Below are 71,368 nucleotides of genomic sequence, written 5' to 3' on the forward strand. Positions count from 1 at the left end.
GTTTGAACCCAGGAAACAAGATCCATACACAGCATCTCCAAACTCAAATATCACACGGCAGTGTGGAGACAATAATAGATTTTAAAGATTTTTTTAAAGGACAGTGTAAAGAGATAGGAAATTGAGTGAGGGCAGAGAGACAGGTCTCCAGATGGAATCAAATCAGGCATATTGTGGATATGTGGCTAATGCAATATCCATTCATCTTTCGGGACCCCACAACAAGGTAGTTTAGACATTACATTTCTGATCTATTTTTGGCCCCAGTAGTGGATGGCATATAAGGATGGCAATGTCAGTCCGTCCAAAACTAGATAGCCTATCTCGAAACATATTGGCTGGATTCCAATGGCATTTGCTGTGCACCGCAGCACCTCCTTGTTCCCAGGAGGATGAACAATACTGATTTGAGTGACCCCCGGTGCCTTTCAACTTCAATAACACACCATAACCTTTGATCGGGCCATATACAGTAGTATATTAATTAAGATTATACAACATTCAATGTGGTACATGACTTGGTTTTTAAAATGTACTACTCATTTACCGCAATGATACCAAATTGCAACACGCCATATGTGGCTGCAGTCAGATCTGCGCAGCTCTCGCACATGTATTGTACACAGTCAGTTCTCTATGAAAAGTGGTGGAGTGAGCTTATGGGTGATATACTGTAAGAGAGTCAGTGGCGTGCACAGATAGACACTAGGGATGCCCTGCCCTGCCCTCAGCAATGTGCCTTTTTGAAACTGTACACTGTATACAGTGTACAGTATGTGGACCACCATGGTGACATTGATCAATTCTGGATAAAAAGCTTCTAATATATTATTTAGGCCCCAAAATCTATAAATCTCACACTATAGAGCTCCGAAGTCTGACGTCACTTTCAGTAGAGGTCGTCAATCTCCAGGTTCATGTATTTGTTTATTTGCATTGAGATCCCCAAACGGCGATTTTAGGTCGCTTCATATAAGAACTGTGTTTGAAAAATAAACCGACCACCTCGGCGTTTCTGTCAGGGGAGTGGCTGTGCGTCGTTAATGATGTCCATTCATATTTGATATAGCCAGTTTCTAGAGAAAATGGAATTAATGTGACCACAAAAGCCTTGAAACTACATATGAATGCAATGTCGCTGAGCATATACGTCACGCCCAGCTGTCAACATATTGCGTTCCTGAGATTCCTCGTTGACGTAAGCTCAGCTGGTGGTGACTCGACTCGTACTAACCACGATACATTATATATCAATAAAATAAAAATAAAAATAAACGTAATTAACGTTCAGTTTCTGAGCAGCCTACCCGGAAATGTAGTCTCTGGGTTGTTTGGCTCGTTTCTAACGCTTATTTTGTTACTCTTTGGGTATATTTGTACATTTCCACCTTCAGTCGATGCTTCATATCCATATGAGTGAAAAGGCCCGGGTGATCGGTTTATTTTTCAAACACAGTTCTTATATGAGGCGATCTAAAATCCCCCTATGGAGAGTACAATGCTTATAAAAAGATACATGAACCATGGCGCTCACTGCCCTCTACTGGTAGTAGAGGGCAGTGACGTCAGGACTTCGGTGCTCTATTAACCCATTCAGGCCTGACGTCGAAATTTAAAAAAAAAAGTTTTCTAAATCATGACAATTTTCGGAAAGATTTGAGGCACATTTTAACGATTTTTCAAAAATAGCAGACCTACAAGTGCTCATAGCGCGTCACCGAGTGGCGCGCTATGAGCTTGTAGATCTGCTATTTTTCAATAGCTAAATTATAACAATGTTTAAAACACCAAAAGGGGTTCCCGCCCAAAATGGGTTAATGGTTAATGTGGTTAAACGCTAACGTGACATGGATGCGTTCCAGGTCTCAATGGATTAAGGCAACCAGCCGGTTCCACGCGCTGCACAAGGTGCCCTTTTTTCACTTGAGCACCTGCCCCTCTAAATGTCTGTGCACGCCACTGAAGAGAGTACCTCAATGCCTTGAATTACAAAGTTGCAGGGCTTAAAGTAGCTGATCATGGAGGTACGTGGTGCAATGTAGCCCTTGTGTCATTTTAATGCTTAAAGCTATGCATGCTTTGAACAGGATGGAGGCGCCTGTCCTATTTTGGACGTGACACGCTGGAAATAGTGGATTAGTTGCTGCCAATCATGAAAAAGCAAATGTGCGCCTTATGTTACTTTGACAGCCGTTAGTTTTGACGTTCTCAAATGCAGCTCGATAATGAACAAGCGGATTGACACTCTGCCGCACTTGGTTATTAGGGTGTGTGGGGTTCGACTAAGGAAGGCAATGTTAGTTTGGTTAAAATCCCTTTGGTCCGGTAGGGTCTAATGAGCAATACATCCTACTATTATGATCATTTTAACCCATTTAAGACTGAGGCCAAATGTTGCTATAGGCCTATACTGTAGATAGCAACGAGAACCCCAAAAGGGGTTCCCGTCCTGAATGCGTTTGGCATTATTGCTTTATCTGACGGCACAGTGGAGAGAGAAGGAAGAAAGAGAGGAGAGTGTGTATGACAGGTCTTACTAGATGAGACATGAGCTAGGATTTCTGATTGGTAGAACGAATGACATCATAACAATTAGGCTACCTGTCACAGTGGGTGAACACAATACAAGTTATCTTTAGTACTGAGTCATCTGCACTCATCTGTTGTAAGTGGCACAACATTCCCCCCTCATGTGCTTGAAACGACTCCTTTTCATTACGCATATCCTATCCTCAATATAATTTAAGCCTTGTTTAAAGTGGGTTAGGTCTCTGTAGACAAAATGAGGATTCTGCGCAGCTAGAGTCTAGAGTTGGACATGTTTTTTATGTGCAGCTGCTGTACTTTGCGACCTAACTCAACACTTTGACATCATTTTCCAAAGTGTTGGAAAATTATGACTGCTTCTACTGTTTGATACAACTGGTGCCTCAAAATATAGTACCACTTTATTGTCCCCTGAACTGAAGTGCACTTTCCACTACAGCCGCAATTCTCCAGTGAGTGATTTGTCTGACATAGCTTAAAATAATATAGGTTGTACAGTACACAACAATACCTATTCCACGTATATTGCTTACTTTTGTTCATACCTGAAATATAAAACGGGCCACTGCTGGGCCACTGCTGTCACTTGTGTTCCTTAAAATGCTTCAGTAATATTAAAGTATAGGGTTTATAACTTTATAGCATGACAGGCTACATTTCCCTGTTCTCTTGTCTCATTTCTCAGCTCACCAGCTGGCAACAGATGCAAGCCTACGCTGCGAACCTAATGGCATCTCCACATATTGTGCAACATGTTACCTATATATTTTATATAAATAAGGCATGTATGTGTGTGTGTGTGTGTGTGTGTGTGTGTGTGTGTGTGTGTGTGTGTGTGTGTGTGTGTGTGTGTGTGTGTGTGTGTGTGTGTGTGTGTGTGTGTGTGTGTGCGTGCGTGCGTGCGTGCGTGGGTGCGTGTTATACAATCTTGTTGTATAGTGAAAGAGACGTCCGTGTCATGATTTCGTGAATGTAACGTAACTGCACCTATAATGTTTGTGTTCTATTTCTAGACATGCAGACACGAATAAATTGTTAAAAAGTGTGTGAAGACAGATTCACAAATAACTTAAATGACACTGACATTTCATGATTGTCCTCAGTGTTTGGGAGTAGAGCTGGGTTGTGGGAGGCAGAGGTGAGCTGTGGCAATGCAACACTTTATACTGAGCCTCTATCTCAGCTTTGAGAATTTTCTTATTTCTGTTCTCAGATCCGGATGGAAGCTGCATGTGAAACAGAAGAACAGCCTATAGGCCGATAGCTGGGGCATCATTAGGCAGGTTCTTTCACCCTTTACAAGGCAGGAAGTGAGTCACAGAAGACTGTCTCTTGTTATAAATTCTCAGGGAAAGAGACTAAGAAGAGTTCTACCCTTTTCTGGTGTAGGTCGTTGTATTAGTAAGAAATTTAAATCCTTTTAAATTGCCAGAAGGCAAAGCTCTCTGTTTACCGAGCAATCTTCGTTCCTACTCTTATGTACCTATGGTCATGAAGTGTGGTTCATGACTGAAAGAATAAGGTTGTGAATACAATCGGCCAAAATGAGTTTTTTCCGACGGGTGGCTGGCATCTCCCTTAGAGATAGGGTGAGTTCATTCATGTGAGAGAGACTCGGAGTAGAGTCGCTGCTTCTTCGCCTGGAAAGGAGCCAGCTTAGGTGGTTCGGGTTAAGATGCCTCTCGAGCGTCTCCCTAGGGAGGTCCTCGATGCACATGCACTCACTGGGAGGAGACCCCGGGGCAGACCAAGGATCAGATGGAGGGATTTCATCGACTCACTGGCCTTGGAACACCTCTGGATCCGCCAGGAGGAAGTTACTAATATTGCTCTGGAGAAGGAAGTCTGGAGCTTTCTGGTGGAGCTGTTGCCCCCGCGACCCGACTGCAGATAAGTGGTTGATGGATGAATGGATGGATGGATGGACTTACTGTATGCACTATGCAGGTTCATTACTGTACATTTTAAAAGAAAGCAAAACTACAATACAGATTGCATGCACTAACTGTAGAAGCTCCACAATGTTCTCTTTCAATGCTATTTATAGTATTAAAGGCTAACCACTAGTGAAGTCAGGTCATGTTGAACTCCATGTGCACACCGCATTTCTTATTTGTACAGTACATCCCAGTTTATCCCAGAAGTGTTTTAAATAGTATGTTTGAACATTGTTTTTGAAGTATTGAGGATACGCCTACAGGATTATACAGTTGTGTTAGACTTTATAAATCTTTGTTTTTTTAAGGGACCAAGCAGTCCCGAAGGGACTTGGGGCTCGATTTTCGTCCATGCTAAACCCCGTATCCTTAAACTTCTTTGCCTTTTTTTGAGCGGTGCCTCCGCTCCATTATGCAGCTATGTATGTCCCTATGTACAGTATGTACTGTATGTATGATTGTCTACACGTCCTATAGTACGGATGAGCACGGAAAACACATTTCTCGACCGTTTCGGACGTGGGAATGCTCGCCGGAACCGGGCCAGCAACCTGTCCATGTTCCTGGGGGTCTGGATGTTCCGGGGATCCCCCGTGACCCCCACACGGTAACTCTGTCATTTCTCGACCATTTCGGACGCGGGAAAGCTCGTCGGAAACCGGGCCAGCCCCCTGGGCGCGTTCATGGTGGTGTGGATTTTGCCCCCGGGGACCCCCACACACTACAGTTGCACCGCTCACTTCACACAGGTGTGATATTACTATTTTGAAAAACATTTTTGAATAGTTAAAATAGCCAATCTACAAGCTCACAACATGTCGATGTAGATTGGCTAGTTGAACTATTCAAAAATGTTTTTTAAAATAGTTATAAAAAGGCAAAGAAGTTTAGGGATAAGGGTTTTAGCATGGACGAAAATAGAGCCATTGGTCTCTTATTGTTTTTATCTTTTTTTTTCTTCTCCTTCTTCCACCAAAAATAGCAGTTCTGGCTGAACCATGCAATTCAATTCAATTCAATTTTATTAAAGTGTCAAATCACAACAAGTTGTCTCAAGACACTTTACAACCAACAAAGATCCACCCAGAGCAAGCAATATTACGACAATGGTAACGAAAAACTCCCCTTTAGGAAGAAACGTCAGGCAGAACCCGACTCTAGGGTGGGCGGCCATCTGCCTCGACCGTGTCGGGGGGGGGGGGGGGGGGGGGGGGTAGAGGGGAATAGGAAGAAAGAATAGAAGAGAGATAGACAGGGTGGGCTCCATGGAGGGGCCTGGTCCACATCTGGTCCAGGTCGTGCACTGTGAGGCCGGGTCCACGGTCACACTTCTGGTGGGCTCCATGAAGTGGCCTGGTCCACGGTCACACTCGGCAGTCAGTTAGGGGTTAATATTAGAGGTCCACGGAACTGCGAAGTGGAGGACAAAAAGAGACTCCGGGGAAGGATTCCCCGGATGTTGGGTTAGTGGCAGGCCTTACTGGAGCCTATACAGTGTATATTACAAGCACTGCTGGGAGACTGCTGGGCTCCGTGAAGTGGCCTGGTCCATGGTCACACTCGGCAGTCAGTTGGGGGTTAATATTAGAGGTCCACGGAACTGCGAAGTGGAGGACAAAAAGAGACTCCGGGGAAGGATTCCCCGGATGTTGGGTTAGTGGCAGGCCTTACTGGAGCCTATACAGTGTATATTACAAGCACTGCTGGGAGACTGCTGGGCTCCGTGAAGTGGCCTGGTCCACGGTCACACTCGGCAGTCAGTTGGGGGTTAAATATTAGAGGTCCACGGAACTGCGAAGTGGAGGACAAAAAGAGACTCCGGGGAAGGAGTTGGATTAGTGGCAGGCCTTACTGGAGCCTATACGGTGTATATTACAAGCACTGCTGGGAGACAAACCCACACAAACAATGTACAATCATGGTATTTAGCAGACACACATAGCACAGGTGCGGGGTTTGGTGGGAGGTTCCCCTTACTCAGTTCTCACCCTTATGACTTTATCGGGTGAGCGAGTACTGGAGACAAGTCTAGCTATAGGCTTTGTCATAGAGAAAGGTTTTCAACCTAGTCTTGAATGTGCAGAGCGTGTCAGCCCCACGGACCGAAGCCGGGAGAAGGTTCCACAGCTGAGGTGCCTGGGACCTAAACGCCCTGCCTCCTATTGTAACTTTTGATATTTTTGGGACAGTAAGCATATTTGCATACTGTAAACGCACTGTTGTTCTATTTGGTTTGTAGGGATCGATGAGTTCTTTGAGATATTGTGGTGCCTGACCATTGAGAGCTTTGTAGGTGAGGAGAAGAATTTTGAACTCTATTCTGTATTTAACCGGGAGCCAGTGTAGAGAGGCCAGTGAAGGAGTGATATGGTCTCTTCTTCTGGTACCTGTTAGCACACGCGCCGCAGCATTTTGAACTAGCTGTAGGCTTTTCAGAGACTTACTTGGGCAGCCTGACAATAGCGAGTTGCAGTAGTCCAGCCTTGAGGTAACAAATGCGTGGACAAGTTTTTCTGCGTCATTTTTGGACAGGATGTGCCTAACCTTTGCAATATTACGCAGGTGAAAAAAGGCAGTCTTTGAGATTTGTTTGATGTGAGATTTGAAGGACATATCTTGATCAAAGACAACTCCCAGATTCTTTACAGTGGCCTTGGAGGCCAAGGTAATGCCATCTAGGAAAAAGTTCTCGTCGGCTAGTTTGTCTCTTAGGGGCTTAGGGCCAATAATGATAACTTCCGTTTTGTCAGAGTTGAGGAGTAGGTAATTACGGGTCATCCAACTCTTTATGTCTTTAAGACATGCTTGAAGTTTGACTAGTTGGTCCGTTTCGTTCGGTTTCATCGATAGATATAGTTGAGTGTCGTCCGCGTAACAGTGGAAATCTATAGAGTGTTCCCTGATGATGTTACCCAGAGGGAGCATATATAAAGAGAAAAGTATTGGTCCAAGCACAGAGCCTTGTGGAACTCCGTATTTGACCTTTTCACGTGTTGAGGATCCGTCATTGACATTAACAAACTGAAATCGGTCAGACAGATAGGACTCGAACCATTTCAGTGCGACATCCTTGATGCCAACCAGGTGCTCCAGTCTCTGTAGCAGGATGTGGTGGTCAATAGTGTCGAATGCAGCACTAAGGTCCAGTAATACCAGTACAGAGAGGAGGTTATTATCTGCTGCAGTCAGGAGGTCATTTGAAACTCTCAGCAATGCCGTCTCAGTGCTGTGGTTAGCTCTGAAGCCTGACTGAAAGCCTTCGAATATATTGTTGTTATGTAGAAAGTCACATAACTGTTTGGCGACTGCTTTCTCGAGGATTTTGGAGAGAAATGGAAGGTTTGATATGGGTCTATAGTTAGCTAGAATGCCTGAGTCAAGAGTAGGCTTTTTGAGAAGTGGTTTGATTACAGCTACCTTAAAGGTTTTCGCGAAACTCGGGAATATGTAGAGGGCCATGCCAAACGTTGAGGATGTGAAGCCCACGACCATTGGCCAAAGGGTGGTGCTATAGCACTCAATTGAAAATGCAAACTTTGACCACGCATAGCTCATGAACCGTTTGACCGTCGGCAATAAAACTTTGATACACATATGCGTCGAACAAGTAGCGTGTTCTTATTTTTGACTTCTGACCCTTAGATCACCCGCCATTTTGAATTATACGAAAAACAGTTAAAATCTCTCTCCTCGCAGAATCTTTGATCAAAATGCACAAAAACTTCTACACATGAACTTTGGACCTATACGGACCAAAAAATCTGAAGTAAATTTTTTAAGCGAAAAAGTTTTTATGAGCCAATGAAAATTGCTGTTTTGTGAAAATTATTCTTCTGCCCCTAATACATACGTGCAGCGTCATATGCTTTTGAAACTTTACAGTATGGTAGAGGGTCATGCCAAATAGCACTGAAACCAGTCTTACTTTGATTGGCCAAACGGGGGCGCTATAGCAATAGCAAACCTTTGAACAGGCATAACTCATGCCTCGTTTGGCTAAAAGTCATGGCACTACACACAATGTTCCTTGACTCATGGGGAACACATCTGTGACTTTGACCAGTAAGCTCCGCCCTCAGATATTCCGCAGTATGAAAAATGCTTATACCTGATTTTCTGCTTGGATTTTTGAGCAATTTGCGTGAAACGTTCTACACACACATCTATGGACCATTATCTGAAATCCCAGTTGAAGAGAAGTTTGTACGTGAAAACATGAGCAGCGAACACACTGTAATAATGGATAATGACATGCCAAAACCAGGACACATAATTGTCATCAAAAACTGTTAATAGGGGGTTTCATGAGTTGTGCATTAGTTTTGCACAAAATACTATTATACTAAAATACTAATACTATTTTCGTTCTGAGGTATTCTATTTATAGTGACTCATAGGAATAGACTATGTGACAACCAGGTAGTCTGGTGACCACCGGAGAGACGGGTCACAGCCGGAATGTAGACGGCACCCCGGGAGCAGTATGGGTTAGCGCACCAGCCTGCATCCTCCGTGAGGAGGAAGCCCAAAAACCTTCGATGAGGACTTTAGGAGGGCCATTCGAGTCGCAAGTGGAGCCTGCAGTACTACCGTTGCCCAGCGGTGGAGCCTGCAGAACCATTGCGGCTCAAGAATCCACCACTCCTGAATGAAGTGTCTGGTGCTGGGAGTCTGGTGCAGCGCACAGGTCCTCGCGGTACTCCTGGTGAGAGCAGGAGTGGACCTGGTGAGACGTAGGAGGGGCCCGGAGCGGACAGGAGGCAACCCGCACAGAGCCTAGTCCCTCCACATGCCAGAATTGTACCTCTCAGTCCCGGCATAGTAGTTCCGGAGTGGTTCCAACGGATTGTGCGGCCCTGTCTTAAGTGTCTTTCCCTAGTGGGTCTGATCGAGGGTAGCTATTGGGACGTAAGTCGGGACTTGATCACCCCGGCTGGGTCACCTGAGTGAGGGGTATGATGTTCGTGAGACCCGAAACCCCGATGACCTTGGGATACATCACTGAGGATACGTCCCAGTTGCATCCATGCAATGTATTTTCGTTCTAGGCCAATAAAAAAGACTATATACTAAATTTCCCACCCGTCCACCTCGGCTGCCGGACTATTATTATTATCTTGGGATACCTATTTTCTACCTAAAGGAATGGCAAGAAAAACTAAAATGTAAAGTATTCCTTTAATTTGCATTAGAATGCCAATTGGCTGAAATGGATAAGCACAATTAGACATATCATCACTGTCCTCAAAAAAAGACAGAGCCTAACTGGGATAGCAAAACCTTGTAGCTTTTGGCATGTACTTCATCAGTTGTACCTCTATGCCCCTTTTCTGTCCCACTTTCTGCCATTTTGAGGATATATTTGTCTGGGTGAAAAGTGGGCCAGAACCCTCCCATGAGTCTCAGACAGGAATTAGATTTATTACGCTGCATGCCCCACAAGGGACCACTGTGCCCTGCCCTGTCTAGGCAGAATCAATGAAACAAGGAGAGGAGAGAAGTGTTGGGAGAAAAAGCAGGAATTACGCAGCACTCTGTGAAGGATATTGGACATCTGAAAAATTGAAGGCAAAAGAAGGCGTTCCATAAACTGACTATAGTCACTAAGACCTTATGCAATAGCATTGGGGTCAATCTTTTGTATATTTTGTTTATGGAGTAAACCAGTGGAAGGTTCTCAAATGTTTTTATATCAAGGACCCACAAATATAAACAAAATATTAAGACCTGAGACCGATTCTACAAATGCCTTCTAAATCAGTAGTTCTGACACTGTCAAGATTTTTCAAAAATAGCAGATGTGCAAGCTCGCTTAACAAAAACAAAAACGTTTTGTTTTGACCAAATATCACAGTTATAGCCTTATAGGTGGGGAAAGAGAAAGCTATGATCTGAACAGTCATTCGTATGCATACATTCTCTCATTGGATTACCTCCTACTACCTTGTGGAATTATATAGTGAAATAAACCACTTTCCACTTGGTGGACATATTTTTTGCACGTCATAGGACAAAGAAATCTATAAGCTCACAACGTGTCGCAAGTGCAATTTTTGAAATAAGGCTTAAGTAGTTTGTTGTGTAACCCATTTTAAGAACTAATGGAATAAACAACAGAACTCATCCCCCTAAAAACAGAATGTTAGACAAATAATATGAAAATGGATATATGGCCAGATCTTCAAGAAACATGATGTGAATGATCATCAGCATCCTACATGAAAAGACCAATGAAGGTTTTTATTTGTTTATTTAAAAGGAATCCTGGTCTCTAAACTGCTGATGGAGGAGAAAGGAACTGGTTGGAATAACGTGTTCCTTCCACGCGCTACGTCCAACCAGGGAAACTCCCCCCTGTCAGGTGTAAAGGAGAAACTTGGACACTCAGGCATGAAGGAAGCATGAGTTCAAGTCCGTTGCTCTCCCCATGTCCCCCATATATGGGGACAAGGTTGGCGGAGGGTGGGTAGAGCCCAGGATCACATTAGATAATTGACACAGGGGTGAAAAATGGGTTACAAAATCGTGGGATATATATTATTTTTAATGATCTCCATTATCTGCCGCCTTAACTGGAATTGCTAAGCTTATTAAGACAATAAGACATACTGGTATACATTATTATAAAAGAAAAGAACTAGGCCTACATAAAAATATATCTAGAAAATTAAAACATTTCTAAAAAGTCATTTATCACAAATAATAAAATCACACCTGTGTGAAGTGAGGGTTGCTCTTATCATCGTACATCATCATCGCCGACTTCTTACTGACAGTTGAGAGTTGAAAGCCTCCTACATACACATCCTACATACAACATATCAATGTTTGTGTTACGCAATGTTTGTGTTTACACTATGACGTAAAATTGTCCATTCATTGTCAACGGGAATTTAATGTTTGTGTAGGACAAAGTTTGTGCACACACACTAAAAGCTGGACATAGGAGGGGCTCAAAAATCACACCCATGTGAAGTGAGGGGCACTCATATCATCATACATCATCTCATTCCAGCCAATCACAATTTGCGTCCTCACCTTCGTCTTCAATGTTTGTGTTTATACAAACACTCAAAACTGGCCATTCATTATCAATGGCATTTAATGTTTGTGTCAGGACAAAGTTTGTGTTTACACTACAGTTTACACGCACACTAAAAGCTGGACATAGGAGGGGTTAGCGCCCCTCAAAAATAAGGAAACACCAGCATTAAACCAATAAAAACTCAAGTAGGCTACACACCATGCGTCTCACCAACCATAAAACAATTAGGTCAAGGTGAGAGATAAGAACTGATGGACGTATTTTCTTGGATCTTGAATCTGGGAATGATCAGCAGACTGATCAGTAGACTACTAAAGTTAATTAACGTCTAACGATTTGAAAGGTTAAGTTCAAACTTAAATAATCAGTCATCTCATGTGGAAATTGTACATCCTATCAGTTGAATAGTGTTGGTGGAGGTATATGCGCTCTTGCAATATAGCTTACAATTGTAGCTCCTCAGTGATCATGACAGCTATAGTGTTCGATTTGAGATAAATCGTAACAAACACTTGAACTTGTGATTCACCTCAATTCAGTACCCCCGCTCTCATTTATCAATTATTGATAAACAATCAGCATGCTCGCTCTATTTCCTAAATTAGAAACAGTCTAAAATAAATAATGGATAGTTCTACACAAGCTATTTACAGTCTGAAGGGTGAAAATACATTATTTATAAATACACAGGATTGATGTAGTGTATAACTAACCCTTGGGCTACGTTGGGTGAGCTACTACCAATACTGTGGAAACATACTGTAGTTTGGATTTTGACAGTGCATGGTAGAGTATGAGTTGGTACGAAATAGGAGTTACCAGGCACTTTTCATGACAGATGGGTTGCTGCATACTCCCACGAGTTTGCTCTGGCATCCTAACCAAACCAGCTAAAAATGATTCATTTTACAAATAACAAATTCATGGATTTAACAGCAAAGGTTGCAGTGTAGAAGGGTTATAATAAATGCATGCACTGAAAGCAGACAGAAAGGAACAAACAAATTGACCTGTACTTCCCCTCAGAGTGGGGTTTCCCCACCTCTGAGTATTGACAATCAACAACACTTAGCTATTCTCATCACGCTCTGTATTTATGCTTGTAAAAAAAAAGTCAATGATGTGGTCTTGAAAAAAGAACAATTCTATATAATATAGATCTTCAAGACCACACAATTACAATAATAACAATGGTATTAATAATATTACTCAGTACTATCCTAAATTATAATGATTCTTTGCCAGCTACAAATTACAATTTACAAATGAAAACTCATTAAAATCACATATTGACTTGCAGTCTGTCAATATGTGTTTAAAGCACATGGGAGGAGGCGGGTTATTTGTTCAAATTGGTTGAGACTGCTTTGCTTCTCTGCAGGATTTCAAGAGCAGCGCATCCATCCCGTCACTTTGCCTGTTTGAACTTTAAGCTCTGATGATCTTGTGATGAGACAGCCAGTGAGGAACTCCCCATGAGCCAGCGCGTGCAACGACGTTAACAGATGGTTTAATGTGTGTTTGTATACATACAGCACATATGTAGGTCAGGTGCACCACAGTAGCTGGTTGCCATAGGAACTGGTTATCAAACATGCCTGGCTGCAATCTCCCTCCGAGAAAAATCGACTTGGTGCCCAGGCTTCTCTCACTTGTGCCTCTCCTCCTGATCCTCTGTCTGTAGTTAACCCTTTATGATTGTTGCTCCAACAATGGGGACGTGGCTAATGTTGCGTGCAATTAAGTTGGTATCATGTGCACAGTAAATATCTGGAACCAAGTGGATCCTTTCCCCATTCGGCCCATCCTGGAGTTAAATTATGACTCAGGAGTTTGCTGTATGTGACCACCGATGAGCGATGAAAGGGAATGAGGTTTCTGCAGTTGTGTGAGGGAGATGACAGCACGGTGGAGCACTACTTTAGATCAATAATCCAACACACATCTGGTCAGCCAGAAAGCCTCGGTCACCATTAACCTAAATACAATATTGCAATCCTAAACCCAGCCGCGAATACCATCTCTTCTTATGTGATCAGTGATCACATAAGAGGCGCCTTCACTTTATTTATTTTTTTCAACGAAAATAAATGGTTACTTTTGTATATTTCCATCTACCATAATGTGGTTGTTTAATGAAACAGAGGAATTAAGAGAAGAGGGCACAATTTGTCTGTCCAATAGAAGTTTTTTGTTTTGTTTGTTTCTATCTGTTTGTTTAACAGTTGTTTGTTTGACACACACACACACACACACACACACACACACACACACACACACACACACACACACACACACACACACACACACACACACACACACACACACACACACACACACACACACACACACACACACACACACACACACACAATTTACATTATGTATATATGTCATGCTTTATATTGCTTATTTGTTGGTTATAATCTAATGCAGTTTTCACTATGCAAAATGTCCAATAAGATCTGTATTAAAAAAGAAAGAAAAGAGGCCCCTTCCACGACCTTGGCTATATAGTGTAGACGGAACACAAAGGGATTCTCCGACCGCCTATCTCATTTACACACTCATACGCACACACGCACGCACGGACGCACGCTCACACACACACACACACACACACACAGACAGACCGACACACTGGAGTATGGAAAGCTCACGTGAGTGGATGTGGTGAACTGATGATGCATGTTGAATGCTGATGAGGGTCTTTGGAGGCTGTGGTGGAGAAGCGGTAGAATACTGCCTCTGTCCCTGCGAGAAACTGAGAGAGAGAGAGAGAGAGAGAGAGAGAGAGAGAGAGAACGAACATTAGACCATCACCTTCCCTCATCATTTATCAATGTCAAACCCTGGCATCACCCTCCGGAGGGGGACTGCACGTGCATGCGCTTTGCGCACAGACCAAAATCAAATAGCGTTTACTAATGCACACACACCACACACCACACACCACACACCACACACACACACACACACACACACACACACACACACACACACACACACACACACACACACACACACACACACACACACACACACACACACACACACACACACGTGAAACTGTATAATGCAATACTGTCCTTTCCTATCATAGGAATGTCATTATGCTCATGAGAACTGTACTGCACACGTCTAAAGTGATCTGACACATCATAGTTGTTGGGGCGTTCCCTCCTTCCCGCGGTGGAAAAGTACTCTGTCCTTGCAGTGGCACACTTCTTCTGCAGGCCAGGCTAATGAGGCCAAGAAATATGCTTGAGGTAACAGTATACACCTGGGAAGCCATCGCTGTCAACAGTATGCAAAGAAATGGCATAGAAGTGAGCTTGAAGCTAGATATCGAGAGAGTAGGATGTGTTTATGAACTGTAATGTATGAATAATGGAAGTTCCATAAAGACCTGTGGTAGCAGTTCATAGCCTAGATCAGTATCCATCTATGATGTCATGCCAAGTTGCCTTGGCAACAGGTGTTGAGAGAGAGTTGCTGGTTAAATGAAAGTTTGTTGGTTCTGAGTCTGAAGCTCTTATACATCATCATAAATCATCTCATGATGCCACAAATGTACGTCATATTTGGCGGACATTTGACCCAATTTCTCCTTTCATTGTCAATGGCAAATATTGACACGTGTGAGGACAAAAGCTGTATATAACGCACCTCAAAAAACATTATTTCTATACGGATAATTAAAATAGATGTAAGAGTAATGCTGCTCATCATGGAATTTTACGTACGGTATGGATTATGCAATTAAAGGCTACTTATAGTCGACTTCAAAATTGTGGCCCATGACAGGTTCCACTAGGCTCCACTAGGTTGTTCAGGTGAGGCTTCTTCAGAAATGTATACATTCATATTCTGTCAAAACTCCATCCATGAGAGGCTCTCCAACTCAGTATCGAGTAGCCACGCCCTTGTCTCTAGTCCCACGTGAAAGAGGCCGGCCTCCGAAGGTGGTCTGTACAGGTATTAATTATGTGTTCGGCAGACTGCTCAGGCTCGCCACACTCTGTCTGTCTGTCAAGCCCCACTTCTTCATTGCTGATTTGAAGCAGCCGACTCCAGTGTGCAGGCGGTTCAGTAGGGTCCATTGCCGGCGTGGTAGGTCCTCTCCTTCAACGCCATCACCCGGGTCACAGTAGTTGTGCATACCGGAGGGCCCAGCAGACTCCCACTCCTGCTTCCAAGATGGGAGGCTGTGAATGGAGCAATCCATTCTGTCACTATTAACTTTTTTTTTGTAATTCTTATGTGAGTCTAGGGCAGGATGTTATATGAGTTACCTCAATGGGAATAGGACCGCATCTGCTGTTCGGTCGGTTCAGGTGTGTTTTTTTTTTGGTTGGCAACATAAGCCAGGAACTTGCTGTCCCCACAGGCCAACCGGCTGCTGGTGCTGAAATTATGTATCTGACTCTGTTCCACGTTCATGAACTCTTGGATAAACTAAACACTAGAGACCATCTTGCATGGGATCACACTAGCAGTGTGTATGGTGCAATCTGGACAACATGACATGATGGAACTGAGTTTGGTGAAACCGGTTGACTTCGGTTGCACGGTCAGTGCATGTGAGCTCTTCATAAGTTCATATGAGTGAGCAGGATGGATATGTGAGACTTCTTCTGAAATCTACATTCTGTCAGACGGCCATCCATGAAAGGCAGTGAATGGAGAAATCCTTTACTGTCAATGTATTGACTTGAAAATCTGGTAACTTGATGCATAGCTGCAGGATGTTATCCACATCTGCTGTTTGATCTGGGCTGTTTTGAGGTTGGCAAAATAAGGCCGGCAGTTGCATATGCTCTCCCTACGGGCCGACCTGCTGTTCATTTGATGATTCAGGGATGACACGTGGATGATACCGCCGCCAAAGTGAGTCAACACTAGCTCTATTCCCATCCAAACGAGCATGACATCATAGCCAACCAATTCAGAGAAGACTGTATTCTGTTTTATCAGTTGTTCTACTGCCATTTACTCCACATGACTATTAGTCACCTCAATACTGGAGTCAAATATAGATACATGTTTTTAAGAATACTTACATATTTATATTTATAATATTGACATTTAGACATTTTCCCAAAAATTCAAAATTACAATATCTCCCAAATTCTCTTTGAAATGTAGTGGTGTGAAAGTCTTAAGTATTTAGTATTAAAGTACTACAGATACTCAAAAAATTTAATTAAGCACAGTAGTCAAATTGAATGTGTTACTGTCCACCACTGCTTTAGACTGCAAGGCTAAGCACATGACAAAGGAGGTTCAAGAGCCTTGTGTAATAGTGGTTCACACAAAGAATAAGATACAGCAAACTTGACATATAACACTGCTCTTTCTCTTGTGGAGAGCACTGTTGTCACACCAAGGAACACACAAGGAAACCAGGTAAGTACAGGTACAGTTCTCACTTTCTCAGTATATTAAACCACAGCAGGAGTTAAATGGAGCATCAGATAAGTCATTAGGTAGGTCAATGTCTTTCTTTCTTTCTACTTACCTCCGAGGTGGTAAGTAGATTTTACTTTAGGATTTAATTTAGAACTTAGGAGCAAACTTAAGTTTCTTCTGTCTCAAAAATAATGATTAAATAATGATTAATTAAATGCAAATTAATGAATAGTCTCTTTTCTCTTACAGGGCCCAGATGGATCGTCAACCAGTAGGTGTGGGGGGTGGGGGGCTACCGGGGTCTCCCCTCAGACGGAAAGGTAAGATGGGCATTCATTCATTAATATTTAGTCTCACTGGTGAGGGGATAGGGGGAAAGCGCCTCAGAGCCCAACGGTCACTACCGGTGAGGGGATAGGGGGAAAGCGCCTCAGAGCCCAACGGTCACTACCAAGCATCCAAGCGGTGATCCTGCAAGATGAGAAATAACAATTACTATTTATGTCACATTATATGGAATTGTGTTAGAGGGAATAGGGCTTGTTTTACCGAGCACCACGCACCAGCCTGCTTCCCCGGGAGAGTCTCTGAGGGAATGAGGAGGACAGAGGCTTATATACTGCCTGGGCGTTGTCACACAGGACAGGTGTCACTGATTTGGTAGATGAAGAGGTGATTTGGTATACCGACCTTCCAGGAACAGTCCAAGTTGACAGCGCTTCACTCCGCCTGCCTTTCCCTCTCTCTCCCTGGCCTACCCGTGGCGCGCGGTCCCGGACCGAGATGCCACACTCTGTATGGGATTTGAAAATAATGTTTGTGTCTTAATTATCCATGATTGTTCGGGACTCTGGTCCTGTTCATAGACTTTGGTGAGAATGTGTACAGTATTTAGAGGCCCTTGATGGTGATGGCATGGCCCATGCAGAAATTACCAATATTACTGTCACTATTAGCTTGCCATTTGTCCATAAATTGTAAAGATGCCTTCAAATAATATCCCCATTTTGAGATCACATTATGCCACATTGCTTAACTACAGTTCAGATTAGAGATTACTTGCATATGTTAGCTATTAGTCTAACGTTTCTTCACTTTTCTTCTACACTGCACTAATTATCTGCAGTTTATGATTTACTGCATGGCGAAAACATGAGTTAAATCACCAAACCAACTAATACTTTGTCCAATTACGTCTCACACTAGAGAAATGAGCAATGTTTTGACAGGAATTCATTTGTGTTAGTCTACTCATGGGAGCTCTGATCCACAGTCCAACTCCAACCTCAGTGAACAGATTTCTGTCATTAACATTTCAACTGACCTTTCACTGTGTCCAAATCTGATGAATTCAACGAATGCTGTCTACTTCCATCAAATACCTCCACACCACAACCAGCAAGTATCCTCCTTCCAGTGCAGTGAGAGACTTGAATCAGTACTAGCCATCAACATGTGGCTCCCTCCAGTTACGGGAGACATTTTTGCTCATTTCCCCCATGTGACAGTTTAATTTACTTTTTGGCAGGAACACAATGCTGTCAAAGTCAATGTGTTTGACAATTCAAGCTTTGCATATCAGACTCACTAGCTACTTCCTCCCTCTCTCTTTCTATTCTGGGTTTGTGGAGATCTCCGCCCAAACCCCACACCTCCTTCCACCACCCTCGTCTGTCAGAACAGCGTACAAAATGCACTAATTAGTTGGCTTGGACCCAGACATTCACATATGGGGCCCTAAACGGAACCTGTAATAAATTGTAGGCTACTATAACTGTGATGCCAGTTTGTTCCCAAGTTCCCGCCTTGGTACTGTAGGTATAGCCTCGGAAACCACAGGCGTAATTTCAAGGAAGAGAAAAACTACTGTAGGTCGTGTGTAGCAGGAATAGTGTCGCACATTCAGAGCGGATAAATAGAATGTACAGTAGGCCAGTGGTTCCCAAAGTGGGGTCCGTGGACCCCCAGGGGTCCTTGAGGCAGTTCCAGGGGGTCCCCATAGTTTGTAACCAAATGGGCCCTAAGCCGGTATGGGTCTACTCTGTAACTCTGAGAGTGTACAAATGGAACCAAATTTGTACACTGATTTTACATTGATTTTACAATACAAATTAGGGTCTCAGAGATAGAGATGCCATTAAATGGGGGTCCATAGCCTATTGCATATCAAGGGGCCTTGAAATTAAAATGGTTGAGAATCATAAACCATAAAAATGTTCTCTTATGGGGGACCCTGGCATATCCTTTCAAATGGGGGTCTGCGGGCTAATTAGTGTCAATTTGGGGGTCCTTGACATGACAAAGTTTGGGAAACTCAACCACTGCAGTATAGGCTATACCAGAACCAGACCCAAATGGAAAGGAGATGTGGGTTCTGTTCTGCCATATGATATTCTCCTACAGTAGCTAACTACTCCAAAATGAGCTGCGTTGAGGGAGGCTGGTCTGACAAATTAAAATGTGAAAAAGTCGTGGTCTCCCTTTTTTGTCTCTTCACATTTTTTTCCCTCATTCTAATTTAGATTTATTTCTTAATGTGGAAAATTCTGTCTTTTCCCCCTTTGCAGGGGGTAAAACGCTGGCTGAAATCAATCAATGACCTTAGCAAAGGGCCTTTTATTTATAATTACACAATGCACTTCCTCAAACTAAAGTACTTTATAATTGTTTGCTATGAAAACCTGCATTTCCCTTCAGTCGGTCGGTCACGCCATATGGTCACGCCATATGGTCACGCCTTGTGACATCACGCCTCCATATATGGTCACGCCTCGTGACATCACGCCTCGTGACACGTCACGCCACCATATATGGCCATCTCCATATATGAAGATCACAACACTGACCTCATCAAACCCTGGATAGCAATACATGGAGAAGGCTAGATCATCACCTAGCTCTGCATATATGGAGCCGGCCAGCATCTCTACATCTGACCTCAAACCCTTAGATCTCCATATTTGGAGCTGACCTGTTCTGACATTCCATATGTTGATCCCTCTCCACCTGTCCTTCCTCTTCGATGTCTCCCTTTTGACTGATACCTGTCCATTCAAACTCTAGATGGGCCCACCCCAAAGTTATTAGTGCGGTTAAAACTAGAGTGCTCAACAGGCCCGAAAATGAAGGCCCGGCCCTACCTGGGCCCTCATCAAACCCTGTACACTCAAGACACTGCCCCCGCTGCCACCCTTAGATCTCCATATGGAGCTGACCTGTTAACTTCTGACATTCCATATATTGTTCTGACATCAAACCCTGTACACTCAAGACACGCTCATATATGGCCAGACCTCATCAAACCCTGTACACTCAAAACACTGCCCCTGCTGCCACCCTTAGATCTCCATATATGGAGCTGACCTGTTCTGACATTCCATATGTTATGGAATGTCAGAATATCTGACCTCATCAAACCCTGTACACTTAAGACATGCTCCATATATACAGATTATAGTCTATTCATACAGTATTTGCCTCTGATCAGCATGCATTTCAATGCATACAGAGCCATCTTGTGGCTGTTTGGTAGAATCACTCAACCAATTAATTTCATTTATGGATAGTTTATCATGAAAGACACCAAACTCAGGTTTAATAGCATTATGATGCTTCTGTTCACATGTCGTTTTCTCCACCAGGCCGAAGGCATGGGGAGAGAGTATGTTTTGCACTCCGTCCGTCCGTCCGTCCGTCCGTCCGCCCGTCCTTCCGTCTGTGAACAGCTAATCTCCGGCACCGTTAACCCGGTGGATGCCAAATTTTGCACACACACTCCCTGGATGCCAACGATGAAGTACCTCTGCCCAAAATTTCCAGAACGGCCTGTTATAGCGCCACCAGGAGGCCGCTTTGTGCAAAACAAGTTTTTGCACAGTACACATACAGATTTTGTCCAAACATCACACAAATTGGTACACAGTCTCTCTAGAGCCATTCAACGAAACGGGTCTTTCAGATTTCTTTCAGACTCCATCCTGATTGGCTAAGATTGGCTTCCAAAGTTCGCAGGAGTGCTCAGTTTCAAACAAAAGGCTGCAAATCATGAACACATCGTGTGATTTCCGTGAAATTGTGCACGCACATTCCCACTAGGCCGAGGAAGAAATGCCACATGAAGATTTTCAACTCAGCCTCATGGTGGCGCTATAACTGGCCGAAATGTGTTTTTACCTCTAACTGCACAGTGGATAACTTTGTATGCCAACTCCCTAGAGGCCAAGGAAAAACCTTTGCCTGGAATTTTTCACATCTGCTCTTTATAGCGCCACCAGGAGGCCAACATATGTAAAACACATTTTCTAATATTACTCCTTCAGATTTTATCCAAATTTCACGCAAATCGGTACACATGTTCTTCATAGTCATGTGATCAAGACGGGTTTTTTTGATTTCTCATAATCCACCCTCATTGGCTACGATTGGCTTCTAAACTTTTCAGGAGTAGCCCGCTTTGTACCCGTTTTGTACAAATCGCCACAACTACTGAACGCAGCGTTCGATTGTGGTGAAACTGTGCCTGCATATTCCCACTAGGCTTTGGAAGAAATGCCACTTGACAGTTTTCAAATCAGCCTCATGGTGGCGCTACAACAGGCCAAGCCACGTCATACACACACGTTTATATTGCTTCTAAACATTTTGCCAAACATCACACACACACTCCTATCCTCCTGGTGGAGACCTGTGCCCAGAAGGGCACTTTTTCTAGTTGTTGTTGTTGTGTCTGTTCCACCCTGTAGGAATAATGGCCCTGTGGAGTTTGTGATTAACTTGTTCCATCTCTTGTTGGCCAACTAATTATAACCGTATTATTTTATATTGAATTATACCAGTTACTGTGTAAGAAATTAAGGATGCCCATATATACTAACCTACAGGCTTATGTGGAATCCTTAACGGAAGAGTTTGTTGAAAGAAAGAAAGAAAGAAGAGTTATAAAACGTTCATTAAGAACAAAAGAGGCACATAAAGACCTATACAGTAAAAACACAAAACCTGCATAAAAACTGGAAAAAAGAACAGATAGTAAAGCAAAGGAAAGGAGTAAGAATTAGGCCTACATATCAGCTAGTACATAATCAGATAGACTAGTGTTGATGAGAGATTGACAAGGATCATGATGACTTTAGTGGTATGTAGAGATGAAACTGCAACACATTCTGTTAAAGTATTGAAACCATTTGGGCAACGTCATTTTGTCTGCGATTACATTTTATCCCACGATTTTGTAACCCTTTTTTCACCCCTGTGTCAATGATCTAATGTGATCCTGGGGCTCTACACACCCTCCGCCAACCTAGTTGATTAGTGTCATCTGCAAATTGATTGATTGATTGATTTATTAACAGTTTGCAGAATTACAGTACATTTCAAGTACAACTCAATACAAAAACTGTTAACTGTGAGTGGACAACACCATAAAGCATTACACTTGTTTACAATAGGGCCCACCATTTTCAATTCATCAAAACATTTAGAGACGTACGAATATACACAAATAGTCAAAACAGGAAATCATCATAGAGGAGGTAAAAAGGAAAAAGAAACATATACAGTGAGGGGGAAAAGGGGTGGGTAGGGGATTCAGATTTTACGGGGACCAGTTTCGAATTGCAGCCGTCCGTAGGTGCCCTTTGAGAGCAGTTTTGAAGGAGTCAAGGGATTCGCATGTCTTAATGACTGTTGGTAGGGCGTTCCACATTTTGGTGGCATAAGAGCGAAATGAATTGAAATGAAAATAAAATATAAGAAGATGCTTTTTACAGTTAATAGCCAAATCATGAATACGAAATCAAAGACAACAAAGGACCAAAGATAGAACCCTGGGGAACGTTACCCTACCAACATTTTCAACTTCTCAGATGTACAACCATTGATGGAAACAAAGTTGTCTAGTCTAGAAAGCCACATGAGAGCCAACACACATGCAGCATAAACATCCCACTGAGCAATATAGTAGACATCCATCTTAAAATGGTCTAAAAATGAAAGTTTAGCATAGATGTTTTTTAAAAAGGTGGTTCTAGGATCAGCAGGGACTACACTTAAAAAGCAAGAGGAGATCCGAGCACTCAAAAAATGAGGAGAGGAAGTAAAGTGATAACAAATGTTATTATATAAAAATTCCAACCTGTTTCGACCGGGTAGTGATGGTTCTTCTCAGATGTCATTTACCTGGCAACAGGTATTGGTGATCTACAAGCTGAGGAAGGCCATACAGGCCGAAACGTCCGTTTTTCAGTCTCAGAGGTAAATACAATCATGTAAAAGGACATACAATGAGTGCTGGCATTCTTCATCTCTACTTGTGATCTACAAGCTGACAACGTGTCACTCTACAATATATTGAGAGGGAGAGCAAAGAGCCTATTTCACCCACACAATATCACAGGTATATACGGACATGGGAAAGAAAGAAATAATAAATACATCAGTTCCTTTTTTTAAGATATTTTTGGGGCTTCTCTGCCTATATTAATAGTGACAAAGTAAGCCGACAGGAAATGGGGGGGAGAGAGATGGGGAGTGACACACAGCAAAGGTCATTGGGATCGGGAGTCGAACCCTTGACACGCTGTCAGTCTGGATTAGCAGCCTAGGTGCCCGGACCGCTAGGCTTGCCAGGCACTTTGTTTAGTTTAGTTAGACCATAGACCATCCATCCATCTATCTATGAATAAGTTCTTTACTGTTAAGAGGATCTGATGCTTGATCTAATTAACATCCAAGAGTTGAGCTAAACTAGGCTACGCTCCCATAGTCCCATTCAACAAACCTTTAACTTACTTAAACCATTTATACATAGTCAACCCAGGTGCCCCAGCCAGGGCTCCATACTAGGTCCTTTGCCAAAAATAGCCAATCTACAAGCTCACAACGCCTTGCATCGAGACAGATTGTGAGATTGTACTGCTATTTCTGCTGAATGTTCATCAGTATAGGAACAGTAGGGTTCAAGTGGTTAAACTGCAAGCAGAGACATGAAACAAGTCTGTAAGAAACAATTATAAACGACAACAATGCAATAGACTTTGATTTCCTGCAATTAAATTACCTGGAGTTACTTATCACTGCTTTTTGTCACACAGGTGCCTGATCATCTCTCTCTCTCTCTCTCTCTCTCTAACAATGATCAATGATCACGGTCAATACAAGGAACTTCAAATACCAGGAATACACTTACTAGGCGATAATCATAGACATAGATACACAAGGAGCAGGACACTCATGACATAAAGTGACGAACTAGCAAAGGAACTGAACTAAACAGGGGAGCATAAATAGACACAGACTAACTAGGCACAGGTGAAACAAAACTCAAAATCAAGACAGGGATTGGCTGGGGGACTAAGAGGACACAGGTGAAAAACAAAGACTAATCACAATACATGTTAGACAAGGCAGGTACAGAACTACAGGGGCAGACAGGAATTCGACAAAACAATACTACAAAATCACAGGAACACAACAGAAGGGTAAAACAATAACAAAAACCAAGAACAGGGTACACAAGAAAACATAACACGACACGGACAGAAGCAGGCTGGTGTGTGATGTGTTTCAGCATCTGAGGTAACATTCATCCTGACGTGACCTCTCTCTGACACAGCTGTTTTTGGTCATATAGTATAGTATACCAAAGTGAAGACAACTCACCGGGGTGAGTTATCCAGTATGCATTGATTGATTGATTGTATTAACAGTATACATAATGGGTACATTTCAACAAAAGTACAGATCAATACAAAAACTGCTACGAGGATAAAACCAGAAAAGCACTAAGACTTGTTTACATCAGGGTCCTCCATTTAGGCCTACAAATATACACTTCTATCCATCGTATACAGTAAGATGAGGGGTAGATGAATAGATGAAAGCTCTAATATTTGCTTACAAGATACAAATGAAGCCCAAACCACAACCAGTTGCAACTCCTTGCAAGTTGCAACTAGTCACAACTCCTTGCAACAAAACAGTTTTAAGGTATGCCACACAAATGCAACTCCTTGCAACTGCCATTGGGGATATAATGTTGCATATTGCAAGGAGTTGTGAGTAGTTGCATTGGTGTGATTTGGGCTTTAGATTAAATCAAATAGCCTCACGTACCTAATTAACTACAGAAATAAAACTAACAAGAAGAAATAACCTCTACCCACTCCCCTCTCTCTACCTTGGGGGCACAGCCTGACAAGGTAATTGACAGTCTAACAATGTGATTGACATCAGCAGCTAGAGACCTGTGGTACTCTAGGACTCCATGAAGACATGCCTCCTGGAAGTATGCCTGCCTAGGGTCTAGGGAAGCACAATACATAACCAAAATTTACTTCTGTATTACAGAAGTAAATTTTGGTTGCTTATGCATTACAGACATGGGATGCAGAAGTGTCACCGAAAGTTTAACTTTCGGTGACACTTCTGCATCCCATGTCTGTAATGCATAAGCATACTTATAATGCATTACAATTTGCAATTGCTTTATAACAATAATCATATTCATAACACATTTTCTATATGACTTAAGCTATAGCATTTAAAACTATCAGCATTCGACTTTGGAAATCCTGATCGAATGCTGATAGTTTTTCCCTCTGATCTGGTGGTTTGCTATGTATTCCTTTGTTAATTATCTGAAGTCTATACACAAATCAGGGCTCTGAGCTCAGCTGACCAAACAAATTATTAGTAAAATTGTAGAAATGATTCCATGTGTGTGAATAACTGTAAAGCAAAACCTAAGGGCACGGCTGAGCTGAACTTAAATGGCCTGATATAATGATACCCAAGCATCATCCCCCTCTGACCGCCCACACACACCAGTGGAGCTGGAGCGGGGGGAGAAAGTGCTGCTTTGTCAATGAAACACAGCTCTGACTGGGAGCGGCGGAGGTTGGCAACAAAAGTTCCCAAATATTCTTCCAGAATACTAGATCTTGATTTACTCAACTGTTGGACACTGCAGCAAGCAACACCTGGCTGACAACACCACGGAAATACGGTAAGTCACGTCGCTTTTGCAGTCTTGTGCGACATCGACAAAAAAGTGAATTGACAAAACGTTTCGTCTCAAAGATGTATGCTAGCCTGCCGTGACCGGAATAAGTGTTGTGGTGTCTGGAGGGTTAAGATGGAAGAGAACTCCAGGCCAAAATTTAACTCGATATCCCTCGCATTTACATCTGAGACGCCCGTTCTGCAAAATGGGGCTCCTTTCAAGTGTTTGTCGCGCAAACTGCAAAGTATAACGTTGCCCACGTCTTTTTGGAAGACATGTAGTAAAACATAATTAGGGACTGCAGCTTTTGTACAATTCCCATATAGCCTAAAGTAAACTGTTATGAAGATGTTATCCCTTTTAACCTATTGTATGCAGCCTATTTTATTTGGAATGATTCATACGTAGTAGCGTTGGAAATGGAATGTGTGATGAATAACGGATGACGTACAAGTGTTTTTGACATTCATGTGCTTTCCTCGAATGTTTCGCAAAGCTAGTGAGTCATGCAGAAAACGTGCACCCTGGGCTATGTGAGAAAAATGCAAAGGAAAGTGACCAGACAGATTCGTTTTATAGTCTTGCGAGGGGTTTAGGCTAATTGATGGGAAGGAAGCAGAGCCTTCGGCTCTGATGGGAAGATGGAATTCTGTTCTTGTAGTAGCCTATGTTAATTTAGCCTGCATGTTATTTGGCCATTTTTAGGCCTACTGTATACGATATGGAACTCAGAACTATTCAACTATAATACAACTAAACACGATATTTCAGTAAGACGTTTAGTAAGTCAGCTTGACTTACTGAAATATTTTGTAAGTAAGCTTTTCCACTGCTCCCTCCAGTTACAACTACTTTATTTTTTGGTGAACAATTTTCAAGGGTCATCGTTCTCTGCATATTGTGAAAGCTCTTTCATTTCTCTTTTCACAGAGGCTACTATTGCTTAACTCATCTGGTGGTCACTTTGGAAGGAGGAAGTTCAAAGTTGTGAATAATGGTGGTCAGTTTAGAGTTGCCTATTACCTTGTCACATGTGGTGGTCTGTCTGTCTATATCCCTACTGGGACTGGTCTGCGGCGACCCCTGTCTGATCATCAGCGAGGTTAATGCAGACAACCCCAGACTTGACACCACTGAGTTTGTGGAGTTGTATCACACCAGTGGCCAAAGAGCCTCACTGGATGGCTACACCCTAGTGTTCTATAACGGAAATGGGAACATCGCCTATAAGGTGCTGGACCTGAAGGGTCAGCACACGGACGACCGAGGCTTCTTCCTGGTAGGTTCTGTGGACTTGCAGCCCAAACCGGCCATTCTCCTCCCTCCCAACACGGTTCAGAATGGCCCGGATGCCATTGTTCTCTACCACACATCCGCCTTTCGCTACGCAGAGAAGATGAATGCCACTGCCATTGGGCTGGTGGATGCCATTGTGTACATGACCCGGCGTTATGCGGGCGCTGAGGTCCTGGCAGAGACGCTGACCCCCGGAGTGCCGGCGTTCATTGAGGACGAGGCAGTCTACGAAGGCGACGAGTCCATGGAGAGGTGCCTGCTGTCTGGAGATCTCTGGGACTTCCAGGTGGCTTTACCCTCACCCGGTCAACGGAACAACTGCACCCCTCCAGCCTCTCCAGCCACCTCCCCACTGATCAGTGAGGTGAAGCTGGGAGGAGGACAGGTTGATGGGTTTGTGGAGATAACCGAAGCCCAGGCTGCAGGTCCTCTGGTGCTGGTGGTGGTGGATGGGAAAACCGACCAGGTCAGTGTGAGCGTGGATGTTGACACCTCCAGGAAGGGCATGGTCTCCATCACCATAGAGAAGAAATACATGAAAGGTGAGTGTGGGAATTACTGCATTCTCTGTCATTAGCGAACATATCTGCTGAAAGCCACATTGAAAACCAGGATTATGCCATCCAGGTCACCAGAGCTAGAATAGAGGTCCATTGCATTAGAGTAGACCATGCATAATGACAATAACTTAAAAGTTGAAGTTTATGTTGGGTTCTACTTCTACATAATAAAGCCTGAGTTTTCATGTGTCATGTGACATGGCAGTCATGTCAGTCAAAGAATAGTAAATCATGAATTTCATAAACTTTGTCTTCAACCGACTACCTGTTGAACCTGTTCAACCATATTACCTGGTAAAAATTAAGGATACTTATTTTCTTTGTACACTTGCATAATTGCATTAGAGCCAGTGAGTCAGTGAACATGAAAATGCTTCCCTTCTCAGGTGATGAATCAGGGGCGGTGGCTGTTTACAGTGGCAGGGCTGCAGATTTCCCACTTGGCAGTTCACTGAGCCAGACAGAGCCTCTAGACGCCTTTGTGTTCGCTGGGCCAGCAGACCAGCCGAGCGTCAACCTCGTAGAGACACTCATCCCAGGGAGACAAGCATACCAGCTAAGCACAAAGTAAGATAAATCTCTTATCTTCATCCTGTGGTTCTAATGGTATTTCCTTTAAGAAGTTAGTTGTATTGCATGCGTTAGTTGTATTGCATGCATGTATTGCAGTCTTTAATCAATATATTTAACACTATAATATAATAGTAATAAACACTAATAAACACTATAATATAGTAACACTATAATAGTAATAATACAATACTATAACATCAGTCAACTAACAGGGTATCGTTTTGGGATCCCCAGGGGATGGTAATTGCCACCCACCCACTAGTGTTCATATTTAACCTCAAACAGACAAACAGTTATATTATGCATATTTTCTCCAGCTCTGAACATTTTTCTTAAAGATTAATCAGTGTTACTTTAGACTGACGTTGAGTGCATCTCAATGCACGCCCGTCCATCTACATGTGGCACACATACAACCATACATTCATTTGTTTTCCCCCCTATTTTGGGCATGTAATTATAGGCGAACATATAAAAAATATTATTATTCTTTTCATTTAAAGAAATTGTGAAATACAAGCTCACAATGCGTCACTTTGCAGTTGTGAGCCTGTAGATTGGCTTTTTAAAGGAATAGTTCAATAATAAAAAATACTTATTTTCTATTGATGACTCACCCCATGGAGACTTGAAATCATGGATTTTCTTTTCTCGTCGCATTCCTAAGCCAATAGTTTGATGACCAGCAGTGGTTTCTTATGGTAAATTATAAATGGTGCATTTATATAGTGCCTTTATCCAAGGCGCTTTACATTGATTGATTGATTGATTGATTGAAATATTAACAGTTTGCAGAATTACAGTACATTTCAAGCACAAACTCAATACAAAGACTGTTAACTGTGAGTGCACGACCCAATTAAGCATTACACTTGTTTACAAGAGGGTCCACCTTGTTCAATTCATCAAAACATTTAGAGACTTACAAATAGACACTTCTATATACCGGTAGTCAAAGAACAGAACAGGAATTCATCATAAAGGAGGTAAAAAGGGAAAAGAAACATACAGTGAGGGGAAAAAAGGGTGGGCGGCGGGGGTGGATTCAGATTTTACGGGGGCCAGTTTCGAATTGCAGCCGTCCGTAGGTGCCCTTTGAGAGCGGTTTTGAAGGAGTCAAAGGATTTGCATGTCTTAATGACTGTTGGTAGGGCGTTCCACATTTTGGTGGCATAGGAGCGAAAATAATTTAGTCCCTTGTTTGTGCCGAATCTTGGTTGTACACCCTCTGGTGTTGTGGGTGTGGACTTCGTTAACATTAAGGAAGTATCTAGACAGGTACACAGGTATCTTGGTGGTGTATCGAATCTTGTGGACCAGACCCATTGCAAAATGCTGTACTCTGTCGTCGACCCTAAGCCATTCCAGCCTGTCAAAGTGGGCAGGGGTGAGATTGTGCATTACATTCACCCATTCACATGCACATTCATAGTTTCATACACCGATGGCGGAAGAAACCATGCAAGGCACCTACCTGCTCAATGGGAGCAATTAGGTGTTTAACGTCTTGCTTAAGGACACTTCGACACTAACTCTGGGTTGGGTTCCCAAGTGGCCACTCTACCGCAGAGGAGACACAAAGAGCCTTCTTTGTTCCCTATGGAGACACAAAGAGTCTCCTCAAATTATTGGCTTAGGAATGTGACAAAAACAAAACAATATCCATGAATTCAAGTCTCCATGGGGTGAATAATCAGAAAAGGCATTAGGGGTGTTCACAGGCAGGGCCATAAACAGAAGATGTGTTTCACTAGTCGGAAGAAACACACCATTGGGAAGGTTTAAGGGATTTAATGACAGTAAAGAAATGAAAGAATGAAAGAATGAGTGAAATCGGGTGTGTAGGTTCCAGGGGGGGTCGCCGACCCTGAGGTCTTTGGGGAGGAGGTCGTATGGCGTTCGTCTTACGGCGCGTATGGACGGTCACCCCCCAGCAGGAACCTGGGAGAGGGGGAGAAAGTAGGAGAGAAGAGAGTTTTGTTTTAATCGTTTGTTCCACTTTAGCAAAGTGAATGTAGCATTTCTAGTGCCGATAAGCACCTTTGAGGGGAGCAGGGAAAGGAGCTACTATGGAGGTGAAAGGGGGATGTGAGAAGCCTGTAGGAAAGTGGCTAGTGTGCGACTCAGCGAGGCGGGCAAGACGTGGAGGATTCTGGCCTGGGTGATACTGGGTAGGTATAAATAGGGACAGGTAGATTGGCGTGGAGGGCGGAGAGTGGCGTGAAGGGCAGGTTCAATGTGTGTTTCTCCACCTCCTGAACATCTGTTGTTCCAACTCCATGTTATGTACAATTCACATTCGTGCATTTTGCAGTCTTGCTTACAAACCCAGCTCTCTCCTAGTCGCTAGGTTTTTTGTTATTTTCCCCATTTGCTTTTTATTCTTGATTCCCTCCCCTGGGAATCCCAAATTAACATGTTCTGTTGTACAAGCATCACATATCGATCACATTTAATCGCACTATCCCTTTAAGCTATTTTTTAAATGGGGCTTACACTGTTGCCACCCTCAATTTTCTTCCTGAAATAATGCCTAGGAAGTGGTTCCTTCCTAGTACTGTTTATTAATAAATTAAACCCAGTGCTATCCTTCATCTTATTTGCCTTTTTATTGTGTTCAGTTTGAGAGAGGGAGGCTTCTACCTCAGTCGCTGTGGCGTTGCCACCTGGCCCAGAGACCCTGGTGTCTTCTGGGAAGCCCCACAAACCCCAGGCCAACCCAACCAGTGTCCCTGGCCCAAGATTTGCCCTCACACCATTGGTGAGTGTAATATTTGTATGCTGAATTTTCCATGCCAGAGACAAAAGCCAGCTGTGCAACACAACTAGTGACATGTATGCCTGATTCGATTTGATTTGTTTTTAGGTTATAGCTTTGTTTTTCCTATGTCCAGCTTTTAGTGTGTGTGCAAACACAAACATTGCGTAACACAAACATTGACGACGAAGGTGAGGACACAAATTCTGATTGGCTGAAATGAGATGATATATGATGATGTACGATGATAACACAGGTGTGATTTTTATTATTCTGTTTAGAAAAGCCTGCTCTGAATAGGTGTTCAGAATTAGCACTTGTGCTAAAACACTTGGCTCAAGTAATGCAATGCATTGTGATGTCCAATTGTCCATGTCAAATAAAATAAACATACATGGTGGTTGCGTAGCGTGTTGCACACCAAAAATAGCCAATGTATATACGTACATGTACAAGCTCACAACCCATCCATACAGGCACACAACCAATTATAAAACTTCTCTTAGTCCGTTTTTACACTGTGGTCAGACTGGAAACAGTGTAGAACAGGGTTTGTCTATTTGACTATTTTTATGTATGACAAAAGTAGATCAATCACAGCTAAAGCTGATATGTACATGATGTCATAAACAGTAGCACCTCCGGTCATGAACGAACACAACGCGCCAACAAGAAAATGCCAAAGTTAAACTCTTGAAGTAGTAATTTATGAGTGAATCTTAGTTACACCAACAATGATCTTGTGAAGCACCTTTTGTAATTATAGGTGAAATATTCATGAAGATCAATACTTCCATTTGAACAGTTGAAGAGTACTGTTGCCACACAGTACTTACCACAAGTAACTTACCACATTGATACAGTAGCTTAAGATTGGACAGGCACTAGGAGGTGTACGCCGTCCTTGTTGACATTTGGCACTCTCACACATTCAAAAAGCCACTCTTTCACTGGTACAGAATATTAGACAATCCTGTGAATATTGACTTCAACTTTGATGAAGAATGAAGTGTCAAGATAAGTGTCAACTGTCAAGATAAATGAACTACTAGAATTTGGATTATCATTACATTTGACCAATAAATTAGAGACTGACAGAACTTTATTATTTTTTTTACCTATCTCTCAATGCATTAGTGACACCAGGGGGTACTGATGCTCCGCCTCAAATCCCTCCTTGGGGTCGTGGGGACTTCCTGATCAACGAGCTGAACACAGACTCGCCTGGCTCAGCTGAGGACGGCGAGTACATCGAGCTCTGGCACCCGTCAGGCCGCCGCGTTTCCCTGCAGGGCATCTGGCTGCTGCTCTTCAGCGCCCACAACAACAAGCACTACCGCGAGATCAGCCTCAGTGGACACTTCACCACCGCCAAGGGCTACTTCCTGCTGGGCAGCGACAGGTTGGTACCAGCTCCCTCGCTCCGCTTGCCGCCCAACACCATCCAGAATGGGCCGGATGCTGTGGCGCTCTACCGCAGCCCGTTTGGTCAACCTTCTTCTATACAGTCAGGGATTCCCACCCATGGGCTGCTGGATGCAGTGGTGTACAGGCTGAGGGGCTCAGATAAAGATGCTCAGGAGCTGAGCGATGCGCTGACTCCAGGACAGCTGCCCCTGTTGGAGGACCCTGATGCTCTGCCGGGAGACGAAGCCCTCAGCCGCTGTGGAGGCCTGCACCCGGCTGACCTCTCGACCTTTGCGGTGAGAACCGGCACACTTACTCAACTCTCAGAATTCATCTTTAATGGACTGTAACGATTTCAATACATGTCATTGTTTATTCCCAATAGTGTAACCTAGTTCAGTACACAGTGAGTCATGGCCAATGGGCTAAAAAGCTTTACACTTGAGCAAGCCATCGATGCATCTTGTATAGTTAGTGGAATTGGAAGTCCACTCCACAAAACCGCCATGGGTCTGCTTTGATGTTGATGTTTCATGCAGGTGGCTCCTCTAACCCCTCTGAGGGAGAACTTGTGCCCTCGTCCACCTCCACCCCCTGAAGGCGTGGTCATCAGTGAGGTGGCTAGTAACCACTGGACAAATCACAGCCAGCAGAGGGCCTTTGTGGAACTGCACGGATCACCCATGACAGTCCTGAGAGGGTTGGTGCTGACTGTGTTTGACCAAGAGCGCAGTTGGACCACCATAGCTCTCCCTTTGTCTGGATTTACTGACCAGGAAGGATTCTACATTGTTGGAAATGTAACTGGGGCAGGTGAGGGTGCTGAGACCTGGATTATGGATGAACTATGGTGTTGTTAATATTGAAACAAATGCTAAAATCTTCTTGTGCATTGTTTGACATTTATATGTTAAATAATTATGTTCACAACGTAAGCATATGTGATGAAGACATTTTCAGTTGCCCTGCTTTGCTCCACATTGTCTTGATTCTTCTTCCTTTCTCCGCTCCCTCACCCTCTGCATTGTCCTCATTTCTCCCTGTTCTCCTGCTCCCTCTATCCCTCTCATCTTTTCACCCCCCTCTCGCTCTCCTTCTCGTTCTCTCACACTCAGACCAGGCTTTCCCTGAGGGCTTCACAATTCCAGCACGTGGCGCTGTAGTGCTGTGCTATGACCTGTTCAGTGTGTGTCGAGCCGGCACTGCCTTGACCAACTCCAGCCTGCGAGATACACTGGTGTTCAGTGAGAATCCTCAGCTGCTCTCCACCCTCTCTGCCACCAGGGGGCAGCAGGTGTTTCCAGCTCTCAGGTGAGGTTGGAAATTGGAATAAAGACATCAGTGACAGTAATACTAATTTCTTTAGTTACTTACAAACTAGTGGTTCTATTTAGACATCAATATTTTGCTTTGATGATTGCAAAAATGTATCAGTAATTTTGATTAGGAAATGTGTGTGTGTGTGCGTGTGCGTGCAGGTCAGTGGAAGATGGCCCTGTCTCACTCAGTCGATGTTCATGTTGTGAAGTGAGGAGCCCCTCTTCCTGGACAAGCTCCTCGCCCACCGCTCGCTCCACCAACCTCTGCCCTAGTTCTGCCTTCTCCAGTCATATTGACCTGTGTCTGGGACCGCTTTCCAGTGAATGGCAAGAGCACTCAGGAAGTAAGCTTATTTTATGTAAACACAGTCTTAACAAAGTGGTTTTCATCCGTTGGTTCTGCTCTGGGCCCGTCATTTTTGCACTGACCACATGAACCAAAACATTATTAGAAGTAGTTGTGTGTCCACTCCACAGCCCAACCACAATATCCAGAAATGGGTTATGTACAGTAGACAGTGACTAGGAAACAATGGTATTAAACAAAACTATTATTATTATTTTCTTTTTAATATGAATATTTTAGCACTGGTGGTGGTGTTAAACCTTTAATCAGTGGCATAACCTTTGGGGGCCAGAGACCCTGGTGTCTTTAAATGTTAACTGACTGTTCAATGGTGTAAAATAACCCAAATAAACCTTTTACAATTTACAATTTAGGCATTTAGCAGACGCTCTTAATCCAGAGCGATTTACATTAAGCAATAACAAAAAGCATGGCATACATCACATATATAAAAAGTAGTTATCATGAAACATGCGTAAGCTAAGAACGTAACAGTGGAGTATCTATGTAAACTATACATACTATACTATATTATATACATGTGTACTATAAAGTGCTATGACTACATAAAATGCAATTCTAGTGCTGTCTATGTAACATGCTATAAGTCTGTTTAAAATACTATCTAAGTCTACAAAAAGTGCTATATTTAAAATACTATCTAAGTCTACATAAAGTGCTATCTAAGGGGCTAGTGCTACGGGCCCCTTAGATAGCACTTTATGTAGACTTAGATAGTATTTTAAATACTTTTGAGCTTTGGAGCATGATCCAAAGCTGTGCAGACCCTACTTTTCTTTTGGACTGACTCTGACCAATGCTAATTTCATCCATGTTGGTGTAACCCTCCCATTGTGTGTAAGCATTATTCACCCTAAAATTGGATACATAGCAGTGGACCTGTCCTGTGTTTATCTGAATGAATACTGACAATCCCTGTTTGTTTTAGACTGCAGTGGTCTGATCCAGGGAAACAAAGTCATGGAGGTGGCTGGATATCTGGAGCAGAGGTGTCATTGTGGAATCTCTGCCCTCTATCTTCAGGGTAAGGCACAGAAGCAACACACACAGAGTAAATTAATTCCACATGCTCAGCTGTCCTCACTACTGTCTCATTACGAGTTGTCCACTGAACTTTAGCTATCCAACCAAGTCACTGCCTTCTTATCTATTACTCAGCAAAAATGGGTCTATTAGAGATATACCAGACCAGACCAGATACTTGTCTTTTGCATACTATCAAGTGATTTGCATGTTATTAAAAAGTGTCATTTTCTTCAGTGTATCCTTGTAAATGTTGGTTGTCCATTGTTTTATGTGGCACCTTATAAAAATGTCTGAATAAACCAGGTGTCCATATTTGGACAACCCTCTATTTTCCTATAACATCTAAACTGTGTTTGCTATCCAGGGGCCAACTTCTCCTGTGTATCGGGGTGGCTGCGTGTGCGGGGGAACATCCAGGCGCTGTCAGATCACCAGAAGGCTCTCATCCTTCAGACATCCCACATGCACCCCTCTGGTGCTGAAGGAGACATCTGCTCAATGCCCAGCCCCCCTCACCGACACATCAGCCCAGGTTTGCTTCATCTCCACTTCATCTTGTTTCTTTTATTAACTCTTTGTTACTGATTTTCTCTATTAGATTTGTTTTACCTGTTTAAATTCCGATGAGCCCCGTTATACAAGATGGTCTATCCCTCAAAGAACTCACCAAGGCATACACCAGATATTCAATGTGTTCCTGCCCGGAAGCTCTGTGAGCATCTATAGCTTTCAGTTGTGAGACTTCTCCAAGTCAAAATGAGAAACAGCCATAGGCATGATCCACTCACCTGCCCACCAGACAGGTGGGCAGGTGGTCAATGATGTCAACATTGGAAAAACAGTTTTTCTTTACCCATTACAATTTCCCCCCTGTCTCCACTGTCCACAAGGTGGCGGTTATGAATGCTGTAAACTTTGTACATGTTTCTATTTCATCATTACTTTCAGTGAAGGTTCTTAATAATAAACTGCTATTTTTTACAACAGAAACCGTTGCCTAAAAAGTAAACGCTGATTTGCACTGACGTCGGGTATGTCCACATTTGGGCATTATCCACCCACCTGCCAGCCACAGACAGGCAACTTGATGATTATGTTCTGGCTTTAGTCAACTCTTGCAGCAACATTCTGTAGAAGCTGACCTGTTGGCTGTTAGTCATGAGAGCAGTACTGTAAATTACAGTAATCAAGAAAATCTTTCTGTGTGGGAGAATTCACACTCATGGAGGTAAGGGGGATGCTACTGTAAATCAGTTTAAAACCATTGTCTTGAAAATCTACTTTATTTTATTTATTTATTCTGACATCATTAAGAAGCTTAACCAAAGCTGTTTTTGTACTGTGAATGACATGAAATCCATCTCTGAAAGTAAACAAAGAACGATCTGAAAGGATGCTGTAAGTTAGTGCATGTAGGCCTGTAATCACTTGGAGCTGACTCAAGTTGTACTCATTGATTCCAGGTCTATTCCAAGAGTCTGTACAATTGTATGCCCCACGTTGTGATCTTGCGGATCTGCAATTTTCGAAATATTTTCCAACCATTTTGTACGGAAAATATTGCATGAATGTATAAAACAAGTTAAGTAAAATAGATATAGAGATGCAAGGTTTCTGACCGACGGCAACGATATTGTCTTTGTTTCTCTCAGGGTCTGCCTTGGGCCTGCAGATAGGCCTCATAGCAGGGGTGCTGCTACTCTTGGGATTAGGAGCTGCTCTTTTCACATATCTTTATAAGAAGAGGTGAGCTCTCTCTCCAACGGCCCTGCCTTTTCTTGCACCCTCTGTCTTTCCATAACTCCTGTAACAGCTGTATTTGTAGGCTACAGTATGTTTATATTTATGTCTGTCACAAAATAATATAATTATGCATACCTTGCTTGAAATGTCTGCTTTCTCAGTTAGTATTGAGATTTTCCCGTTTGCAAAGTTTGTACACTGCTGTGCTGACCTCTGTTAATCTTTCCTAAAACATGTCAACTGTGAGTGCTCAGCTGTACAACATCTTTACAATTTGATCAGTGTTTTAAAAGAAGTTTCAGTTTAGTTTAACCCCATTTAGACCTGAGGTCGATTATAAAAACCCTTCTAAATCCTGACCTGAAGTTTTCTGAAAAAAATATTTAGTCAACAATTACAAAAAATAATAATAATATATGTTGTTATATGTTGTACAACAACTACCCAAAAATGGGTCTAGAAAGGTAAAACCCCCAAAACGGGTTTCCGTCCTTACAGTATTATGCGTGTCTTAAGTACCAGGTCTTATTACTTAACTTAAGACCTGGAGGCGTGATCAATGCCATTTGGCTATTCTGAGTGGCCAAACAGCATTGACCACGCCTCCAGGTCATAAGACCTGGTACTTAGGACACGCATAATACTGCCCTAGCTAATGGGTTAAAACGTCAGATTCTACCAGTTAACCTTCGATTGTTGGATGAGAGATGGGAATTACCACACAGACAATTCTTCAATGTAAATGTATACATTTTTAACACAGCGAGCTTACAAATGTAACCTCTATTTGGTTACATTTGTGCACTCCTGGAGTTAAATTAACAGTGTGGATCTTACTGTGTAGTGTGTACTAATGCTTACATGTTCCCAAGGTTGTGTGCCATGGGGGTTTCATTCATAAATGTATTTCCCCTCCCTAGGCGTCCTCTGGACTATTACTCCATGGAGCTGAACGAGCATGCAGAGGGACTCTCAGAACTATAATCCAACTGTGTTTGTGCGTAAAGTGCTTTTGAGTGAGTGAGCAACCTGCAGGCGCGATCGTGGTACAGTAGGTCATGTCAATTTTAACGGTGTGCGGAACTGATTGAGTGCCTTAACTGCAGGGATGCGATGGCTCCTTGGGGTTAACACTGTTATGGCGTGAGCCAGTGTCATGTACAGTACAGTATATGGCACATCATGTTTCACGCTACCTAGTATAATGTTTCAGACCTTGCAGAGGAGAATTGAAAATGCTAAATTATACAGGTAAATGTATATTTTTTGTAATTGACAAAAGTGGACCTATAGGTCTGTATGGAAATTGCAGGCTACATGAAATGCTACTTATAAAGGGAAGGGAATGTCCAAGGGATTTATTTTTGAATTCTTGATTCATCTACACAGAATATTTGTATTGCAAAAATAACATTTTATATCATGTCATTTTTATGTCACTGTAGAGAATCACTTTTAATTCAAAACACAGTGTTGCCTGTTTTTATGCAGGCATAAGGCCTGATTTTTGCTTCATGTCTTAAAAGAAATTGTCCAACTGAAAGATGTGCCAGTGCCACAGTGTCACGTGAAAAGACAATGTTTTTGTTGAGTGACACATCGCAAGTCAGGCTTTAGTCTTTGTCCAGCTGTTGTTCCTCAAGCTGTCAGATCCGTATTGCACTGATGATACCTCTTCATCCCAGCCTGTTCACCCTCTTCAAAGGGGTTTACTTGCTGACCTTTTATTTTTTTTAATGATCTTTGTGTAACACCATCGAGTTTTAGATTATAATCACTAAGAGAGCTTGATTATTATTGTTATGTTTGTATGTGAATGTGTTTAGTTATCTTGTGATGAATGTCTGTAACCACTTCTGTGTGCTTGGCTTAAAGCAAACTGTTTACACTTTCTTCATTGAAATGTTTTGGAAAGGAATGTGGAAAGAAAAGACTGGCATAAAAGGACGATTAACTCCTTAATTGGCATTATATCAGGAGTAGTTATTTCAATGGATCATGTGTATGATATCTGTATGTATGTATGTGCTACTTCATTTTCTTCTCCATTTTATATTACAAGTGGCTTAGTGCATTAGTGGCTTATTATGAACCACTACTGTGCCTTTACGCCTTTGCCCAACCCTTACGGGACCATTAGGCTGTATTTGTACTCTCTCAGACTTACGGATAAATGAACATGAGGATTTTACTGTGGACCGTCAACAGTGTCAGCTGATGCCTCAGTAAAGCACAGAGAGCAGCCATATGAATACATGTTAGGTACATGATGTCTGCATTCTCAGGGGGGACCTTAATGCATTTGTCATAATACTTACACAACCATACATGTAATTATCTCCACCAGGATGAAGGCACAGAGATTGTTTTTTTCGTGTGTGTGTGTGTGTGTGTTTGTGTGTGTGCGTGTGTGTGCGTCTGCGTGTGCATCTGCGTGTGCGTGTGCGTGCGTGTGTGTGTGGTTTTGCAAACCGCTGGACCGAAAAGCATCTTCTGCAGACTGCCAAGGATGTTACTCCACTACACATTTTCATATCCCCATCATAGTGGCGCTATACCAGTCCACTTTAGGTTTTTGCTTATAACTCTTGAATTGTGCAGTGGGTTGTACAATCAAAAATGTCCCTTGGATTGTGTCATGTGACAATGAGCAGCTTTAGATATTCCATATTGTTTACCTGCAATTGCCTTCCAAAATGAGAAGGAGGGGCCTTTTCTTCCCTCTTTTACACGATAAATTCCATATTTGAACGCAACAACCAATCGACCCCAAAGTGTTGAGTGGCATAGTGCACCTCCAAAAGCACTTTAACGTCTGACCATAGGGGCTGCTGCAAATGCAAGAAGTTGAACTGCATGTTGTAGAAATTCTATTTCCGCCTGCAGTTTCCTCATGTGCTGATGGTCGCAAGCCATGACTTAGGCCTCATTTAGACTGCAGTCACATACAGTCAAATCTGATTAAAATCTGATTTCTTTCTCAAATCTGATCTTTTGGCCCGACCATTCACACAGTTTTCAAGTGACCAGATCTGATCTGCGCGTTCAGACTGGCAGCCAAATCCAGCCTGAATCAGATCTGTGCCACATCCAGATTGGAATCTGATTTGTTTAAATAAGTCTAAATGCAGACAGGTCACAAACAAACTGAGACCTCAAATCAGATTTGAATCAGATTTTAAACCACCTCTGAATTTTAATTAGTTATTAAATCAATCTTTTCTCCAGGGACTATTATAGACTAGAAATCAACCCAAATGTAACTTTGACAAAAGTTTCCATAAAGTTCAGTGTTGAATTTACTTTATTTTACTTTATTTTTTGTATTTTTTTAACTGAATCCAATGGGTTCCTTGAAAATCAAACAAAAGGTCCTTTGTTATGGTCCTTTAATCCAAATGTATGAACCTTTGCCATACAGTACATTCAAAAGGAAAAGAGAAAGAAAAAAGTGGCCAATACAGAGACTAGCTGAGAAGTTGTTTTGATGTGATTAATTTATTTAGATTTTACTTTTCCAAAAACATTTGTTTGAATAGTACAACATTTTTACCTGGCAAACATGGCTCATGCAATCTCATTGTCTGCCTCTTTTTCCTAATATAAAACATGTATCATGTTCATGAAGTGGCTCATTTTATACCGTTTTATCTTGTGGGTTTGAAAAAGGAAAGGAAAAGGGGTACATTTGTGTGATTAGTTGATGCACTTTGCTAAATCTGTTTTCAAATTCATGTAGCAAGTTTGAAATAAATATCTCCACAGATGTGCAATGAAGTTGCAGTGTGTTTTAATTTTCTTCTGTCCCTCCTTATCATTGTGCTGGTAGGCTACACTACAGTATGATTGTGCACAACCTGCACACCCACGTCTAAACCACAAGTTCCACAACACAAGAAGCCAAAAACAGCAGATAGGAAATAGATGCAGCTCGAAACTGTGACACTTCAAGTAACGAGTACCTGCTGATCACTTGCACTGCAGTAAGTAGATCACGTTCCATTTTCTGTTTCAAAGCCTCAGTGCCAGAGTTCTTCCTGTTATCTACACTTGTAGTTTGTGTGCAGTTTTTTGTTTCTGAGCTGCAGTGTGGTCTTATTAGATACAGCTCTTGCTCAGACATCGTCTCATCCACTGACGGTTGATTGCAAATATATGGTGAGTGAGTTCTTTAATCCACTGAATTTTAAAACTTATTTTCTGCAACATCACTGAATTTCATACAACGAACCGAGCTAGTAGGTTTACAAACTGATGGGTCTTGGTCTTGAGCTACAGCAAGTAATGCATTGTAATGTTCTCATAATTCCTGACTTGAGTTCACCTTTTCTAATATCCACACCCTGAAAAAGGCATGATTCCAGTGTTCGTCCTGGAGGTTTCCCGTCTCTTGTGGCCACAGTGTATTAATGCTGTTGAAACAAAACCTTTACGTCACCTCTTCATTATGAAAGTGTTTCTGTCATTTATATATTTTTTGTTTTGTTGGTGTGCCTTTATTTTATTTATTTTTATTTTATGCCTTGTGCTATGTCTTTGTTATCAATTTGATGTGTAGTGTAGTTAGTAGACATGTAGTAACACCCAGTTACAATTGTTACTGGGTGATTCAGTTTGAAACTTTATTTTTATTGACATTGTTTTGACACTTATTGGTTTTTAGCATTAGATGGGTTGACACGGCCAGCATTTAAGCATCCGAAGGAATCTGCATATACGGTACGAGAGTCTGAGGTTTGGTTTTTACCTTCCGTTGTACGTGCTGACTTGAAAGCATGCAGACCTAACAGGAAGACAATTGCCATATACCTTTTTCCTTACAGTTCACTTTTGAGTTTGCAGTAGTTTTGGGTTTAGCTTGAACCCCAACCCCTCATTATGCACAGCTTTAGGTTTACTGCCATTAAAACAATTGTAAGACTCCAAAAGACATCTGTGCAGACTGGAAATGTTGAGGTGCTAAACAGAATTGCCATTGCATGGCTGCTTGGCAGCTTTTAAACGAATGGCTCTAATGTTACTAGCAATCTCATTTCAGTTACTGGTCCCATATGTGATGATGATAAAATGCAAGATCATATCTTCCATTGAGACAGACATTGTACAGTGTCATATTACTAGCGCATCACCTCACCCACTGAGTGGAATTCAAAGTTTGAATAACCCCTTTCAGTCAGATAACTCACAAATAGATTTAACCAATATTTATTATAGATTGAGAATACAAGTGTGCATATAATATTTTATCTTGGTGTTCTCTCTGCTCGGCACAATTACACACCATCCTTAAACATTAAGAGCAGGGAGATAGATATACAATAACAACCCCCCATGGGGAACAGCAGTCTAGGTGAGCTTAAATACCCCGTCCAATTGGTGACTGACTGCCACGTCAGTGTATGACATGTGGGTCTTGCAAACACTGTATAAACCCACATGCAGCGTATTAACCCCTCGAGTAATATGTATGCGCACTTGATCCTAACATGAAGCCGCTCGAGTATATCTGACTGAACTCTGCAAGCTACGTATCATTCAAATGTGATGAAAGACATGTTTTGCTGTTTAACAGACACACCAGTCAATGCTGTACTGTACAGAGCATGCTGTGCTTACGTCAATAATGATTGTGTTCCTGCAATTGCGTGTATTCCGTGCACTGAAATGAGGTAGTGAGGTTCCAGCCGCCGAGTAGTTTCGGATCTCCGGTTGTCCAGAACCGCCACTCCAACGAATATGCCCATATATGGGCATTCCAATATATTGGCAAATACTGATGACATAAAAGGGACACAGGTGGACAGCCAGGAACAGACATCTCCACATATGAGTAGTTCACAGTAAGATAATGTCGGGTGCATGGTTCTGGTAGAAATAGTCTATAGAAAGGAATACCAGCACTCACTTTTTATCCACTTGCATTTAGGATTATTCAGAGTTCTCCCCCCAGCAGAAGCAGCAACAATGAACGTTTCGGCCCAAAGGCCTTCCTCAGAGTGAAGGAAACGGTGTCACTTATAAAGGGGACAGACCTCAGTGCTACGCCTGTGTTGTCTGAGAGCAATTTCAAGGCAACTGCAATCACTGACAGTAACAACGTCTTGAATATATTGACCTGTCAAATAGCACTCTGATCTTCCTTCATCATCACCATCCATTATTCTTTACCATATACAAATATGTTAAGTTTACTGTATCTTTATATGTGTTACAGGCATAGGGTGAGGAGGCTCAGATAGGAATACATCAAAGGTAGGAATCATTCCACTCTCCTATGGAGAGGGACACCCATTACGATTCGTTCCTGGACCGAAGTAAGTGCATTACATGGCAGGCAGATTGCTATATGGACCTCCAATCTACATCCTGCTGTTCAACAAAGGAGGAAATGGAAGGTATCATAAAGGTCACTTTATCTTATTGAAGAAGCCCTGACTCATGTCCTGTGTCTTCACTACTCTTCCTCCTACCATAGCATAAATTCAGTATAGATCACCCGCTCACTTAAGAAAACAGATTTTCTGTCACCTGGCAATTTGCCAAGTTTTAACTTGAATTCGTGTAAATCCAACATTTGACAAAGGAATCTCAGTTTGCGATGTGCTGCAAAAGCTATCATTATGGTGTCCACTGTCCAGTGACTTGGATCCACTTCTGATTTTCTACTCTTTTCTCTTTTGGCTCAGACACTGGTTGGATCCACAAGCATCAGCAGCAGTTTCAGCGCTTTATTACAACCACATTCCTGGAGGGTGCGCTAGCCCACATGAGAATGCTGGGTCTACTGAGTGTAGCTGAGGAGACCCGCATCCTTGCCCCTGGCCAGTTGCACGAGCGAGTTGACATGTTCACCACCATCCTTACCAGCAAGGACCCTCAAAGCTCAGATGCTCTTCAAGCCTATATAGAGAATTCCAACTCTGTGATATCCCAGCTCATCACAAAACATGGTAATGGACCTGTAGGTTACAGGTAACTGTATATAAATGTAAAAATAATTTGAGGGTGAACAATCATTTGCTTTCTGTACGTGGCACAGATATTAAAAACAGTCACACCTTACTCATTTCCGCCATCCCTGTATGATTGACATGAGTCCATTTGTCTTTTCTTTTCAGACCCCATGGTGAAGGAACACAAGGAGGTGCTTTTACAGCAGTACAGCCAACACAAAGCTAGGGAGTCCATCAGTCACCCCAGCCTGAATGTCTCTTCCCGAGCCTTGCTTCTGGTTGATGGGCCTTCTGACCTCCAGCAGAAGGAACATGATCTCATGCAGGTGGCAGCCACTCAAGGCGGTACACTGCAGTGGAGAAGTCTCATTCGACAGCTTGGTCTTTTAAAACTGTTTGACCCTCTGACACGGGTCAGTTTGCCTCCTAGGGTCTCCGTGACAGTGGGTGTGGCAGGGATTGGCAAAAGTACCTTGGTTCGACACTTTATCAGGCAATGGGGCCAAGGGTCTATTTGCACAGATGTGAGCTTTGTCCTGCCTTTCCAATTCTGGGAGCTTAACTGTTTGGAGAAGATTTCAGCTGAGAGGCTGATCAAGCTAGCCTTTCCTCATTTACCAGACCCTAGTCTGGTTTTGAGCGGCTCTTGTCGGGTGTTGCTAATATTCGATGGCCTAGATGAATTCCGTTGTCGTTTGAATTTCTCTGATGCAGCACCCTGCACTGACCCCACGAAAGAGGTGTCCATTGATGACCTGGTCACCAACATCATCCAGGGGAATCTGCTCCCGGAGGCTACAGTATGGGTGACTTCCAGGCCGACAATGGCTTCACTAATCCCCGGAGGATTGGTTGACCGGGTGACTGAGATCCCAGGCTTTAGCCCAAAGGATATCCATACCTTCCTAAACCACTACCTTTTGGAAAGGGATTTTGCCGATAAAATATGGGAACACTTAGAGTCCCATAAGATCTTAATGTTGATGTCTTATGTGCCAAGAATTTGTCAGCTGGTAACCGATACTTTGAGGTACCTCATGCAGACAGCCACCCAGGAAGGCCTCCCAAGGACATGTACAGAACTATATGGCAACTTCTGTGCCATGAAGGCAGAAGTAGGTGAACCAAGAGGCAGGGAACCTGTAAAGGTAGATCATCTCCATGGAAGTAATCGAAAGCTGCTAGGGAGTCTCGGGCGGCTGGCATTCTATGGGCTCCTCAAGCACAAGTACACATTTAGTGAGCAGGACCTCAAGACCTATGGAGTAGATTTACCATCCACCCAGAGCAGTCTTGGTGCTGGAATCCTTATTCACGAGGAGTCCATCATCTGCACAGTGTACCGGTTTACGCATTTGACCATACAGGAGTTCCTGGCAGCTACTTTCTACCATGTCTCCTCTAAGCGGGCCATTTTTGACATGTTCTCAGAGAGTGCAATGTCTTGGCCAAAGATCGGATTCCAGAACCACTTCAGGAGCGCCTTACAACACTCTCAGCAAGACGATGCTGGGCATTTGGATCTGTTTGTGCGTTTCCTGACAGGACTGCTGTGCACGGAAGCTGCAAAACCTATTGCAGGGCTGTTGGCCCTTGGGAAAGACGATGGTAGCCAGAAGGCATGGGCGGCAGGGTTTCTGCAAGGTCTCTTGGCACATGGGAGCGCTGTGGTTTCCTTGCGTGCAGTCAATCTAGCCTACTGTCTGCAGGAGCTGCAGCATGTAGAGCTGATGAGGAGTGTAGAGGCAGATCTACGTGCTGGCAGCCTGGGTGGGAAGTTGACACATGCCCATTGTGTGGTGTTGGCCTATCTACTGCACGTGTCCACAGAGTGCAGAGAAGAGGTCAACCTAACAGCTTGTTTGACCTACACTACTGTTAAATGTCTGCTCCCACAGCTGCTGTACTGCAGCTGTCTAAGGTTAGAGCCTCAATTAATAAAGCATTCTCATATGACATTTTGAGCATTCACAGGATGAAAACGTTTTATTTTTGAGGGCCCTCCTATGCCCAGCTTTGTGTGTTTGTGTGAACACAAACATTGGCTTGTGATTGGCTGATCACCCCATACTGATGATTTGATTGGCTGAGCAAAGTACATATTGAGGATAAAAGTGAGGGCAGAACAGCCAACATTGATTGGCCGGAATGACTTTTGTGATTTGATTGGCTGAGCACGGAATGTGATGTATGATGATAAGAGCGCCCCTCACTTCACACAAGTGTGATTTTTAATGGACTAATCCAGAAACTGTGCGATTGTTGTTCATCTATAGAAAATCTTATTCAGTATTGAAAACAATTGTTTTTCAGACTAGAGAAGAATCACCTCAAAGATGATGTCATGGAACTGCTGGGAAGCTTGCTGAGTTCCAAAGACTGCCATATCCAGAAGTTGAGGTTAGGTCACGCTTGCATCGATACAGAGCGTTGTATTCATTCTATGCATTCATTTATCATTTGAAGGAAATTATATAACACTAAAAACACATCCATTTCCAATCAAAAGATAGTTGTTCTTTTGATTTAGTAGCAGCCTAAACCATAATCCTATAAATAAACCACAAACCTATAATTTCCTTTATCCTACCAGTCTTGCAGAGAATAAGATCAGTAACAAAGGTGCCAAAGCCCTCAGCCGTGCTCTCTTGGTTAACAGGACCCTAACCACACTAGAGTGAGTAGGATACTAGTATGTCTGATGCTATACTACTATGATTGCCATTATTATTAGTTATACAAATAAATGGTACTCTGCATTATTGTTGGTCAACGTTGCTTCAGTAATGATATTGATTGATAAGTATACACAATACAAATACTAATGATACATAAAGCATTTAACAACAGTCACCTGCAGTTGACCTTTATAGCAGTACTTCTTACTGTCTGCCTAATTTTCTTGTGACATTATAAACCACAGTGCTTTCCTCACTTAATTTAGTAGTTTCAGTTGTTATTGTACCATTCCTGTAGCCACATAACCATCTTTTTGTTATAGAACAAAGAGGAGATCCGGGCACACTTAATGTGTAAAAGGAGGAAAACTTTATTGAACTGACATGTTTCGACCTATACGGTCTTCATCAGGGCCTCAACCATCTTTTTGTGTTGTAGTGTCCATAGCAACAACATTGGTTCCAAGGGAGTTAGGTTTCTGGCAGAAGCCCTCAAAATGAACCAAGTCCTGCTGTCAATCAAGTAAGTGAAATGTTTTGTGACAGGATCGAGCAACATCAGCTGCTTGCACAATACCAGAATAGCATTTTCTGTCACTGGCCCGATTTGGTGCGTTCACTGCATTGTGCACCAGATCTTGTGTAGCAGATCATACATACATACATACTATATATACTTTCTTTTATTTTTTAATGTAGGACGTTACTATCTGAACTATTGTTTGGGAAACTGGACATGTGCAACTAATAAATCACTATTTAGTGTTAGATGTGTTATGCCTCATTGTTGTCATTGCATGCCAGCTTCCAGAACAACTCCATAGAGGACGAGGGTGCTCGGGCTCTGGCTGAGTTGCTGCAGATCAACCGCAAGCTTGTTTTGCTGAAGTAAGTTACAACCAAGCAACTGAAATGACATAGCTTGGAGGGGGGGGTGTGTGTGTGTGTGCGTGCGTGCGTGCGTGCGTGCGTGCGTGCGTGCGTGCGTGCGTGCGTGCGCGCAAAGAGAGAGTGAGGCACACACACTCATACATTAAGAGAGTTTAATTTAAGTTTATAAGAACTGAGTTGTGTTTCTTACATATTGTGTCTGACACTGGGTTTATTGCACATGTTGCAAGTGTGCAAGCCAAGTAGGCCTATAGTATACATTTATGTTACACAAAATGTATCCAAAAGTCAGAGATCTTTTTGTGCACAGCTGCATTCTGGGACCTTACCATTAGCTTTAGAAACGGGTAGATTCATTGGTACTCCTGAGGAGGACAGAGTATGTTTACTGTGTGATTTGAAAGAAATTGAAAATGAAATTCATTTTTTGTTTTACTGCCCATTATATGAAGAACTAAGACATGTATTATTTTGTAAAATGACAACCATCTGTGTTAACTTTTTCTGGTTAGAGGACTACGAAAAGTTGGAATTTTGTTTTAGGAAAGGTATTTTTGCTTTAGCAGACTTTGTATGCAAAGCGTGGGAAAAAAGGCAGAATGTTTTGTTTGTGTAAAGAAAAGAAAAAAAAAAGAAAGAAAGAAAACTGTTTCCTGTACACAATGCAATACTGACGCAATGATTTGTGGTGTGTCCTATAAGTCCATGTGGGCTGGGCGCCTTGGGTGCATGACACAATAATAAAGAATCTATCTATCTATCTATACACATATGGAGTTGCAATTGTATGAATGTGTCTTTCCCACATTCTTACATTTCTGTCTATGATTTCCCTGTGATTATTCCAGTGTTCAGAAGAATTCAATTGGAGCGGATGGAGCCAAATGGATTGCTGATGCGCTGAAAATCAACCGGACCCTTACAGAACTGATGTATGACCGTAACATATCTGTATATATTTCATATATCTAATTAAAATTACATTTAACATCAAATTAAATAGCACAGACCAGCAATGCAGCACCATTAGTATAAATGTGCTATAATATATAATACATTTATCATCATCATATCATATCATCATACTATAATCATCATATCATCATACTATAATCATCATCATCATACTATAATTAACCAAATGTCTGAATGTGTGTCTGAATGTCTGAATGTGTGTCAGAAACACTGCCGTAGCTCCTCACTGCCTGCACCAATCACTCCCACTTTTCACACAGGCATTGACCATAATAATATGGAGGTCTTTACGAAGCCCTTTTTTCAATTTAACAAATTATAGATTAATAATGAATTTATTAGTGAATTAAAAATGCGAAAACACACACAGGGCGCAGTACCCCCACGGCCACAAGGGGGGGGGGGGGCAATATCTCACAACGGGTAAGGGCTAGTAACAGTATAACATACTGTTATACTAAATATCTGAAAAACGCAGCCGTGCCCTACGGGCCGCCAGTTCAATATCACTGCTATACACTCCCTACATACAGTATGCTTGTACTGTACATGTACAGGTATGAAATGAAATGATTACTATATTTACCCAGGGTATCTGGGCTAAGCTCAAGAACTTGTTTCCAGCCAGGCCCTGCTCATAGAACACATTTCATCGTAGTGGTTCAATGCCTTGTTCAAGGGCACTTCAGCGGTGGTAATTTTAACGTGTCGGACCGCTGATTCGAACTGGCAACCTTCCGGTATCAAGACCGCTCCGCTATCCGTTCGGCCACCGCTGCCACCAATAGTGAAGCTGCAGTTGAAAGGAGCTTCCTTGGTTACCATGGGCATTTGTTTACTGTACCATATTACAGTACTGTAAGTAGCCTACTCTAAATATGAGACGCCAGCAGTTCCAAGAGACTAACCACATTTATTTTTCATGTCACTAGCCTCTGCAGCAACCAGCTGGGGGACAAAGGAGCAGTTGCCCTGGCCCAGAGTCTGGAAGTCAACCACACACTTATCTCCCTGAAGTCAGTACACTTCATCTTCAATCAATAAAACACTATATCAAGGTCCATTATTTATTTGGCATTTGAGCCACAGACCACCATTTGATGAGATTTTGCCTCTCAGACCAACAATTCCATGCTGTATTGATGTTGGTACCATAGGAAAGATAACAGGCAAACATTGATCAAAATAACAATTCTTCTACATTCTCTAATTGTGTAGACTTCTTGTAAATTTAGTAATGCAGATGTTTAACAATAATTGGACCCATAAGGGTCCATTTAGTTTCATTTTACGCTCTCAAGAGTTAAAGATCTATAACTAAGGGTCCATTTGGTTACCAACTCTCTATCATTTAGCTGGGGACCACCTGGAACCCCCTCAAGGTTGTCATGGACCACTGGTGGTCCCCGGACCACTGGTTGAAAACCACTGATCTAAAAGGTTTTGACTTGCATTGTTTGTTGGTCATACAGTGTTGATAACCGGTCATTTGCTGCTGTGTCTTAAAGCCTGATTTATTCTCAGCAACAGTTTCATCATTGTCATGTGATGAAATTCTAGACAAACAGAATTTACATTTCAACTGAAAATAGTGTCACTTTTTTCAGTTAAAGAGACGTTCTTGTCGAGTGGCATGTCACACTTTGTTCATACATGTTCCCTTGTTGTATTTTGGTCTGTTGCCAGCCTTCAGAGTAACTCCATTAGTAACAAGGGGATGACGGCTTTAACCCAGGCACTGAAGCTGAACCACGGCCTTGTTACCTTAAAGTGAGTAACCCCTCCATATCATGCTGCTCTCAACATCATGTTGACTTCTCTGTAATCTCCCCATGGCAGCATCTTCCATCTTCAAAAGAAGCCATAAAACATTGATGACAGTATTTTAGAGCATGCTGAATGCCAGGACTGTTTTATAATAAAACATTTTAGGTTGTTTTTTGTTGTTGTTATTGCTTTAATTAGATGCAGTGTAGAGAAACTGGAAGATGTGGGGAACTACGGTATGCATTTCAGGACTCTGGCCGGAATAGAATAAGAAAATGTATTGGGTTAAAATGGTTAATTATCTGTACATGTGAGTTAGTGCGCTGGAGATAATGTGTGAGGCTAAAATGTCTTGACCCGAGGGGGAGAACAACAGGAGGTAACGCTTCACCAAAAGCCTCTGGTTTTGGTGAAGAGTTACCTCCTGTTGTTCTCCACTTCATTTGTGTCCCTTTGTTGTTAGCCTGCGGGAGAACTCCATCGGGGTGGAGGGGGCGAAGGAAATGGCCCATGCCCTCCGAGAGAACAGCTCTCTAAGGAACCTGGAGTGAGTCAGACACATGCACCATGCAGAGATAGGGCAATTCCTACACTGTACACACACATGCTCCATCCAGAGTATACCAGTCAAGGCTGAAGGCTCAAGGCTCAAGGCTAGCTAATATGGTGTTGAAGATCAACACTGACTATAAAAATCACACCCGTATGAAGTGAGGGGCGCTCTTATCATCTTACAACATGATGATGTAAAACAAACATTGAACTAAAAACAAACATTAAACCTGTATATAGGAGGGGCTAGCGCCCCTCAAAAATATAACTCTATGCTTCTTTAGACCAGTGTTTCTCTCAAATGGGGGTACGTCTACCCCCTAGGCCAGGGGTTCCTAAACTGTGGCGTGTGCACCCCTGGTGGTGCATGAACACCCTCTAGGTCTAGGGGGTGCGTGACATGAAAAGGGTAATGGTGGTTTTATGGTTATTTAACACAAACGGCAAAATCCAGGTAAACACTGTTGTAAGGAGAAGTATAGAACAGCTGTGGGAGTATACAGCAGCTGCATGTCTCACAGTGCAGTGACATTCTGTGATTATTTGCCATAATCATATTAAAAAAACTATCATTTTTGGCCAGCTAGGGCAGGAGGTATCAGGGGTACAGACTTTAGTTTAAACATACTATTGGTCCGACTTAACCTGACTCCGCCAGATGGGGCAGCAGAGTCTCTGACTGTCATTAGACCAACAATCTACCTCAAAACCTAATAGGCCGCTAGTCAATCTAAGTTTTTGCCCAAAAGAAATTGCAATAGTAATCGTTCAACTTGTTCAACACTAATCAACATGAATTAGACTTTAATATATTAGCGCCCCTCACTTCACACGGGTGTGAAGTGAGGGGCGCTAACCGCAAGCACGGGGCAGCACATGTTTGACCACATGTTGGACCGTTGGTGTGTCTAATCTGCGTGTGCATCCCGGTAACAGGGGTGCACGGACAAACAAGTGTGGGGACCGCTGGGCCTATGGTAAGCACTGGGTAGGCAGCGGCTATATGAGAGAAATTGGAAAGCAGAAACATTTGTTTTACGTTATGTTTAATGATAAAACATTGATTCATTGTGTGAACCTGCCAAAAACTTGACTAGCACGAGTCTGTTATTTCATGAAATAAACACTTATTACTTACTTACTTGTGTGTTGCTTTGTTCCAGTCTAACAGCAAACCTGTTGCATGATGAAGGTGTGAAAGCTATAGCTGAAGCAGTAAAGGTCAATCGAGCTCTCACTTCTTTACAGTGAGTTTATTTTTTTTAACTTTTTTTTTTTTTTTTTGCACATTAACAATATAACAGTTTCGTCATATTTAGTTCATAGAACGTGCCATAGAGGGGAAAGGGAAAACATATATGTATGCCTTCACAATGAAGGAACCACAAAAAAATAAAAGCAACAAATTAACAAGGGAAAAATGTAAACAAATTCCAGCACCAAACATAAAACAAATGACGACGCACATGCATGTGCGCACACACGAGCACATGCACCCACGCGCAATTTAATGTACAGTGTTTCTCTTCTTGCCAGTCTACAGTGGAATTTGATCAAGTCCACTGCCACCAAAGCGTTGGCTCAGGCACTGATGTCGAATTCCACAATTCAACTCCTGGAGTAAGAAACTCAACATTTCCATTTGCAGCATTATACATTACTTCTATAGTTTTCACATCTTTTTGTCTTTGCCTTGGCCTGTATCCCATTCATATCTATTTTCATTATTCTTTGAAAGTGGCAGCTGACAGTGGACATTTTAGATTACCTGTTAGAGAATGATAATGCTGTGAAAAACTCAATATGGTTGACGGATTTGTTCTCTGTCTGTGCATGTCCATATGTGCTGCAGTTTACAAGAGAATGCAATCGGAGATGAAGGAGTTATTTTTCTCGCTGAGGCCCTGAAGACCAACACAACTCTGTGCACTTTATGGTTAGTGGCACTTTTACATACGAATGACTGTAAACAATAGGTTGACCAAAAGCAATAGAAAATCTGATCATTGCAACATGTTAGGGTTCTCCTTTTTCGTAAAGTACATTTTTTATCAATGGTTTGTGAATGTGCATGACTATGCATGTTTATGTGTGTGTGTTATGCATCATCTCTCTAGTCTCCAGGGTGTCTCAGCAGGGGGAACTGGAGCCATTGCAATGGCAGAAGCTCTGATGTGCAACAAAGCCCTACATACATTAGAGTAAGTTCATATCTGTGACTCTGCTTATTAACTCTTTTGGTCACATGACCTTTGTCCATGCTCATTATGTGGCCATATCTGCTTGTCTTAGAACCCCTCTTTGTAAACCCCAGACAATGCAACTTGCATTAACATCCCATTCAGTACAACAAATGACGAAGAACAAGGAAGGCCCTAGCTTACTTCAGGCACACTTGTATCGAGCCAAGGATAAGCTTGTGTTGATTGGTCATCAGTTGATTGATCAGTTGATTGGTCAGTTGATTGGTCAGTTGATTGATCAGTTGATTGGTCATCAGTCAGCGTCACCTTGCTGCTGAGTGCTGAAAGAGCTCACTGTGCAATGTTTGACATGCCACATGTCAGAAATTGATGAAACTCGGCCACTATAGATAGACACATGTTTGCTGTTGATGGTTTGGTAGAATTGATGGTTGAGGAGGCATTGGAGTTTATCTGGGTACAAAGAAAATTAAATAGAGCCGAAAACATCAACTATCAATGGTTCACAGAATGGTTTGGTCACGTACAAACAACGGTGAGGCACACCAGCAGCACCTTACGTCTTTCTCCTTAACAATTTTCTCCCAGGCATTCAATTCCTTGAAAACACTTACATTTGCCTGCCATAAGAAATCACTAGTGAGAATCTGCTGCCACATTCTAGCAGTTTGTCTATAATTATTGTGATTGCACAAGGTAAATTGACCAGAAGATGAAACTGCATTTCCTCCCCAATGTTACATTGTGGTTCTTGTTCTATTCTTTTGGCCCTAATATCACGTTGTGTCCACTGTGTTTCAGCCTGCGAGGAAACTGTGTAGGGATGGAGGGAGCCAAGGCCCTGGCCAATGCGTTGAAACACAATAGAAGCCTCAAATCTTTGAAGTGAGTGGATCACATAGCAGAGCACTGTGTGTGCCATTTGGTAATATTGATTATTGATCAGTAAAGGAAATAGGGAATGTATTTTTTGACTGGTCTATTAACAGGATAATTGTCTTGCATGTGATGACAGGAGTGTTCTCTGTGTGTGTGTATATTTATGCATGTTAATCTGTTGTATTTAGTCTACAGGAGAACTCTCTGGGTATGGATGGAGCCATATTCATTGCCACAGCCTTGAAAGGAAACCACCAGCTGACATACATAAAGTGAGTCCTCCACCTCTTCACATTATTGACTGTTGTAGGTTACATGTAATGTGTCATATGTGTTACCATTTTGCTAATGCCAAAATCAACCCTGTAGCTTGCAGGGAAATGCCATTGGACAATCTGGGGCAAAGGTGATATCTGATGCCATCAGGACCAACTCTCCTGACTGTGTGGTGGATATCTGAAACAGAGATTGACAATAGAGCTCCCATATCTTCATCCTTCTATCATGAAGGTCATTGTACTGAAATAACGTGTGACAGTTCATTCAGTTGGAATGAATTCATTCCACTTAAAAGAAGAATTGTAATCCACCTTGGCTACTTGTGATGTGTGCCTATGCTAATGTTGACAGGAATATAACATCATAAAATGCATTGTTGTAAATGCATTAAATGTGTTTAGATATTTACTTTACAATATATATTTTGTGGACCTACACTGGATAAATATGTGATATTATATTATTGTGTTATTTATAGTTTCAAATCACTAATCACTAATCGGAATGGTAATGTACACAGTAATTACAGTATTCATGCAAATGTATTTTCATAATAAACCCACCTCTATCTACCAGTTGATATGCTACTGTAATTGTTAGTGAGTCCACTTTTACGAAGGTCTGCACTCTGCACATGATAAAAAAAATGATTTGACAAAATCTAGATGTGTCTCTCCCTTACAAATACCACACCTGTCAAGGGACACACAGAGGCAAACAGGTACAGTACAGTAGCTCCTCAGCCTTTCTTTAAGACAAGTGAATTTTGAATCTAAGTATGCAGGTTTTGGCAGGTTTAACAATAACTTGTTGTAGTGAGTCTTTATGACAATTGTAATGTTTGTACTGTATGCACAAGGGTTCACTTTTAATGCTTTAGCAATAAAACGTCCTTATGTCATAAAACACAGTTTTGATTTCTTTGATGCAGAGCATGAGCAGTGACAGCGGTCAGTCCTGGACACATTACATGGGTGATTCATCTGAAGTGGATAGTGGTTAGGCTAAATGTTCTTTTCAAATTACCTAACACTTTGATTTAACGTTCCAACACCCAGTTCTTGGCTAATGTATGTGATATTTATATAAAAACGCATTTTACAGGTTCTAACTGCTTTTATTTCACCCTTCTTTTGTCCTCGACAGCCCCACCACAATGCTAAACATTCAGCTCAATATGCAAGTAACCTTTATGGCATTCTTCTCTTGTATGCTTTACTGAGACGCTGATACTGTAGGTGAAAGTTAATAACATTTTAATCTATGCGTAGTTTGTAGGAACAAAAGCATGAAAATAGCCTATAGGTATCTACCAGGCTTCAGATAATAAAGCATTACATTATTTGGTCAGTTCATGTTTTTTATTTATACTGTTGCCATAGTGACCACCAGTAACGGAGGCAGAGATGAGGCCACTTTGGCTTCCTTTGTTATCTTTTTGAGTGAGAACCTGCAAAGTGTTTTTAAGGTCCTTTTAAAGTCGCACTGGATGCCATCGACGTAGCAACATTTGAGGGGCGTTAGCCCCTCCTATATTCAGCTATTAGTCTTACACAAACATTAAATACCCATTGACAATGAATGGAGAATTTACGTCATAATGTGAACGAGCAAATCGGCTATTGTTGTCCTACACAAAGATTACCATTGACAATGAATGGAGAATTTACGCCATGTGTCTGAGCTAATAGCTCTTTTTGTCCTACAAAGATTAAATTCCCATTGACAATGAATGGAGAATTTACATCATGTGTCATGTTACGTCATGATGATAAGAGCGCCCCTCACTTCACAAAGACACAAAGGAGACTTTGAATAAGTAGTTTTTATTGGGCAAAATATATCGTCTTATATAAATTAGCAAAAGGAAAAAAAAAACAGTGTTGTGCAATCTGTATACAAAAATGGACCCTTTACAAGTTTACATTTATCTGTTCGTTGAGACATCATCCTAGTGTATTGAAATAAACAGTAACACTGTATCTCTGAAAGGAAACAATGTTGTGGCCTGTATGAATGAGTTGAATTATGAGCTGAAACAGTGAGGCAGACTTGAGTTTGTGTATGCGAGTGTGTGAAAGAGAAAGAGGGAGCACATGCATTTGTGTGCACTGTGTACACACGTGATGCATGTCTATCAGTCCATACATGTCCATTCAGAAGTCATTATCACTCTCCTCCAACAGCTGGGGTCTAATGGTCCCTCTAGGAGGTCGGGTGACCTTGGACGCCGATCCCTCCAGGCTGTCATTTTCATCCTCCAGGTCTTCGTTCTCCTCCTCCTCTTCATCATCTTCATCATCCTCGTCCACGTCAATTTCACTGTCCTCCGTCTGTAAGAGCGATCACGCAGATAACAGGTACTTAAATAACCACCGCAGCCAATGAGGCTCAATACTGGACTGTAGCTACAGTAGCTAGCAAACACGGCATACTTGCATGCGCATTGGTGTCATGCACTGAAAATTGCGAATGTACAAGCTCATAACACGTCCATTGTGCGCTTGTAAATCTACGATTTTCGCTGTGTGACACCACGTGCAACAAAGTACTGTTATATAAAGAAGGCACTTTAAAGGAAATTCAGTATTTTGGTGTGGGAGCTTGGATGGGATGTGCACAAACAAAAGGATGTGGTAAACTGGCATCTACTGGAAGGAACTACTGTCCCCTACATCCCAGAGCTACACAAACCTTTCCTTTCCTTCGTGTGTGGGGACGAGGGAATGAGCTTCTGGAGGCAGACATGTTTGGCTTTTGAAGTGCATAAGGAGAGGGAAAGGTTGCATAATTGAAATTATGCTGAGTCAGAGACAGAAACTGAGGAAATTAAGTGAAGGAAGTTGAAGAAACAATTGGTGCAGAGAAGCACTTGAGTCAATTTTGAAAAAGTATAAAATTATATCAAAATGAAAAAGGATCAAATGGAAATGGAGCAAAGAGTAGCTGTTAAAAAAAAGGATGATTACATCTGAAAGAAAGTTAGCATCAGAGAGAAGACTACCATTCTGGACTCTCAGGGAAAGCTGTTTGGCTCTTTTATTATGTATCCAACAAGTGACAAGTGGCACACAAGTGAACTTCAGTGTAGCATTCTGACATGAGCTGTTTGGATGTGTGTTTGTGATGTGGATACTGCCATAGCTATAGTACTTACCTCTTCGCTATCACCCCCTTGCATGGTACCGATGATCCGGGAACCACCTCGACCTGTGGAGTAAACGGTATAGAGGTTAAGCTCGTATAGAGGTTAAGCTCAATCCGAATTTAAGAAAATATTAATTATTTACTACTTTAATGGGGGAAACAATATATAAATATTTATTTATTCTTACCTTTACCTGCCACAGTGGAGTGTCGGATGGGCCGTGGTTTCGCAGGCCTGTGGTCCTCCATGTCACTGTCTGAGCCTTCATCTTCTGGGATATCCATGTCAGAGTCAGAGTCTTTCACTGCAGAGAAGAAGATCAGTGGTTCTCAAAGTGGGGTCCGGAGACCCCCAGAGGTCCTTGAGGGGGTTCCAGGGGGTCCCCAGCAATAGTAGTTAATAACATCACACTCAGTTGAACCGTGTGTGTGTGTGTGTGTGTGTGTGTCTCTTACCACCATTCTTCATCATCCTCCTCTCCTCCTCCTGTACTTTCTGCTGCATCTGTCTCAGAGTATTCTCCGTTTCCTGTAAAGGAGTAGTTGGTTCTCAAACTTTTTCATGGCAAGGACCCCAAAACACTAGGTTACCAAAACACACGCTTGCACGCACGCACGCACACACCTCAAAGCGCTCCTGCTCTAGTCTGTGGTAGTCGTCCAGCTGAGACTCCAGGAAGCTGAGGTTCCTGAACTTCTCCACATAGGTCTCATACTGTTTCTGAAGCTCCTCCTCAATCTTTTCATACTCGTCCATGAAAGCCGGCCTGGGAGATATTGAAATACAAAGATTCCAGCATGATGGTCACCTTTTTGTCATACAATTAAATCAGACATTGTATTGTTATTTATACAGATGCATTTGACCCATATATCTTCTGCAAGACAGTAATTTGACAACTGCCTAGGGGGCAGCGGTGTGACCTCACCTAACACTCTGCAGTGTCTGAAGCCTCTTTTTGTTTCTTTCCAGCTCCTGTTTCCTCTTCTCGATCTTAGCCTCCAGGTTGGTCTCGTCGGAAGCTACGTTGTTCAGCATGTCTTTGGTCTTCTCCACACTTTCCTGCACCAGGAACACATGGATAAGTGAATGAGAGAGAAGGAAACCTGCACGACTGGGGAAACTTTCGATACAATGCAGAGTGCAGACAACACTCTGTTCAGTTATCTAGCTTATTGAGTCAGTCCATTTAGAGGCACACTAACAACCCTACGAATCATAGTCCGATATAGGCAGTTACTGTAGTCATGTAACCAGGCAGCATAGTGTGATGAGCTTAATTGTATAAAAGCCATTATTGGATTGAGCAGGACATTCTTGGAGTGGAATCCATTTGTGACCTAATCACGTAAACTGGTTTCGATTATTTTTCCCATTATCACATTACTAGAATACAAGTAAGTAAGTGCATACAGGTACATTTCAAGGTACTGAGAAATTATAGAAATAAATGGCAAGCTTTTATCCAGCAAGGTGTAAAACATACCAGAACCTCCTTAATGCCTGCTCTCAGGGCCTTCTCGGTCTCATTGATCTCTAGAGGTCTGGCGATGGCAGCAGTTCTCATTTCCTGGAGGAGACGGAAGACAGACAGATGAAGATGAATTAGGTTTACCCATTAATCAATCTGTGCCAACTTCGAGATATCTCGTGAATATCCATATACTGTAGTCACACACACACACACACACACACACACACACACACACACACACACACACACACACACACACACACACACACACACACACACACACTATATATATATATTGTGTGTGTGTGTGTGTGTGTGTGTGTGTGTGATATATTGTGTGTGTGTGTGTGTGTGTGTGTGTGTGTGTGTTGCATATCTCACTCGCAGGTCTACTTCCTTTCCCAGAAGGTCATAGAGGGATGCTCCAGTGGTTGTGATATCCGAGGCCAGCTGGCGAGCTGTTTTAAGGTCTGCAACCTGAAGAAAGAGACGGGCGTGTTTCTTAAGATTTATATTATGTCCTATATTCTCCACAGTGAATTTTGACCTCCCATTGTGATTGGCTGAGAGACATTCAGATGAGTCTCTATAGAGCGTCGCAGTCCCGCCTCCTACCCTGGACCAGGAAATGAAACCCAATGCATTTTTCCCATAGACATTTCTTAAAGTATTTATTTAAAGACTGTTACGCCGCGGACAAAGCCAACTCGAGTCGTGACAACTCATGACAACACAAACAATATTTTGGACCAAACAAATAATTACAAAGAAGAAAAACAACAAAAAAAGTGTTGTAACCTGCCGTTTTTTTCTTCTTTCTAATTATTTGTTTGGTCCAAAATATTGTTTGTGTTGTCATGAGTTGTCACGACTCGAGTTGGCTTTGTCCGCGGCGTAACAGTCTTTAAATAAATACTTTAAGAAATGTCTATGAGGAAAATGCATTGGGTTTCATTTCCTGGTCCAGGGTAGGAGGCGGGACTGCGACGCTCTATATCTCCCGCTAACAGCACTCTATTGTTATTATTATTGCAATACATTATGAGATCATGTCTGTCACCTTCAGTTCTTCACTCATGAAACTATGCTTCAAACTAAATGAAATCAAACCCACTTGTACTGGGTGGGGATGACTGATTAAGTAGTTTTGAGAGGAGAGATGACAACACCTTACTGCAGCAGTTAGTATCATACTACACAACACTATAGCTGAGTCCATTCTTCTAGCTTACCCGAGATCCCAGGTCAAACTTGAACTTGCTGTTGTCATCCTCCACTCGGTCTCCTGAGGCCATCTCTTTGGTCTTCATAGCACTGTAGAGCACTGAAGTGATCTTCAGCATCTCTTTCACTGCATAGCCATCAGCCTGATAGAGACGCTTGGTGTTCAGCTTGATATGAGCTTTAGTTGCCTGCAATCAGGTGAAAGGTGAAGAAAAGCCTTAAATTACAGTAGCCGCAATCTAGAGTTGCAATACCCTCCATTGACAGCCCATTGATCCAAATTGCATTTCCGATCTGCTTGTATTAAACAATGTTTAACCAACTTTTTGTCAAGAAATTCCGCGCTGTGATATTTTGTGTTGGAGCGTTGGAGTTTGGAAGTACTCTTTTTATTAAAACAGATCAAAAACAGTATGCTTTATTGTAAAATCATTAAAAAACTTTGATGACAAAATAAAACAGATCAAAACAGATGGTACGCAGGTCCGTTCAGTGACTTTGACGAGCGCTTCCAAACTCCAACACTTTTCTTAGCAGAATTTCTTAGCAGAAAGTAGCTCATAATAACATATGATGTCTACGGTGGAGTTTTATGAAACAAACGCTTTGTAGATTGAAATAGGATAATTCAAGCTTTCCCTACAGTTGACTCACCAATATTGCAGTTTAACGTTGTTTAATACAAGCAGATCGGAAATGCAATTTGGATCAATGGAAGGTATTGCAACTCTAGATTCATCCCATTATAAAACAAATCTATTGTTGCAAATTGCGGCTAAAGATACAGTACTTCTTCATAAAACAAATAGAGATATTACACAGCTTACACTATTTTCAACTACAATGATATAGACAGTGATAATAGAGATGCTAGCTGCAGGCTTGGCCCTGCTAATATCATCTGACATATATGGTCATGTTGAGGCATCACCATGAACTGTGCCACAGCCTTGATGAAGAATATTCTGTCTGACTCTGTGTCCACATCACTGGGAATGTCCATTTGGGGCTCATACCTGCATGTTCAGACAATGAAAGATTACTGTATGAGTATGTGGCTTCACTTGAACAATCTTGAAAGTAATAGCCTACTTAATGCCTGTGTTGTAGCTCAAAACAGCATACCTCTTTACCAACCACAATAGTATTTCTGCTACCAGAGTAAAGTTAGGTGTTCTGAAGTTTTCCATAGATATCAGGCGAGGATAGCCCAAGGCCCTCATCATTTCCGTGAAATCTGACAAGAGAAAATGAACTCATATATGGTGGCAGCCTTGATGACCAATATGCTACGGAACAAGTTTTTTTCAAGGTAAGCAAACTGTTCAAAAAAACACATATGTGAACACAATATGACGTTTAAAAATTAAGGATGATCATGACAGTGAATTGTACTTACTTCTTAAGTCTCTGAAGGACATAATAATCCTTGCACTTCGGGGTACACACTTATCTTAATATGAATTTAGATGAGGATATGTGTCTTATTGTTCTAGGTAGCCGTAGACAGGCAGATTCTTTCCCAAGACTGTAGCACAATAAAACGATATACGAATTAACGTATATATTAAAGGACCCAATTTAAAAAAGTTAGCTAGCTAGCTAACTCGGTTAAATGCTCTAAATGCGACAACAATGTAATCACAACGTATGGAAGGAGAAAGCGGACACACATTTTAACCTCATAACACATGAAGGTGTAATATCTGGTTTCTTAAAAAGGTAGAAATGTTTGCTGTCGCTTATCTCAGTTAGCCGTTAGCTAACCCAGCTCTCACAAGTTGTGATTGTGTATTGTCGCTATGGAAGCCAGTACTACGGAAAGTCAAAGCAGACAAACAGTACTGTAACGATAACACTGTCATTAATCATCCACACATCATCATCCAAGGGGCAGGCTAGTCTCATCATCACCACCCACCTTAGGCTATATATTAATCTGCTACAGCCAGGCTACAGTAGCCTACAGTTGATCACACATGCCAAATCGGAACTTCTATGGAGAAGCCTTTCTCTGAGGTAGGCTAAATTTATTTTATAATCCTTTTGCATAGAAGTTGACATTGTGGTTATACACTTCAGAAATCAGCTAATTTATTTTAACACATTTGAAATTAAGGACATCTACTGTAATTAGTAAACCCAAAATTTTGCATGTGTATGCCATTGAAATAAAATGTATCATTTTGATGAACCTAGTCACTGCAATTTATCCTAGACCTTGCCCAATATTGAAATGTAATAAAGATCATAACTACAAAATCAGGCATGTAGGCTACAATTTAAACTATTCTTGCCCCTTAATATATAGGCCTACAGAATGTAGCTATAATGGATTCCATGTATCAAATCATGACAAAAACATACAGGTTACTTTGTTTATACACATTGCTATATGTTGAGATATTGTATTGAATATACATCAATCAATCAATCAATCAATCAATCAATGTATCTAATTGATTAGATAATTCATTAATAATTTATTTTATTTTATTTATTTATACATTGAGATATTCAAGAAGCCCCATAACAGCATGGAATAGGCACCACCTACAGCAGTGACATTGCTTATGTAGTTTATTTAGCAGACTCAGGAGACTCCCAGTGGTTTCATTCACTGTATTACCAGGCATAGGTTGATTAAAGTCATCTGCCAAGAAAATGAATTGGTCTATCTCTTGACACTGGTGTTGCTAGAGGCCATGGGCCATGTCTAGGTGAAAAAGGTCAAAAGGTGTCAGTAATTTCCATTTAAACAATGAAAACATGTTGTGGTGTGAACTTGTAAATAAAAAAAAATGTGTATTTTTATCTATCCATTTGAACCATGATTGATTCATTGAAAACAGAAAACGCCTGTCCTTGGTTCTGGTGACTCATACTGCCGTCCCAATACGTGAGGGGGCTGTGTTTTTTCAATGATTCTTTTCATTATATATAAAATACATATATTGAAAAAACACAGCCCTCTCAGGGCCCTCATGTATTAGAATATCAGTCACATGAACCAAAAAGACTGTTTTCGATGAATCTATGGTTCAAATGGAGTTTGAAGTTACAATGGGTTTCTATAGGAAGGTAAAATGAATATAAAATATATAAATACTGAATCAAGCAACTTAAAAACTGTCTGGGGTGTTCACAAAAGCTTAAGTAGAAAAAGTGAAATCTCCCTTTAAGCGGTTCATAATGCCCGAAGGACTGCTGTTAATTATATAGCATGCCTCATTATCTTATATTTTGTCTGCAGCACTTACTTGGAAACCAAGGCTTAACAAGCCTGAAACAAACAGACTCAAATGCACAACTTGCTGGCTTGAATGGAACAGTATACTAACCAACAGAGATATGCTGTGTGCCTAGGCTTCCATTAAACGTAATAGATGTTATCAGTGAGTGGAGTTGTGTTGCTATAGGGACCAGCTTGGGTTTATTCTTGTGAAAGAAGTAACAAAATAAATAAAATGTACTCTAATAGCTAAAGTCTACAGTACACAGTAGAGTGGGAACTGAGTAGTAGAAACAGTTCATTTGGTTCCAAATTCCAATGTTACAGTCTCATATTTACAGAATACGTAACAAACTGGAACAGACTGTTGTGATATCAGCAAATTATTTATCATTTATAATTTTCCTGTATACAAAATGAGTAATGAGGAAATGTCAGTTACATTTTTGTTTTATATTGTATTTTTTTAGATTCTGGTACAGAAGAACATCTATTTAGTGAAAACGGGGAGTTCTGGGGGAAATGTTCTGATGGGATTGATCTGTTGGCTGCTTCTCCTATTGTCAAAGGTTAGTATGAGTTCTAAAATATAATAATTTCTTTGTTCTGAATTATTATTAAATGGTAGCCTTGATGTTAACAATACGTTTTTTCGAGGTAAGCAAGCTCCAGCTCCTGTTCAAAACCGTGCAAATTTTAATATGACGTTTTAAAATGAAGGATGACAGTTCATTTACTCAAGTCTCTGAAGGACATGATCCTTGCACTTCAGGATACACACTTAGTTTAATCTTAATATGAATTTAGATGAGGATGAGGATGTGTGTTGAACAATTATTTGAAAAAAAAGAACATGTATTATTTATTTATTTTATAACTTTGTTTATTGTTTTTTTCACAGAAGCATTATTGAAATACTGGAGTTGAAAAATAATAAATGGTGGCATTAACAGCTTCTCTTAATAAACCCCACAAGTATAACGTACAAGAATAAATACATTGAATTTTCACCCCAAAGAAAAAAAGAAAACAAGACAAACAAACCTTAAATACAGGATCAATAAAAGTTGAAAAATAAAAGGCAGAAAAATAAAAGGCAGACAAAAACCGACAAAACAGTACACAACATCCTATAAACAATCATAAGTACACGATACATCCATAATCCGCATTACATCACAGCAATCCATGCGGATTTTAAATCCATGCGGATTTTAAATCAAAAGTCCAGCAGACCTCACACATCCTCAAGCAGAGACGGATTCAAATTCTGAATGAATTGAAAGAATGGACCCCATATCCTCCCAAACTTATCGGAAGAACCATTTAAGGAGTGTCTAATCTTCTCCAGTTTTACACAGTACAAGGTGTCCCTAATCCAGTGAGTGTGAGAAGGGGAAGTGGGCGATTTCCAGTTGATCAAGATTAGTCTCCTAGCTAACAGAGGGACAAAAGCCAAAACATCCCTCTCTGGTTTAGAGAGTGATGGTACTGAGGGGAAAACACCAAACAGAGCCCCCAAAGGTGTGGGCTCCACTCTTTGCCCGACTATCGTTGATAAGGAATTAAAGATATCTGTCCAATATTTGTGTAGAGAAGGGCAGAGCCAGAACGTATGGATGAGGTCTGCAGGAGCTTGCCGACATCTATCACACTCAGGAGACACATCATTATAAATTCTAGACAACCTGGCCTTGGTGTAGTAGACACGGTGTAGTAATTTACATTGAATAAGAGCATGCCTCGCACAAATAGAGGACCCATGTACCCGATGTAGAATTGTATCCCAAACCTCCTCAGTTATCTCCTCTCCTATGTCCCCCTCCCAACAAGCTTTTAAGGAATCCAAAGACTCCGGGCGCAAACAGAACATGTATTATTTAGTTATTTATTTTTTACCCCAACTGGAGACAGAGGTCTGTCTGTCCATCCATCCATCCATCCATCCATCCATCCATCCATCCATCCATCCATCCATCCATCCATCCCCTGTCCTGTCCTGTCCTGTCCATCCAATGCTTTACTGAGTTTACTCCCAAACAAAATATCTCAAACACAACTGGCTGGATTGCCATGGAATTTGGTGACTCAATGGCCTCTAGCACCACCATTAGCCCAAATGTTCCAATTGCATACAAACTATCTCCAAATCTAATCAGCCAATTGCCACGAAACTTTATGGGTGCATTCATGCTTCCCATAATGATCTTTGTTATCTCATTCCTCCAGCCAAATCTTCACTTGTACACAATTATAACTCTAATAGGCCCATTGCCATGAAACTTGCTGAACACAATCATAACCATTTGAGTGACCCTTTCCTCCAGTACCACCCTTCTGCCAAAATGTCCTGTGTGGGAACAGCACAGCCTATAGGAGTATAGGGGCTACTAGCAGGGCTTTTAGGCTCATATGGGTCCTGCTATCTCACCTTATCCCTTATGCCTAATCTTCGTGTTGTTTCAATTATCATGATACTGTAGGTTGAGATGACCAACGGCAAAGTCCTAGAGAACACCTATCGGAAGTGGATCGAATATAAAGAGGAATGTATCAAAATGATTGAAAGTGAACCTTTGACTCAAGGTACAGTAGAAGCGTAAGAAGAAACTTACAGGTGATATTTCATAACGAGATTTTATTCAGTGAATGGTATCAAGACTCACATTTACATGTTTCCTTTGTTTGAAGGTTTGTTCTGTAACAGGACATTTGACAGATATGCCTGCTGGCCTGACACTGCTGCTGGCACTGTTGTCAACATATCTTGCCCATACTATTTACCTTGGTTCGACAGAGGTGAATAATCACTCTCTATATCTAACTCTCTGTTACTTTAATGTGTGTGTGTGTGTGTGTGTGTGTGTGTGTGTGTGTGTGTGTGTGTGTGTGTGTGTGTGTGTGTGTGTGTGTGTGTGTGTGTGTGTGTGTGTGTGTGTGTGTGTGTGTGTGTGTGTGTGTGTGTGTGTGTGCGTGCGTGCGTGCGTGCGTGCGTGCGTGCGTGCGTGCGTGCGTGCGTGCGTGCGTGCGTGCGTGCGTGCGTGTAACGTTTTTCAAATGATTACAAATGTGAGTGAGGAACATAGAGTTTGTATTGTATGCTTGTTAGCCTGCATCAGTATGTGCTTACCGTAGAATTGGGTGCATGATTCTTGTAGTCTCCCAGGGTGTTGTGCATCGACAGTGCAGTGCTGACGGCCTCTGGGTGAGGGAGGAGAACGGCCAGGTGTGGAGGGACATGTCCCAGTGTGAGGAGGAACAAGAGGTGGCATCTCAGGAGGTACAGTGATGACTGAACTGTTGAATTCACAGTGATTCACATACAGTCCTGCCATCCTCAACTCTTGTAGAACTTCTATACAACTGTTGAACATCTGCTTGACCTTAAGCCCAATCTATATTACATCCAAAATACCAAAAAATCTGTTAATTTGGGCAAGTATGAATTCATTTGAATCAGACACAACTCTATGATGTGCTGAGAAGACTTGCTGTTAGGCCTAGAATCTAGATCAAATGGAGCAACCGATGGCTGGTTAGGTTTAAAGCACAACTAACATGAGTGGGAGTTTAGAATTATGAATTGTAGGCTATCCTAATGTTTTTGAGTAGATCAGCTGTGACACACCCACAAACAGCTGACTGTCGTGGTCTTGTCTTTGCAGCTGTGGTTCAAACAACTGATGGTGAGCTTCAGGATGTTGTACACCATTGGCTACTCCCTCTCTCTCTTCACTCTCATTACAGCCCTTATTATTCTCCTGAGCATCAGGTACCTTTGACATACCGGTACTCTAATTCTGTTAAATAGCAGGTGAACATTACAATGTATAATTAACTCCTGTGTCAATGTACAAAGACAATATAGGAGCAAATCATTTGGGAGAATTTATATTTAAATCTATAATACTAAAGCAAAGAAAGTCTGTCTGAATCAAAAAATAGGCTATGCATCTAAGGTGGACATACATGTGGAATGTCAGTCAGTGTACTGGATGTAATGGTAACAGTAGCTTACTTTCTCAAAGGTAGCAGTTGTAGAATTGTCCATAGTAGAAGACCAAATATTATTTCAATTTGATCATGATAGATCTTAGCTTAACTTAATTGATTGCATTTAAGTCCTTCATCTTTTTCTGTTGGGGCGGTGGGTTACGGATTGAAATGCAATGCACTTTCAAAGACAGTTTTACATTGACAATATACATGAAATAAATGTATTGTGCATCAATTTAAAAATCAAAGACCCTCATTAGCATACACAAGTACACATATAAGTGCTTTGTGTTCTGCAATTTTACAAGAGACAATCATACAAGGAAACAAATGTCTCTATAAGATATTTTCCCCCCTAACAGGACACTGCATTGCACAAGGAACTACATTCACGCAAACCTGTTCATATCTTTTATACTGCGAGCTGTATCCGTCATTATAAAGGACACCATGCTTGAACGCCACTGGGGGCGGGAGATCATGAAGCAGGCCGATTTGAGCGAGATGCTCAGTCACCATGTGAGTACACAGTAAAACCCTTTGTTAATTTAAACGTGTAATGATTGACCTGGAAATGTACACTTTGGATTTCATTAATTTAGGGGAAAATGAGTTAAAAAGCATACATTTTGACCAGTTTTAACCACTTCAACCCTATATACAGTAAATAAATAGGCTATTTGAAAATGTCTGATCTACAAGCCGATCTACAAGCACAACATGTGTGTGTGCGTGCGTGCGTGCATGTGTATAAATAAATGTATCAGCTTTTTGTAATCTCTTTTTTCATTTATGTTACACCAAGGCTGCTATTGGCTGCAGGATAGCCCAGGTGGTAATGCAGTACTGCATTCTTGCCAATCATTATTGGTTCTTTGGAGAGGCAATTTACCTGCACTCTGTCCTTATTGCCTCAGTGTTAATAGACAACAACAAATGTGTGCCTTACATCTGCCTTGGCTGGGGTAAGTTCCATTAATAAAATTCTTCCAAAGTTAACATTTTTATCTTCAGTTCTTCCTCTAATTGGGCAAGTAATTTTGAGGGGCGCCAGCCCCTCCTATACACAGGTTTAATGTTTGTCTTTAGTTCAATGTTTGTTTTGTAAACGCCATTGACAATGAAGGGAAAATGTACGTCATAATGTAACTCATTACGTCATATTGCCTCTTTATTGTTAAAATGACGTTTAATGTTTGTGTTGGCACCGTTTGTTTTACATCACCATTACATCACCTAATCAACATGAGTTAGACTTTAATATATTAGCGCCCCTCACTTGACACGGGTGTGATTTTTATCTTCATTTTAACATATTTTTTTGTATTTTCTGCTCAGGAACCCCACTTCTGTTTGTCATTCCTTGGGTAGTGGTGAAGTTATTGAAAGAAAACAAAGAGTAAGTGATTGCGTGTGTGGTACCATATGGTGTCTCATTTACTAGATATTGATCCAGCCTGGGCCGAGGAAAATAACCATCCAACCTTATGTTCCAAGGTGCTGGGCTGTTAATGAGAACATGAATTATTGGTGGATAATCCGTTTCCCCATCTTTTTTGCATCATTGGTGAGCATGGCCACTGTCAATGCAAACTGTTGTGTGTAATGCATACAACACTTTAGCAGTCTGTGTAGTTTATAAATACAAAAAATATAATTTATAATAATCAGATTGTGATTTTTGCCTTCAACAGATCAATGTACTGATTTTCATGAAGATCTTAAAGGTGATCCTTTCCAAATTACGAGCCAGCAACCAGAACGGTTACCCCGATTACAAACTTAAGTATGTTTTAGAAAAAATGAAAGGTGATCGATGAGTTTTGCTTATCTTCTTTCTATAAAACTGTATACCAATGTCACAAATCTGACTTTTGTCATCTCAATTCATATGAATGCAGATCTGTGGCAGAGAGAGATTTTGAGAGACAGAGAGACACAGAGAGACAGACAGAGAGAGAGAGAGAGACACATACAGGCCTAATGTAGCAAGGAAAATTAACATTAACCACTTGAACCCCAGTATCTCTATTCTGGGGGGAAACATTTGCCTAAAATGTGACAAATTGCTTCCTTCTTTCCCTCTGTTGCGGTAGGCTTGCCAAGGCAACCCTGACACTCATTCCCCTGTTTGGAATTCATGAGGCAATCTTCATTTTTGCTCCAGATGAGCAGACTACTGGCCTTCTACGCTATATCAAGGTCTTCTTCACCCTCTTTCTCAACTCATTTCAGGTATGACAGAGCCATTCTGATTCTCAGTGGTGGACAGTAACAAATTACATTTACTTGAGTACTGTACTTTACTTGAGTGTTTGTATTTTTTAATACTCGTGACTTTCACTCCACTACATTTCAAAGATAGATTTTGTACTTTTGAATCCACATTTCTAGGAAGGGACAAAGTACATTATGAATTAACCACTTAACAGTATCACAAATAAAGTTAAAATAGCATATCTGCATTCTGCAAGCTCACATGGTGTACCAATTGTGATCTTATCTGCTATTTTCACTATAAGATATTTGTTGTGCATGCATTGATATAAAAAAATCTCTGCTGTTTCATGTACATATTATGTATTTTAAGTACAGTGAAAGAAGTTATCGCTTAGAGGTACAGTAGCCTACATGGAGACAATAAAATGGCAATGTTACAAATAACCAACTGAAAGAAATACTGTACAAAAGTCATAGTAAAAAACATATTCCTGTGATGGTTGAACATGGATATTTCCTCTGCAGGGATTTCTAGTAGCTGTGCTGTACTGTTACTCCACTAAAGAGGTTAGTTGGATTAAGAGCCCTGGCTCTCCTAAATCAGTTTCTGAGTTTTCACTCATTTCATTTCAAACATTATGGATATGGACCCAGATAGTATATAGATAGTATGAACAAAGTACTGTTGTTGATTTATTTTACACTCATGTTCACCTCCACAACATAATCGGTTTATTGGGGCAGCAAGGGTTATAAAGTGCAAATTTCACAACTGTCGGGCAGACAGTGTCACATTGTGAGCTTGTAAATCTGCTATTTTTGAAAAATGTCAAGTGAAAGTGGTTAAGTCTGTCCGTGGGTTTTATAAATAGGCCTGTGTAACCAATGAAAAGTATTAACTTTTAGCTTGTGACTAAATAATAATAACTACATAAATCTAAATCCATTGCAAGTTGCAACGCATTTTTTCCATTTCCTGAAAAGTAAAAGTGTTGGCCCGGCAGACAGCGATGACATAAAACACAGCACTGTGGTTTTCAGGTGAGGACAGAGCTGAAGAGGAAGCTGTGCAGCTGGAGGACAGAGATGGGGATGACATGTTGTTGTGGACAATGACTGACCAGGTTCAGCTCCAGGGTAGAGACCTTCTCCAACGCCGCAGTGTCAGAGCGCAGCTCGTCCACGCTGGCACAGTCCCTGCACCATGGCTTCCACACTCCGGTGAAATTTGGGCGTCATGTTCAGTTGACCCCCTCAACACCAAATACCTCATTGTTCTGTCCCTCGCTGGCAACTAGAGACAATATATTGGAACATGCGGTGCAGGATGAAACCAGAGAATCCTCCATGTCTATGTCCATGCAGGTGTTGTTCCTTATACATCTCCCAGACCCTGTGGAGTTTCCCCCAAATGCTGTAAATACAGATTCAGATTGAAATACTATTGCACCGATTTTTTTTGTTTAAATGTGACTTGTTAAAAATGTAAGGTTTTGAAATAATTGTTATATAAGAACTTATCTGATCTTATTTTCCCAGAGTAAAATGTGTCAAAATTAGTAGGATTTCTTTTAACCAACAAGGTTGTCGATCTGATATATTTTTTTAAAATTGAAAAAAACATTTAACCACTCGCTTAGGTGTGGATAGGATAGACACAAATGCCTGGGAAAATATATTTGTGGCCTACAATATGCGGTGTGATAGGAAAGATAAAAGGTATAATACAACTACATTACCCATGAGTCACCGGCGCCGCCTTCGTCTCACGAATCACTACGCTCTTTCGTTGGGATACGCGGAGACTGGAGCGGGAGTTGTAGGTTTCAAGGCAGCAGCTCTGAGTCTCTCACTCTCTCCTATGATGTCAAAGTAAAGCGTTGGTTTATTTGGTATCTAACGCGT

The 71,368-nt window shown here is 41.7% G+C and overlaps 5 protein-coding genes and 1 long non-coding RNA gene across 12 annotated transcripts in view; 4 read left to right on the plus strand and 2 right to left on the minus strand.

The window, feature by feature from the left end:
• Positions 1-24,351: 24,351 nt before the first annotated feature.
• LOC306915904 (uncharacterized protein) lies at positions 24,352-40,748 on the plus strand. Of its 4 annotated transcripts, none has more exons than XM_079493571.1 (13): positions 24,352-24,604; positions 25,735-25,945; positions 26,873-27,780; positions 28,185-28,365; positions 30,993-31,132; positions 32,267-32,832; positions 33,076-33,349; positions 33,652-33,847; positions 34,015-34,199; positions 35,151-35,246; positions 35,613-35,780; positions 36,901-36,994; positions 37,912-40,748. In XM_079493571.1, exons 3-13 carry the CDS (start codon positions 26,937-26,939, stop codon positions 37,973-37,975), a joined length of 2,808 nt encoding a protein of 935 aa, XP_079349697.1. In that variant the 5' UTR covers positions 24,352-24,604; positions 25,735-25,945; positions 26,873-26,936; the 3' UTR covers positions 37,976-40,748. The 4 variants fall into 4 exon arrangements, with proteins under 4 accessions (XP_079349697.1, XP_079349696.1, XP_079349699.1 ...); XM_079493570.1 differs by having other exon boundaries at positions 25,768-25,945; XM_079493573.1 differs by having other exon boundaries at positions 25,870-25,945.
• A 2,517-nt stretch (positions 40,749-43,265) lies between these two features.
• On the plus strand, positions 43,266-54,720 carry nlrc3 (NLR family, CARD domain containing 3; the record flags this gene model as incomplete). Its single annotated transcript, XM_079492604.1, has 18 exons — positions 43,266-43,386; positions 43,678-43,941; positions 44,110-45,865; positions 46,258-46,344; positions 46,538-46,621; positions 47,062-47,145; positions 47,427-47,510; positions 48,362-48,445; positions 49,421-49,504; positions 50,175-50,258; positions 50,719-50,802; positions 51,971-52,054; positions 52,344-52,427; positions 52,660-52,743; positions 52,925-53,008; positions 53,813-53,896; positions 54,079-54,162; positions 54,260-54,720. The coding sequence occupies 18 exons, from the start codon at positions 43,266-43,268 to the stop codon at positions 54,348-54,350; spliced, it is 3,411 nt and encodes a 1,136-aa protein (XP_079348730.1). The 3' UTR covers positions 54,351-54,720.
• A 1,256-nt stretch (positions 54,721-55,976) lies between these two features.
• cluap1 (clusterin associated protein 1) lies at positions 55,977-61,907 on the minus strand. 2 transcript variants are annotated; one of them, XM_079493047.1, is made up of 12 exons: positions 61,415-61,907; positions 61,141-61,252; positions 60,947-61,031; positions 60,024-60,203; positions 59,173-59,268; positions 58,804-58,887; positions 58,246-58,379; positions 57,942-58,083; positions 57,773-57,845; positions 57,511-57,621; positions 57,327-57,379; positions 55,977-56,502 (listed from the first exon to the last, which is right to left on the minus strand). In XM_079493047.1, exons 1-12 carry the CDS (start codon positions 61,434-61,436, stop codon positions 56,326-56,328), a joined length of 1,269 nt encoding a protein of 422 aa, XP_079349173.1. In that variant the 5' UTR covers positions 61,437-61,907; the 3' UTR covers positions 55,977-56,325. The 2 variants fall into 2 exon arrangements, with proteins under 2 accessions (XP_079349173.1, XP_079349172.1); XM_079493046.1 differs by having other exon boundaries at positions 57,505-57,621; positions 61,415-61,906.
• On the plus strand, positions 61,199-70,579 carry LOC306915609 (glucagon receptor-like; the record flags this gene model as incomplete). Of its 3 annotated transcripts, XM_079493044.1 has the most annotated exons (14): positions 61,913-62,034; positions 63,718-63,816; positions 65,731-65,833; positions 65,939-66,046; positions 66,406-66,527; positions 66,913-67,019; positions 67,606-67,762; positions 68,049-68,208; positions 68,582-68,642; positions 68,741-68,810; positions 68,938-69,029; positions 69,340-69,478; positions 69,989-70,030; positions 70,505-70,579. In XM_079493044.1, exons 1-14 carry the CDS (start codon positions 62,014-62,016, stop codon positions 70,577-70,579), a joined length of 1,356 nt encoding a protein of 451 aa, XP_079349170.1. In that variant the 5' UTR covers positions 61,913-62,013. The 3 variants fall into 3 exon arrangements, with proteins under 3 accessions (XP_079349171.1, XP_079349170.1, XP_079349169.1); XM_079493045.1 differs by lacking the exons at positions 61,913-62,034; positions 70,505-70,579 and adding an exon at positions 61,199-61,327 and having other exon boundaries at positions 69,989-70,160; XM_079493043.1 differs by lacking the exon at positions 70,505-70,579 and having other exon boundaries at positions 69,989-70,160.
• LOC306915611 overlaps positions 70,168-71,368 on the minus strand; it is a 2,543-nt gene continuing 1,342 nt past the window's right edge. The window contains exons 2-3 of the long non-coding RNA XR_013788851.1: positions 71,203-71,322; positions 70,168-70,877 (exon numbers count right to left, since the gene is read on the minus strand). This is a non-coding gene — a long non-coding RNA (uncharacterized lncRNA). The remainder of the gene's footprint in view (positions 70,878-71,202; positions 71,323-71,368) is intronic.
• wdr90 (WD repeat domain 90) overlaps positions 71,318-71,368 on the plus strand; it is a 34,234-nt gene continuing 34,183 nt past the window's right edge. Inside the window, exon 1 of the mRNA XM_079493042.1 lies at positions 71,318-71,368. This exon is cut by the window's right edge and continues 209 nt beyond it. The gene's annotated coding sequence lies outside the window, so the exon portion shown is untranslated.

Source organism: Electrona antarctica, assembly GCF_951216825.1.
Source record: "Electrona antarctica genome assembly, chromosome: 22".
In the NCBI taxonomy this organism is placed as follows: Eukaryota; Metazoa; Chordata; class Actinopteri; order Myctophiformes; family Myctophidae; genus Electrona; species Electrona antarctica.

Excerpts from the sequence above, each read along its gene's own strand:
- LOC306915904 (XM_079493571.1), top strand. The coding sequence starts at position 26,937 with ATGGTGGTCAGTTTAGAGTTGCCTATTACCTTGTCACATGTGGTGGTC. Across the intron at positions 31,133-32,266 it reads GATTTGCCCTCACACCATTG|TGACACCAGGGGGTACTGAT; the intron begins GTGAGTGTAATA and ends TCAATGCATTAG. Across the intron at positions 34,200-35,150 it reads ATGGCAAGAGCACTCAGGAA|ACTGCAGTGGTCTGATCCAG; the intron begins GTAAGCTTATTT and ends TGTTTGTTTTAG.
- cluap1 (XM_079493046.1), bottom strand. The coding sequence starts at position 61,436 with ATGTCCTTCAGAGACTTAAGAA. Across the intron at positions 60,204-60,946 it reads AGGCTGTGGCACAGTTCATG|GCAACTAAAGCTCATATCAA; the intron begins GTGATGCCTCAA and ends ACCTGATTGCAG. Across the intron at positions 56,503-57,326 it reads AAGGGGGTGATAGCGAAGAG|ACGGAGGACAGTGAAATTGA; the intron begins GTAAGTACTATA and ends TCGCTCTTACAG.